This window comes from Canis lupus (assembly GCF_048164855.1).
Source record: "Canis lupus baileyi chromosome 1 unlocalized genomic scaffold, mCanLup2.hap1 SUPER_1_unloc_2, whole genome shotgun sequence".
Taxonomy (NCBI): domain Eukaryota; kingdom Metazoa; phylum Chordata; class Mammalia; order Carnivora; family Canidae; genus Canis; species Canis lupus.
In genome coordinates, this window is record NW_027326403.1 from 268,728 (window position 1) to 329,675 (window position 60,948).

The 60,948-nt window shown below is 57.2% G+C and overlaps 8 protein-coding genes across 15 annotated transcripts; 5 read left to right on the plus strand and 3 right to left on the minus strand.

The window, feature by feature from the left end:
- The first annotated feature begins 1,681 nt into the window (after positions 1 to 1,681).
- Positions 1,682 to 6,009, plus strand: UBE2S (ubiquitin conjugating enzyme E2 S). Its single transcript, XM_072818737.1, has 4 exons — positions 1,682 to 1,906; positions 2,451 to 2,598; positions 3,653 to 3,843; positions 5,539 to 6,009. Exons 1-4 carry the CDS (start codon positions 1,904 to 1,906, stop codon positions 5,866 to 5,868), a joined length of 672 nt encoding a protein of 223 aa, XP_072674838.1. The 5' UTR covers positions 1,682 to 1,903; the 3' UTR covers positions 5,869 to 6,009.
- Positions 6,010 to 20,397: 14,388 nt separating this feature from the next.
- On the minus strand, positions 20,398 to 23,840 carry RPL28 (ribosomal protein L28). 2 transcript variants are annotated; one of them, XM_072818735.1, is made up of 5 exons: positions 23,327 to 23,840; positions 23,035 to 23,123; positions 22,818 to 22,941; positions 20,621 to 20,739; positions 20,398 to 20,532 (listed from the first exon to the last, which is right to left on the minus strand). In XM_072818735.1, exons 2-5 carry the CDS (start codon positions 23,113 to 23,115, stop codon positions 20,443 to 20,445), a joined length of 414 nt encoding a protein of 137 aa, XP_072674836.1. In that variant the 5' UTR covers positions 23,116 to 23,123; positions 23,327 to 23,840; the 3' UTR covers positions 20,398 to 20,442. The 2 variants fall into 2 exon arrangements, with proteins under 2 accessions (XP_072674836.1, XP_072674837.1); XM_072818736.1 differs by having other exon boundaries at positions 23,035 to 23,120; positions 23,327 to 23,409.
- Positions 23,841 to 24,832: 992 nt separating this feature from the next.
- On the plus strand, positions 24,833 to 27,868 carry TMEM238 (transmembrane protein 238). The gene is made up of 2 exons (XM_072818733.1): positions 24,833 to 25,605; positions 27,744 to 27,868. Exon 1 carries the CDS (start codon positions 25,071 to 25,073, stop codon positions 25,596 to 25,598), a length of 528 nt encoding a protein of 175 aa, XP_072674834.1. The 5' UTR covers positions 24,833 to 25,070; the 3' UTR covers positions 25,599 to 25,605; positions 27,744 to 27,868.
- Positions 27,869 to 28,863: 995 nt separating this feature from the next.
- TMEM190 (transmembrane protein 190) lies at positions 28,864 to 30,157 on the minus strand. The gene is made up of 5 exons (XM_072818732.1): positions 30,022 to 30,157; positions 29,893 to 29,928; positions 29,401 to 29,526; positions 29,236 to 29,320; positions 28,864 to 29,148 (listed from the first exon to the last, which is right to left on the minus strand). The coding sequence occupies exons 1-5, from the start codon at positions 30,077 to 30,079 to the stop codon at positions 28,908 to 28,910; spliced, it is 546 nt and encodes a 181-aa protein (XP_072674833.1). The 5' UTR covers positions 30,080 to 30,157; the 3' UTR covers positions 28,864 to 28,907.
- Positions 30,158 to 30,243: 86 nt separating this feature from the next.
- On the plus strand, positions 30,244 to 37,403 carry IL11 (interleukin 11). Of its 5 annotated transcripts, none has more exons than XM_072818730.1 (5): positions 30,319 to 31,300; positions 35,490 to 35,662; positions 35,834 to 35,920; positions 36,047 to 36,208; positions 36,784 to 37,403. In XM_072818730.1, the coding sequence occupies exons 3-5, from the start codon at positions 35,891 to 35,893 to the stop codon at positions 36,952 to 36,954; spliced, it is 363 nt and encodes a 120-aa protein (XP_072674831.1). In that variant the 5' UTR covers positions 30,319 to 31,300; positions 35,490 to 35,662; positions 35,834 to 35,890; the 3' UTR covers positions 36,955 to 37,403. The 5 variants fall into 5 exon arrangements, 3 of the variants coding, with proteins under 3 accessions (XP_072674831.1, XP_072674830.1, XP_072674832.1); XM_072818729.1 differs by lacking the exon at positions 30,319 to 31,300 and adding an exon at positions 34,253 to 34,412; XM_072818731.1 differs by lacking the exon at positions 30,319 to 31,300 and adding an exon at positions 34,524 to 34,748.
- A 1,456-nt stretch (positions 37,404 to 38,859) lies between these two features.
- On the plus strand, positions 38,860 to 45,876 carry GARIN5B (golgi associated RAB2 interactor family member 5B). 2 transcript variants are annotated; one of them, XM_072818727.1, is made up of 11 exons: positions 38,860 to 39,240; positions 39,437 to 39,591; positions 39,674 to 39,932; positions 40,264 to 40,288; positions 40,447 to 40,511; positions 40,603 to 40,703; positions 40,797 to 40,849; positions 40,934 to 41,010; positions 41,198 to 43,524; positions 45,571 to 45,658; positions 45,748 to 45,876. In XM_072818727.1, the coding sequence occupies exons 1-10, from the start codon at positions 39,091 to 39,093 to the stop codon at positions 45,596 to 45,598; spliced, it is 3,240 nt and encodes a 1,079-aa protein (XP_072674828.1). In that variant the 5' UTR covers positions 38,860 to 39,090; the 3' UTR covers positions 45,599 to 45,658; positions 45,748 to 45,876. The 2 variants fall into 2 exon arrangements, with proteins under 2 accessions (XP_072674828.1, XP_072674829.1); XM_072818728.1 differs by having other exon boundaries at positions 38,860 to 39,187.
- Positions 45,877 to 45,920: 44 nt separating this feature from the next.
- COX6B2 (cytochrome c oxidase subunit 6B2) lies at positions 45,921 to 47,523 on the plus strand. The gene is made up of 4 exons (XM_072818738.1): positions 45,921 to 46,222; positions 46,337 to 46,466; positions 47,136 to 47,236; positions 47,345 to 47,523. The coding sequence occupies exons 2-4, from the start codon at positions 46,355 to 46,357 to the stop codon at positions 47,396 to 47,398; spliced, it is 267 nt and encodes an 88-aa protein (XP_072674839.1). The 5' UTR covers positions 45,921 to 46,222; positions 46,337 to 46,354; the 3' UTR covers positions 47,399 to 47,523.
- Positions 47,524 to 52,843: 5,320 nt separating this feature from the next.
- KMT5C (lysine methyltransferase 5C) lies at positions 52,844 to 60,261 on the minus strand. Of its 2 annotated transcripts, none has more exons than XM_072818785.1 (9): positions 60,120 to 60,261; positions 58,324 to 58,564; positions 58,037 to 58,202; positions 57,507 to 57,616; positions 56,564 to 56,727; positions 56,435 to 56,454; positions 54,557 to 54,693; positions 54,172 to 54,356; positions 52,844 to 54,035 (listed from the first exon to the last, which is right to left on the minus strand). In XM_072818785.1, exons 2-9 carry the CDS (start codon positions 58,431 to 58,433, stop codon positions 53,536 to 53,538), a joined length of 1,392 nt encoding a protein of 463 aa, XP_072674886.1. In that variant the 5' UTR covers positions 58,434 to 58,564; positions 60,120 to 60,261; the 3' UTR covers positions 52,844 to 53,535. The 2 variants fall into 2 exon arrangements, with proteins under 2 accessions (XP_072674886.1, XP_072674887.1); XM_072818786.1 differs by lacking the exon at positions 60,120 to 60,261 and adding an exon at positions 59,324 to 59,899.
- Between the last annotated feature and the right edge of the window lie 687 nt (positions 60,262 to 60,948).

The following is a 60,948-nucleotide window of genomic DNA, read 5'->3' on the forward strand; positions in this document are numbered from 1 at the left end:
GCACCCTCCACTCGCCAAGCTCGCTTACCCAGCCTGCCAGCTCCCTGGTGGTGCCTGAAACTCAACGGCTGTGATCCTCTTTCCAGGACCTTGTGCCTACGGTTCCCTCTCACTGAGTGCTCTTCCCATAGACCTTCCCATTGCCCAAAGCACTCCGCCACCCCGTTCTGTGCCCCTGGCCCTGATGTACCCTTCTGCAGTCTATCACCCTCCAACAGGACAGCGTATTCTTGTCTGACTTTCCCAGGAGGATGGAAGCCTGATGACAGCAGGGCTTTCTTCCCTTTACTATGCCGATTCTCAAAGCATCCTGCCTGCACAGCCCCAGTGCTCGAGTCCAGAGTGGAATCCTACTGCTATCCATTGGACAGGGTTGTCACAGCAAGTGTGACCATGACTGGGCTCACCAGGCTCGCTGAGGAAGAACAATGTCGGTCCCACACTGTTATCCTCTTTGCCGTGGCCTTCCGATGACTACCTCCTCAGCCTTGTCCCTGCTGCTGGGTTGTGGTGGGGGGCGGGGGGAGGGGAGAGCTGAGAACCCCTTCCTTCTGTGTCCTTGTGAACTCCTCAGGGGGAGTCCCCTGTACCCAGCATACTGAGACTGACGTTCAGTGCCTGGCCAATCCTCCACAACTGTGGGGGTCCTGTTCCCGGAGACTGGGCCCCACACATGAGAGTACTGGTGGTGCCAGGGGTCTTCCCATTCCCATCAGGGTCAGCACAGGCCTGCAGAGTGGACACCGAGGCCCGTCGGGGACACTGCATCCCCAGGGCAGGCGTGCAGGGCAGAGGCCCAGCGCCCCTCACTGTCAGGGCCGTGCCTCGACCTCCCTCCTGCACGTCACGAAGGGCCCCAGCGGCCGTCTCCCACGTGGGGGTTAACAGAAACCCGACGTCCTGACTGACGCCCGGCACGATTGCCGGGCCACCAGCGGTTCAGCCCTCGCGGCAGCGCAGCCGGCTCTTTCGCGCCACGGAACGCACCACGCGGGTCACCCGGCACTACCCGCACAAAATGGCGCCGCGCAGAAAACTGTAGCTGGCAGAGGAGCCGGCCGGGGTCCGCGCGTACCTTATTTGCATATACAAAACTGACGGATTTCATTGGCTGCGAGCGGCTTAGCCTTCACTGGGAAGAGCCCCATTGGCTATCCTCCACCCCTCCCCGTCCCCTGGCTCCGCCTTCTCCGCCAGGGTCTGCCGCGTACGAGCCTCGTGACGCCATTCCACGATTGCGCGTCCCTATTGGCCAGGGAGCCTTCCATCATCCGTTTAACCCCCCCTAGTCCCGCCCATCCTCGCCCCGCCCCGGCTCCGCGGCCGACCGTTAGCCGCGTGCGCGATTTCCTGGGCGTCAGTGCACGCGCGCGCACGCCGGGCCAGGGAGGTGTCTCATTCAAACGATCCAATCAGCGGGCGCGTTCCCCCTCGCGTCTTCTGCTCCTCCATCATCCCGCCGCATTGCCCCCATTCTCCAGGGACCCCATTACGACCCCCGCGCGTCCCCATTGGCCGGCCCGCCGCGTGCCCCCCTCCCCAACTTCTCCTGAGTCTTCTTGCAGCTTACGGGAAGGGAGCGAGCGCCTCGAACGCCTAGGGCCGTGCGCGGTGACATCACGGGTCAAGGCGCGGCACTCCGGGACCGTGGGGGGGTGTGGCCTACAGGCGGCTATAAAAGGGCGGCGTTGCGCGCGCGGCCGGCTCAGTGCGGCCGGGTACTTGGGGCAGGCGGAGTTCTAGGCGCGCTGCGCGGCGGCCGTCGGAAACAGCCGGGAGCGGAGCGGGGCCGCCGGGGCCTCTCCAGGGCCACAGCGGCAGCAGTTGGGCCCCCCGCCCCAGCCGGCGGCCCGGAGAGAGCAGGAAAGGGGCCGGGGGGACCCGCCCCCGGCCAGCCACAGTCATGGTGAGCGCGGAGGCCAGGCCCGGGTTAGGCGGTCGGGGGGCCCCCGCTGGAGGAGGAGGCGGGGTCTCAGGAGCCTCTCGCGGACCGTGTGTATTGGGGGGTGTCCCGGGCCTGAGATGGGTCACAGGCCTTCCTGGAGGCGGGCAGGAGTGGAGGCTGGGCGTCTCGCAGGTTCCCCGAGGGGAAGGCCGGGCTGAGCCCCGGAGAGGGCTCTCGGGCTTTGTGGCTGGGCCGTGGGGGTTCCGGGAGCAAGGTATTCGTCTCCAGCCCTGACTGGAGGTTTCTTCAAGGTTAGGTAGGGGAGGGGGCCGGGGTAGGCCTCGGGCACAGCCGGGATCTTTTTTGGAGGGGGGGTACCGGACCCACCCGCAAGACCCTTGAAAGACCGCCCCCATTTTTGGCGAGAGGCCAGCCTGGGACGACCCTAGAAGCGTACTGGGTGGGGTGTCTGGGGCTGCCGGGTCAACACCAGGATGGCCCTAGCATCCTATCTGCGGGAGGCCCTGGCTCTGCCGGTTGCTCACTCCTTTTTCTCTATGTCCAGAACTCCAATGTGGAGAACCTGCCCCCCCACATCATTCGCTTGGTGTATAAGGAGGTGACAACGCTGACTGCTGACCCGCCTGATGGCATCAAGGTCTTTCCCAACGAGGAAGACCTCACTGACCTGCAGGTCACCATCGAGGGCCCTGGTGAGTGTGGGACTGGAAGGAGGATGGGTGTGCTTATAGATATCTCCCCATCAGTACAAGAGTAGGTCAGAAAGGCAGACAAATAGCGTATGATTTCGCTTATACGTGGAACCTAAAAACCAGAACTAGAACAAGAATAGGAACCCCCTGTTATAAGTTGGCTCTGCCAGGTGCTGGAGATACAGTGGTGGGCTGCACAGAGACACACAAATAACAGAGCATTGCGTATATTTTTCCTGCAGGGAGTGAGAGCATTTAATGGGCACCTTACTGGGGTTTGTCAGATAGGGGTTCTCTGGGACCTGGAGGGTGGGCCCCCAAGACAGGGGAGGGAAGCAAGCCAGATGCAGTGTCACAGGAGGGAACAGTAATAACCAAGTGATCGCACGTGACTGTGGAACCGTGCAGGGATGTAGTGAGCTGTTGTCACAAAGTAAGCTGAGAGGCGGCATGAGCATGTGGTGGAGGACCTTGTGATGGAGAACCTGGTCAGGAGCGGGATGTGGTGAGGGCGTCATTGCTCCCAGATAGGGGAGGGCCTGAGGCAGGTGCCCTGGATACTTGGTAGGAACAGGAAGAAGAGACCGATGAACGTTTAGGGCTTGCAGGAGTCTGGAAGGAGTTCAGAAAGGAAGCCATTGGCGGATTTAAAGCACAGGTGATGACTGCAGTGTTCAGTTGAGAGGAGGGGAGGACAGGTTCAGGAGGAGACCAGGAGGTCAGCTGCCCAGGCTACCACGGTGCAGGGTATTGTGGGGGGACCAGGGCGTGAGGAACAACATGGGTCCAGAACCATTCACTGAGGTGGGCAGGCGGGAAGACCCGAAGTGACAGAACAGTCCCATCACTTGCCTACAGGCCTCCCAAGGAGATGGAAGGCAAGTGAGTGGGAATCTTGGGAAGGGTACATGACCAGGACACTTGGGAGAGAAGAGGCATCCAGGGGTGGCTATGGGGCCCCTGGGAACCTCGCTTCTGGTGGAGGAGGTATCAAGGCACTGGCCTCACAGAGAGTCCTGAGCCTCCTGACTGAATCCCCTCTCCCTCCCTCCAGAGGGGACCCCTTATGCCGGAGGCCTGTTCCGCATGAAACTCCTGCTGGGGAAGGACTTTCCTGCCTCCCCACCCAAGGGCTACTTCCTGACCAAGATTTTCCACCCCAATGTGGGCGCCAACGGTGAGATCTGCGTCAACGTGCTCAAGAGGGACTGGACAGCTGAGCTGGGCATCCGGCATGTCCTGCTGGTGAGTTCTGAGATGGCCCAGGCCTCCTCCCTCCTGGATGTCCCAGTGATGTCAGAGCCATGGTGCATTGTTTCTTGTAGTAAAACTAACTCTGAAGTAGTTGGGAGTTTCCATATAAAAAATCCAGATTTCCAGCTGGAAAGTTCTGGGAGGATTGGCAGTGCTTTACCCAGGACACTAAGTATGGTTGTATAGGTGGTGCAGTACCTGGGGTACCTTTGCTGTAGAACAAGCAATGGGTTTGTATAATAGGATACTTTCTGATAGTACAAGTCAAGCATTTGGTTAGGGGTGTTGGGCTTTTTCCTAATCTATAACTTATGATATAAAATTCAACATTCTAAGTATACAGTTGTTGGGTATATAGTAATCACAAAACTTGTGCAACCGTCACTGCTATAGTTCTAGAATATTTTCATAAACTTCTGTTTCTCAAACAGCAGTGATTTGTACCACCAGGGACGTTTTGCATTGTTAGGAGAGGTTTGTAATTGTATCTAGCAGGGGCCAACCAGGGGTGCTGCTCCACAGCCCCAACAGAGCAGTATCAGCCAAGCCAAGATGGAGACACCCATGATCCCCAAAGGCCACTCCCCACCCCACTAAAGCTGAAGAGATGTTTTTTAGGGGCACCTGACAGGCTCAGTCGGAAGAGTATGCAACTCTTGATCTTGGGGCCTGGGATCGGGAGTTCAAACCCCATGTTAGGTGGAGAGCTTACTTAAAAAAAAAAAAAAAAAGTAATTTTGTTTTTAATGGAATTGCTGATGAGCCCCAGTGGCAGATGGTGGGGGATGGGGAAACTGAGTTTCCTTCAGGGCACTTGGGGAGAATTGAGCTCCTAGGTAAACATCTTTTTCTCCCTGGAGTGTCAGCCATGGCTGCCAGGGATCCTGGAGTAGAGCTCACAGAGTCACTCTGTGTCCCCAGGTGACCCCAGGGAGCCACAGTGCGGAGCCTGGGTTGGTGCTCACCCGGGAGTGAGCTGCGAGAGGGGCCTCTGGCTGTGGGTTCAGTGGTCAGGATTTGGCTGTGGTCCTAGGTCCCTGATGACCATTGATGATGTTTGCTGGGTCTGGTGCTTTGTCACAGCAGCAAGGGGGAGCAGCTCTCACTGGCCTCAATCGCAGGTGACAAAGGTCTTGTCACCTGGTTGAGGCTAGGTGTGTTTTGGGCTTCACAGGCTCCTTTTCCCAGTGGCTGAAGGTAGAGGTGGAATGGACACCATGGTGACCCTGGTGGAGGGGCCACAGCTGGTGTGGCCATGTCTACCTGCAGGGTGTCCCTGTGCTTGCAGCTTCAGCCTACTCCTCGGTTAAAGGGGGCTCATGAAGGGTATTGGGACTGGCTCCCTTCCTTGGCCTCCCTCTGGGTGCTCCTCAAGGATAGTCCTTCTTTATTGACATCCTGGTGCCTTTCTCGGCTATGATCCAGGCAGCTGGAGTCTAGCTGTGCACTTGGGATCCTGGTAGATCCAGTGGTGACCACCCTGAGTTTGTCTTGGGACTCCAGAGCCCAACATTGTCCTAAATTGTCTTAAATTGTTCCCGAGCAACCTCAGTCAAGTTCCTTCTGTGGCCTGTGCAGGGGAGGACACAAGTGGGGGCTGGGCCAGAGCCTACTTGGGGACTGGTGTTGAGAACAGGGAACAGCCACTCTGGGTGTCTGGCCCTGACCTGGCCCATCTCCCCACAGACCATCAAGTGCCTGCTGATCCACCCCAACCCCGAGTCGGCCCTCAATGAGGAGGCAGGCCGCCTGCTCTTGGAGAACTACGAGGAGTATGCCGCCCGCGCCCGCCTGCTCACAGAGATCCATGGGGGTGCCAGCGGGTCCAGCAGCGGGAGCACCGAGGCGGGCAGGGCCCTGGCCAGTGGGGGTGCCACCCCCTCCACTGACCCCATGGCCCCGGGGGGCCCAGGTGGAGCCGATGGCCCCATGGCCAAGAAGCATGCGGGTGAGCGGGATAAGAAGCTGGCAGCCAAGAAAAAGACGGACAAGAAGCGGGCACTGCGGCGGCTGTAGTGGGTTTTTCTCCCGGTTCTACCCACCCCTGACCCCAACCCCCAACTCTGTCTCTAAGTTATTTAAATTATGGCTGGGGTGGGGGAGGGTGTGGGGGCACTGGGACCTGGATTTGTTTTTCTAAATAAAGTTGGAAAAGCACCTGCTCTGCCTTGCAGACATCCCAGGACCACTGCCTCTGCCACACTGGGGCACCGCCCCACCCCTGCCCTTCAAGCTAGGCACAGGGCTGCAGCGTAGAGCCTATTGGAAGTCTGCAGCCAGCTCTGTCCAGCTGCGGCGCTGAGGGGAGGGGTCCCATGTCCCACCTGAAAGCTGGGGAGCTGGGCCTGCTCTTGATCACACCTGTCCTTGTTCTTTCCTGAAGTCGGTGTGTGGCTTGGCTGTGTCCCTGCCTAGGACAGCCAGGTGACAGGTGTGGACCTAGCTGGTTGCACCTATCACCTGATCAGCTAAGGGTGACAAAGCACGTTCCATGTGTATTTCTGCATAAGTAGCCTCAAGTCCCAGGCCTGAAATGACACCCATCCAGTCACTCTGCTGCTCTGCAGTGTGGGCACAGCAAGCACAAGTCCTAGGTCTTCAAGCTTATGGTGGGTTTCCGTCCCACCCACTTGGAGGAGCTCAGAAGCTGTCCTCTGCTCTTGGAAGCTCCCTGGGTCATTCCCCCACGGCCCTTCTCAGCCTCAGGTGTCCCACTTGAGGGCCAGGTCCTTCTGAGAGGCTCCACTGATTGGGTGTGGCCACCCAGGTAGTCCTGTTTAACCCCCCAGTGACCTGATCATGGACAGATTCTGCCGCCACCCCCCCTCCCACACACACACCAGGGAAGGGGCAGGTTAGCTTCGTGTACACGGAAAGTGTGTCTCGGACTTTTGTTGGGCCAGACGTGAAGACCACAAAACCTGAGTGGTAGGAGGGGTGGAATGGGGTCTGGGCACGTTGTAACCTTGATGAAGGGACAGACTAGAGGCAGCCAGCTGGCTTTTTTTTTTTTTTAAGATTTTATTTATGAGAGACACACATAGAGGCAGAGACATAGGCAGAGGGAGAAGCAGGCTCCACGCAGGAAGCCCGATGTGGGACTCGATCTGGGACTCCAGGACCACAACCTGAGCCGAAGGCAGTACTGAACTGCTGAGCCACCCAGGCTGCCCAGCCAGCTGGCTTTAAATTGACTTGTCCCACTAAGAAAAATTATAGTCTTCTCAAAAAATGCTAATGGAAAGAGGAGGGAAAGCATGTCTACATAAAGACTTGTACATGAACTTTCAGAGTTGCTTCCTTAGTAATTGGTGAAAAATGCAAACAGCCCAAATGCTCAACAGATTAACACAGAGAAATCATGAGTTCATAGAAGGAAATCCTATTCAGCAAAATATTCATGCCAAAAATGGCATGGATGAATCTCAGAAATACTCTTTGCTAAGTGAGCTGTATACAGAAGTATACGAAATACCTGGTTCCACTTAGATGAAATTCCAGAACAGGCAGTGTGACTCAGGGGCCAAAAGCCTGGCATTGGCCATCTGGGATGAGGCACGGGAGCTTTCTGGAGTGATAAAAACACTCTAGATCTTAAGAGTATACCGGTGGTCACATGGGTGCATAAATTTGTAATTTCAGCAAAATTACACTGAAAATGGGTGTATTTCTGTGTAAATTATATCAGTGAACTGAAGTTAAAAAGTCAACTCATTTACCTAGAATGGAAGATTAAGTCAGTGGGACAAGATAATTTGAAGACCTACAACCAAAAAGCACTCATCCAATGTATATAGAGTCCCTACAAATCAATAAGAAACACAAAAGTGGGCAAAAGCACTTAAACGCTTCACAAAAGCAGAAATCCAAATGACTGCCAAACATAAAAAGATACTCCTCTCTAGTTAGGTGAGAAAATTCAGTGTAAGCCAAAGCTGATAGCACTACACTCTCAGGAAACGTCAAAGTCTGACAACACCAAGTGCTGACGAGGTTGTAGAATTAGAGACCCCTTCATATGCCCCTGGCAGGAGCACATAATACCAAAACACACCCAGAAACTTCATAGGTGGAAAGCAAGCACACATTTCTTAATACTAAGCATTCTTGCACATATACCGCAGGCTTTAAACATTTGTCCCAATTTCAAGCAGTATAAAGATTGTATATTCAAGAAACAATGCACAGAACAAAAATGGGAACTAATACTGCTTCTAGCAGCATGGAGAAATCACAAATGTCATGATCAACCAAACCAGCAAGTCACAAGATTCCCCACAGTTCAGATGCCTGTTCGCACAATTCCAAAGTAGGCAAAAAGGAGTTGTTCTGCTAAACATACCTATGTAGGTGGTAGAATTGTAAAAATGTAAAAGCAGGATTGTTTCCATAAAGCTGGAGATTCTGATTACTTAAGGCCAGGGAGGAACACAGGAAGGCTTTTGAGGAGCTGGTAGTCCTGTTTCTTGGTGCTTAAGTGATCTCTACACCCAGCACGAGGTTTACAGTCAACCCCAAGATCAAGAGTTGCATGCTCCATGGACCCAGCCAGCCAGGCACCCATGTATTGCAGAATTTTTAAAACCTAAAGAAACTCATATGTGAACGGGCTGATCTCCAAACTTGATTAAGTGAACAAAAGGTAACATGCAAACAGTGCATATACTACCATTTCTGTTAATTTTTAAAATTTTATTTTAGGGACACCTGGTGGCTCAGTGGTTGAGCATCTGCCTTTGGCTCAGGGTGTGATCCTGGCATCCGGGATAAAGTCCCACATCGGGCTCCTTGCAGGGAGCCTGCTTCTCCCTCTGCCTATGTCTCTGCCTCTCTGTGTCTCTCATGAATAAATAAATAAATCTTTAAAATATGTATTTATTTATTTTATTTGAGAGAAAGAGTGTGAAGAGGGGCAGTGGAGAGGGAGAGAATCCTCAAGTCCCCCAGGGAGGGAGGGGGGAGGCCCGATCCCACAACTCATAAGATCATGACCTAAGCTGAAACCAAAAGCTGGATGCTTAACCAACTGAGCCACCCAGGTGCCCCCCTCTGTTAATTTTTAATTAAAAAAAAAAATAGGTATGTGTTACTTGCATATGAACTTAATGCCTCTAGAAGGTCACATTGGAACCTTGAGGGTATCTTGTGAGTGTTACTCTTTCAAAAAGCAAAAATCTTTTTTTTTTTTTTTTTAGATTTTATTTATTTATTCATGAGAGACACAGAGAGAAAGAGACATACACAGAGGGAGAAGCAGGCTCCCCGCGGAAAGCCCAGTGTGGGACTCGATCCCAGGACTCCGGGATCACAACCTGAGCCGAAGGCAGATGCCCTATCACTGACCCACCCAGGTGTACTTTTTTTTTTTTAAGTATTTATTTATTTATTCATGAGAGACACAGAAAGAGAGAAGCAGAGACACAGGCAGAGGGAAAAGCAGGCTCCATGCAGGGAACCCGACATGGGACTTGATCCCAGGTCTCCAGGATCACACCCTGGGCCGAAGGTGGTGGTAAACCGCTGAACCACCTGGCCTGCCCCCCCTCCTTTTTTTTTTTTTTAAGATTTTATTTATTTATTCAAGAGAGAGAGCACAAACAGGGAGAGAGGGAGAAGCAGACTCCCCATTGAGCAGGGAGCCTGACGTGGGACTCCATCCCAGGACCCTAGGAACATGACATGAGCCAAGTGCAGACACTTAACCAATACTGAGCCACCCAGGCACCCTAAAAAGCAAATTCTTTTTTTATTTTTTTAATAAAAGTTTCTACAAAGAAACAGCTCCCCCACCACTATTCCTGTCTCCTGAACACCCAGTTCTCTTTATCACCAACAACCAGTGTTACCAGGTTCTTGTATATTTTTCCAGAGAAATTCTACATGAATTCAAGCAAATTTAAATATATATTCTGTTAAGCCCATCCCCTTTTATCTTCACACAGCACACGGTGTCCTATACACAGCATGCTTCTCCTTGGTTTTTCTTTTTTTTTTTTTTTTTTTATTTATGATAGGCACACAGTGAGAGAGAGAGAGGCAGAGACACAGGCAGAGGGAGAAGCAGGCTCCATGCACCGGGAGCCCGATGTGGGATTCGATCCCGGGTCTCCAGGATCACGCCCTGGGCCAAAGGCAGGCGCCAAACCGCTGCGCCACCCAGGGATCCCCTCCTTGGTTTTTCTAGGATTCTTTTTGAGAGAAAGAGAGAGCAGGGAGAGAGGCACAGAGAGAGAGAGAGAGAATCCCAAGCAGTAGTCTTGGAAGTCTGAAACAACTCAGCCCCACCCAGGTGCCTTAGCACCTTGCTTTTTCTTGCTTGCTTGCTTTTTTTTTTTTTTTTTTTCTTTTTTAGATTTATTTATTCATGAGAGACAGAGACACAGGCAGAAGAAGCAGGCTCCCTATGGGGAGCTTGATACGGGACTCAATCCCAGGACCCCGGGATCACGACCTGAGCCAAAGGCAGATGCTCAACCACTGAACCACCCACGTGCTCCTGCACCTTGCTATTTTGACTAAACTGGAAATCGTGGAAGTCTGTCCATGGCAGCACTTCCCTGCTCCTAAATGCCTAGGGTTCCATCTTATATATGTGCCATAATTTACATCACACGTCCTGCTCTGATTGACCAACAACGTTGGAACTAATACTCTTTGGACATTGGCCATGTGGCACATAAGGGAATATATCTTCAGAGCAAATCTTATAAGTGACATTACTGTGCCAAAGAGTAAATTCATTTGTAATTTGTACAGATGTTGCCAAATTGTTCCCCATGGGCTTTGTACCAGTTTACCCTGTCAGCAACGCAAGTGTGCCCATTCGCCTGTGCACTCACTAGCACTTTGAATTTTACCCAACATTTGCATTTTTCAGTCTGAGAGTTATGAAGTTTCTTAGAATCTTTAATAGGGGGATCCCTGGGTGGCGCAGCGGTTTGGCGCCTGCCTTTGGCCCAGGGCACGATCCTGGAGACCCGGAATCGAGTCCCACGTCGGGCTCCCGGTGCAGGGAGCCTGCTTCTCCTTCTGCCTGTGTCTCTGCCTCGCTCTCTCTCTCTCTCTCTCTCTGTGTCTTATGAATAAATAAATAAAATCTTTAAAAAAAAAAAAGAATCTTTAATAGGGGCAGCCCTGGTAGCACAGCGGTTAAGCACTGCCTGCAGCCCAGGGTGTAATCCTGGAGACCCGGGATGGAGTCCCATGTCAGGCTCCCTGCATGGAGACTGCTTCTCCCTCTGCCTGTGTCTCTGCCTCTCTGTCTCTCATGATAAATAAATAAAATCTTAAAAAAAAAAAAAGAATTTTTTAATAAGCAGGCACCTGAGTGGTTGAGTTGGTTAAGTGTCTGCCTTCAGCTTGGGTCATGCTCTCAGGGGCTCCCTGCTCAGCAGGAAGTCTGCTCCTTCTGCCCCTCCTCCCGACTTGTGCTCACTCTCTCTCAAACAAATAAATAAATAAGTAAATAAAGTCTTTTTATTTTATTTTTTTTTAAAGATTTTATTTATTTATTCATGATAGTCACAGAGAGAGAGAGAGAGGCAGAGACACAGGCAGAGGGAGAAGCAGGCTCCATGCACCGGGAGCCCGACGTGGGATTCGATCCCGGGTCTCCAGGATCGCGCCCTGGGCCAAAGGCAGGCGCCAAACTGCTGTGCCACCCAGGGATCCCAAATAAAGTCTTTTTTAAAAAAATGTATAACAGGCTTTTTTTTTTTTAGAACAGTTCTGGATTTATGGAAAAATTATGAAGACAATACAGTATTCCCTCTAACTGCCTTTTCCCCATAAATACCGTAGATAGATGCTAAAACAAATATACTGGTTTTGCTGGAAGAGAGCCCAGGGCCAGGGGTGAACACACAGTAGGGACTGAGTCAGCACGCTGCTCAAACCCACATATACACATGGCAGGTAGATATTTGTGAACAGTTTCCAAGAAAAAGATAAACAGGGACACCTGGGTGGCTCAGTGGTTGAGTGTCTGCCTTCAGCTCAGGGCAGGATCCCAGAGTCCTGGGATAGAGTCCCACATCACGCTACCTCGGGGAGCCTCTTCTCCCTCTGCCTATGTCTGTGTCTCTTCTGAATAAATAAATAGAATCTTAAAAAAAAAAAAAAAAAGTCTTTTTCTAAGAAAATAAAACAAAACAAAACAAAAAAACAAAAAATAGGTTGCGGAACTAAGGGCTGGGATCCTGGAGCCCCTCTCCACCCGGGTACTCTCCTTCCATTTGCACATCTCCAAACCTCATGCACGAACCATTCTCATAACAAAAGACTTTACTTTTTTTTTTTTTTTAAGATTTATTTATTTATTCATGAGAGACAGGGAGAGAGCAGAGACATAGGCAGGGAGAGAAGAAGGCTCCATGCAGGGAGCCCAATGTGGGACTTGATCCCACGCCTCCAGGATCAGGCCCTGGGGGAAGGCAGATGCTCAGCTGCTGAGCCACCCAGGTGTCCCATCATAACAAAAGACTTTCAAAGAATAGATGATTTTATTCTAGCAAATGACAAGAGAAACAAAAGGAATGCAACATAATTGCTGGTCAGCCTGGATCAGAAATGCTGCAGAGAATGCCATCTCACACACACACACACACACACACACACACACACACAAAGTCCAAGGCTGTTCACAGAAGCGTGAAACCATGGGTTTATTGGGGTATATGGATTTAGCATAGATGTTCAAAGTGCTCTGGAAGATAAGGTATTAACACTCCTCCCAGGATGCCTGAGTGGCTCAGCTGTTTAAGCATCTCCCTTTGGCTCAGGGCGTGATCCTAGGGTCCTGGGATCGAATCCCACATCGGGCTCCCTGCATGGAGCCTGCTTCTCCTTCTGCCTCTCTATCTCTGTGTCTCTTATAAAAAAATAAATAATTAAAAACAAACAAACATAAAAAAATAAAAATAAAAAATAAAAACAAAGTGCTCTGGAAAACAGGAGCATCATTTTGCTTGCAGGCAAAGAGTTACAGACCTGGAAAGACATTTCTGATGGTTTGAGTCCATCTGGTCAAAATAACATTTTAGGGACACCTGGGTGGCTCAGCAGTTGAGTGTCTGCCTTCAGCTCAGGGTGTGATCCCGGGATCCGGGATCGAGTCCCACATCAGGCTCCTTGTGGGGAGCCTGCTTCTCCCTCTGCCTATGTCTCTGCCTCTCTGTGTGTGTCTCTCATAAATAAATAAATAAAATCTTTTTTTCTTAATATTTTATTTATTTATTCATAGACACAGAGAGAGAGGGGCAGAGACACAGAGGGAGAAGCAGGCTCCATGCAGGGAGCCCGATGTGGGACTCGATCCCGGGTCTCCAGGATCACACCTCAGGCTGCAGGCGGCGCCAAACCGCTGCGCCACTGGGGCTGCCCAATAAACAAAATCTTAAAAGAAAATTTATTTGTTCATTCATTCATGCAATGAAATGGTGGGCCTGATCAAAATGTAAACAGAACTTGAGAAATTCCTCCACCCCTTCTGAAAATCCCCTAGACCAGCCTATAAAAAACCCAGCTGTAACCCACTTCGGGGTCCAAGTCCCTGCTCTCTGTGTCGGGTATACTTGGACCCAAGCTGGAGCTTGTAAATAAACCCTCGTGTGCCTGCATCCCTGTTGGCTCCTTGGTCGTTTCCTGGATTCGCAATCTTGGGCACAACATTTGGGGGCTCCTCCGGGATCCAAGAAACCTCCAGGACCCCACCCGGAGGGTTTCACGCGTGGTTAAGGCCGTGATCTTCAGGGACAAACCGGGCGGCCACTCTGACCAGGTGCCCAACATCCTGGTCTGGCAGGACATGATCAAGAATTCCTCTCCTTGGCTAAAACCATTTTTATCCCCCAAAGTGCACAACTCAACTGAAGGTAAGGAGAGACTCCAGGTCCACTGCCAGACTCTAGGGGCAGGTCTCCAGGCTGCCGCGCGCAAGCCTACCAATCTGGCCCAGGTATGGTTATGTAAGACAGGGTAAGGATGAGAGTCCAGCAGCCTTCTTAGAATACTAGGAGAGAAGAGCTGCAGGACTTATAGTAGCAAAAAGAGTCTAGCAACAAACCAAACTAAGTGATCGGCAGACCTGAAACCTAGCCAAGATCCTGCTGGCCACAACCATGGACGACCCACAGGAAAGACGGAGGCACCTCAAGAAGCTGGCTTCAAGGACAGGTAAGGAGGATGGCCCTGGTCCCCGTCGGGAGCACAAGCTGAACAAAAACCAATGTGCTTATTACAAAGAAGAGGGCCACTGGGTGAAAGGCTGTCTTAACAAAAGACCAAAGGCCCCTGCCAAGATCTTGGAGATGGAGGACCTGGACGACTAGGGGAGTCCGGGTTCGGCACCCCTCCCTGAGCCCAGGGTAACTCTGAGGGGAGGGACAACCTGTTGAATTCCTTGTGGACACTGGGGCACAACATTCGGTTTTATTACAACCCCAAGGGAAATTAGCAAACAAGACTTCATGGGTGCAAGTGGCCACAGGCACCAAATAGTACTCATGGACTACCCAAAGAACTGTGGATCTTGGCATGGGCCGGGTATTCCATTCCTTCATGGTCATCCCTGAGTGTCCCTACCTGTTGTTAGGTCAGGATTTGCTCACCAAGATGGGGGCACAAATTTGTTTCCACCCCAAAGGGGCAAAGTCCTAAACAAGGAGGGGCACCCTATTCAGGTGCTTGTCCTGAGTTTAGAAGATGGATATTGTCTCCACCAAACGCCGCCAGCCCCAATGACTGACATTGACAGTTGGCTGTGGGAATTTCCCCAAGCGTGGGCAGAAACTGGGGGAATTGGGCTGGCCTGGCACTGACCGGCCATATACATAGAACTAAAGCCGGGGGCAGACCCTGTCAAGGTCCGCCAATACCCCATGCCTCTCGTAGCGTGTAGGGGAATCACACCCCACATACGTCGACTACCGGACTCGGGCATACTGAGGCCTTGCCAATCGGCATGGAACACTCCCTTGCTGCCGGTTCAGAAACCGCACTCTAACAATAACAGGCCAGTCCAGGACTTAAGGGAAGTCAACCGGCAAGTAGAGGATATGCACCCTATGGTCCTAAACCCATACACCCTCCTCTATTTAAAAGATGCCTTTTTCAGCCTGCCTTTAGCATCCAAGAGCCAAGACCTCTTCGCCTTTGAATTGACGGACCCTGAGAAAGGCGTCAATGGCCAGCTCACCTGGACTCGACTACCACGAGGATTCAAAAATTCACCGACCATCTTCGATGAGACCTTACACGAAGACTTGGGTGAGTTCCATTCAGAGCACCCTCATTTGATATCCTGTTGGCAGCGGAGGACCAGGACACATGCCTGCGAAGCACCAGGGACTTGCTCCAAACCACAGCGGCTCTAGGATACCAGGCCTCAGCTAAAGCCCAGATCTGCAGAGCAGAGGTGAGCTACCTTGGGTACAAATTAAAGGATGGACAAAGATGGTTGATGGATGCACGGAAGGAAACCGTCTTAAGGATCCCACAGCCGCAAACTGTCCACCGGGATGGACAGAGGCATTTCCCACCAAACATGCAGCACTGACCGTGACCAAGAAACTGCTGGAAGACATCTTACCGAGGTATGGCTTTCCTGTTAAGACTGGATCAGACAGGGCAGCCCGGGTGGTGCAGCGGTTTAGCGCCACCTGCGGCCCAGGGCGTTATCTTGGAGACCCTGGATCGAGTTCCACGTCGGGATTTCTGCGTGGAGCCTGCTTCTCCCTCTGCCTGTGTCTCTGCCTCTCTCTCTGTGTCTCTATGAATAAATAAATAAAATCTTAAAAAAAAAAAAAAAAGACTGGATCAGACAACGGCCCAGGATTCTTCTCTAAGGTAACACGGGGAGTGGCCCTAGTACTTGGGGCAGATTGGAAATTACATTGTGCATATAGGCCCCAGAGCTCAGGACAGGTAGAGAGGATGAACAGCACATTAAAGGAGACCTTAACTGAATTAGCCCTGGAGACTGGCGGGGACTGGGTGACTCTCCCCCCCTTAGCCCTATATAGGGTGAGGAACTCCCCATATAAGATGGGACTGACTCCCTACGAGGCCATGTTCGGTCTTCCTCCGCCTGTTATCCCCATTTAGCAGCAGGTCTCCAAGGTGAACAGCCTCTGGCATGTTGGAACGTGGAGAAGGGTTCCATGTGAACAGCATTTGAACATGGGTCAGTCAGTCCTGAGAGATGGGCGAGCGCCATTTGAAGGGACGGGCGATGGCCTCCATTGCCCTCAGTGGATCGAAAGGAAGTGGGGCTCAGATCCCCGAATCCGGAGTGGCGGAGATGGGCACCACAAGGCGTCCAGTGCAGTAACGCAACCAATCCCAGAGAAGCTGGCGGGAGCCCCGGGGAGAAGGGCAGGGCGCCCTGGCTCACTCGGAGAGAGGGCCCGGACCTTGGAAGTGTCGCGGTTCCGGCGGCATCCGGGGAGCTCTCGCTGGCCCTTGAGAATCCCGGGGAGAGGGTGTAAATCTTGCCCCCCGCCATACCCATATCCAAACCTGAGGTGCTTGCTGAGTTTGGTCACCAACTCCTTTTCTCCCTCCAAATGTTACAACGAACCCATGAGCAGGTGTGGCCTAGGCTGAGGGCCCTCTACGAGACTGGGCCACCCCCGGGTCCCCATCGATACCGGCCGGGTGACTGGGTGTGCATGTGGAGATACAACACCAGACACTTCAACCCCGCTGGAAGGGACCCTACCTCGTGATCCTGACCACTCCCACTGCTCTCAAGGTCGGCGGGATTACTCCCTGGGTCCACTACACCCACCTCCGGCCAGCTGACCCACACGCTGTTCCCAAGGACTTTGTTCCAGAATGGAAAGGCCAACCGGACAAAGACAATCCCCTAAAGCTAAGACTGTGCCGTTCTCACTTACCCCACTAATGTTGCTTCCCCATTAGCCATTTAAAAATGTGCACCCAATTCAGCCTTGCTTTTAAAGTATTTTAAGAGTTTAAAAAAAAAAAAAAAAAAAAAAAAAAGGAAATGGTGGGCCTTTTCCCCAGATTTCTGCATACTGCATTTCAATTGGGTCAGGAAGTTGGGTCTTGTGCTGTGCTCATGTCACAGACAATGGAAAGAGAGCACAAGAAATTTGCGTAGCCAGGGATGGCACATGCAAGCTTATTTAAATATAGAGACCTCGTGCAGGTAGAAATATAATCCAAGCCAGCCCCTGCCGTGAGCAGAGCATGTCTCAGCCCCAAGTCCCTGGTGCTGAGTGACCTTGTGTGTGGCAGCTTCCAAGGGTGTGTGTTCTACACTCAGTTTTGAAACCATTCCCACTGGAGGCACAGCAGCACCGAAAACCACAATCTCTGCTTCATGGAGCCCTTGAAATGATTCCATTTCACATATGGGGTAACTGAGGCACCAAGAGCCTAGGTGACTCACCCAAATGCCCATAGCTAGGAGAGTTGGCCAAGCTGCCTTCACACAAAGGCTGCCTGAGTCCCAAGGCTGCCCTGGTCACTAGCCTGGTCAGGGGAGGTAGGTGGCAGGATGAGCGAGTGGGGTGGTCTGTCTCAGCTTGTCAACCCACTGTTTCTGAGATGTCAGTTGCCAGTCTTGGGTTCCTTTGCATGTGAGTCACTTTTCTCTTGCTGCTTTCCAGATTTTCTGTGTCTTTGGCTTTCAGCATTATTACTATGATGTGTCTGGGTACTTGAGGTTTACTTTGTTTTGAGAGAGAATAGTGTGCAAGTGGAAGGTAGGAGTGGAGAGGGAGAGGATCCCAAGCAGGCTCCACACCCATCACGGAACATGAGTGGGGCTCGATCTCAAGACCCCCAGATCCTAAGCGGAGCCAAAATCAGGAGTCAGATGCTGAACTGACTGAGCCACCTAGACACCCCTGAGGTTTACTTTTTACCTCATTTTTATTTTCCTTGTTTACCTATTTTCCAATTTCCATGTGAACACACATCCCTTGTGAGAAAAAAGTTAGAATAGATGGGCCCCATGCAAATCACACCTCCCCAGTTTGTCTCATTTCTCAGAAGGGAGATGGGAAGCCAAGTCCTGGGGAGGGTACTGTGTCTGAGTGCACACAGCACAGCTCAGCAGCACAGCTCCTGCAGCAGAGACCCAGGGCAGAGAACTGCTCCCCACCTCCTCCCTTCTGGTTCTACCCCAGCAGCATCCACATCCCTGATGTGGCCTTCCCAGCCCAGCCACCCCTGATGAGACCCCTAAGCCCACGTCATAGACCAGGAGACTGAGGTCAGGAGAGGCCACACAAGGAGGGAGGACTCAAATGCTTATCCTGAAGATGCAGGAAACTAGCACAGCTCCCCTGGGCTGAGGGCTCCAAGGTGGTCGGGGAAACATGCCACCTGACCATGAACAGAGAAGTGGGTGAGCAAAAGAGCTCACAGTCGTGGGAGCCTCAGACCTCATGTCTTCAACAACCAGTATTTATTGAGCATCTTCAAATCCTGGGGCCCCAGGCCAAGTCCTGGCTCACCAGCACAGGGCACACTTACTAGATGGCCATTAGTGCTATGGACAAAAATAATCTCAGGGTAAAAAAAAAAAAAAAAATAATAGTAATAATAATAAACCCAGGGTGGAGGAAGGGTTTCAATTTCTAATGGACCAGACAGTAAAGAACTCACTTTTAGGGGACATTGAGCAGGGTGAGGCTGCGTGTCTCACTGCTGGGAAACACCTTCCAGGGGAGGAATTCAAGTACAGATGCCCCAAGGCAGACCTGCCTAGTGGAGGGAGGTGATGTGGAGGCAGCCTTGGCCAGAGGCCTTTCACTGGGTGTGGATGGGAACTGTGGAAGGGCTCTGGTAGGGATGAGGCCCTAGGACTTAGTTCCATCTGGGCTGAGAGCAGACCCAAGTGGGGCAAGGGTAGAGGATACTGCAGGAGTCCAAGCAAGACAGAGGTTTCGACAGGAAAGGGTCACGTTCACACCTGAGGACCAAGGAAAGCTGCAGAGGGAGGCAGGAGCCTCTGGATATCTCCGTGTTGGGGCATGCAAAGGCAGTCTCCTGACCTGAAACGGGGCCTCTGGAAGATGCTCTTGGCCAGAGCTCTGGAGTGGGGACGGGGAGAGGTTTCAGGATGTGGTCTCCAGAACAGCACACAGTAGGTACACAGGAAACAGGTCAGGGTTCCAACAGGAGCCTCAGTGTCTACATCTGCAAAGTGGGAGGGACACCTGCTTTGTGAAGTATCTGGGGTAGCTGGAAAGGGAAATGACAAGTATGAACCTAAGCACTTACAGATCTGAATACAAAGTCCAGGTTCTAGGGCACCGGGCGGGGGGGGGACTGTCCAGCACTTGCCTTTTGCTCTGGCCAGGATCTTGGGGTCCCAGAATCAAGCCCCACATCCAGTTCCTTGCTCTGTAGGGAACCTGCTTTTTCCTCTCTGCTTGTGTTCTAAGAACATCTTTAATAATGCCTAAGTCTGGTTTCCCACAGTACTTATCTCCTAGAGGACAGAACAGCACTGAGCACCTGCCATGTGCAAGCCCTCTTCTCAAGTCTTTGCTTTTGGGATGCGAGGGGCGGGGTGGGGTGGGGGCGCTCAGCTGTTTAGCTCCCTGCATGGAGCCTGCTTGTGTCTCCGCCTCGCTGTCTCATGAATAAAATCTTAAAAAAAAAAAAAAAAAAAAGCCTTTGCTTTCCTTAACCCACTGAATTCTGATGAGGCAGAGGTCCTCACTTGCCCACAGGTACACAGCTAGAGGCTGAGGCGAGGGCAGGATGGGGTGGGGGTAGTCTATGAGTCCTTCCCCAGGAGCCATCACCAGTAGTTCTAGAACAGTGGGAGGGAAGCAAGCAGAACTGGAGAACTCATTGTGGCCCCTCAGGATGAGAGACAAGGGTAGCCTGGGGAGGCCTATCCTGATGGGCTAGTGTGACTGGGGCCAAAAGCAGGGGTGCTCACACTCTGTCTAGCAGGGGGTGCAATGGGTGGCTGCCCAGGTTCCTGGCAAGGGACAGGTAGTTTAATGTCACTTGCAGCCATGGGCAGCCCAGGGACTGTGAGGACCCTGAAGCTGCACCTATGCCCAAGACCCACAGCTTCCACTTCACACAGGGAGAGGTGAATATGCTCCTGCCCTGCTTCCTGCCGTCAGGGGCCCACAGCCCAGGCCTTGAAGTCCTAGATGGTACCCTGACACCAACAGGAAGTAGGCTGACCATTGGCCTGGATCCTCAGCCCTTAGTGTCAGGCTCTAAATGGTCTTTCTTGAGCTGTCAAGCGTTGTTGAAGACCTAGGACTGTGAGGACTGCAGTGGACTTTACCTGGTCACATGCACTAATCTGCTGCATGAACAGACGTGCATGAACTCCTCTGACGTGTTCAACATAAGAACGTGGACCACGCCCAGTCCTGGGGGCAGAAATGGTGGGACAGAGCTCCCCCAACCTAGACCTGACCCCTCCAGCCCCAACAGTGTGAATCATATGGTAACACGGGTGGGGGACCACGCTGGGACAGGCAGCACCCACATGAATGCATAGGGGCAGAGCCCCAGGGCCACAGCGAAGGGAGGCCCAAGCCAGATGGTTAACATCTTTATTGCTCTGGGTACAGGGGCAAGTGCTCAGGAGCTCTTGGTGGGGCGGGCCCGCTTCCTCTTCACCATCACAGGCTTCTGACTGCGCAGGATAGCACTGGCTCTGCGAATGGCAGCCTGGAAGGACAAAGAAAAGGCTCAGCACACATTCCCACACCGCTTCCTGAGAGCAGCTCCAGCCCCACTGGTCAGAAGCCCTGCTTACCATGCGCAGATCCGGACGGTACTTATTCTTGCGGATCATGTGCCTGATGCTACTGAGGGTGGCCCGGGCATTCTTGTTGATGGTAGTTCGCACATAGGAGGTAGCGGGTTTCCGCTGGCCTGGGGCAGGGGATGGGGTGGCAGCAGCAGGGGTCAGTGTGATGGTGCAGTGGTACATGGGGGACCTGAGCGCCCCACAGCCAGCCCTGTCCACCCAGCCTTGTACCAGTTCACTCTTCTGTGTCCCTGACACAAGTTCATAAAGTCACTTCAAAGCAGCCTGGGTGGCTCAGCGGTGGAGCGTCTGCCTTCTGTTCAGATCATGATCCTGGAATTTCAGGATCAAATCCCACATTGGGCTCCCTGTGGGGAAACCTGATTCTCCCTCCACCTATGTCTCTGCCTCTCTCATGAATAAACAAACAAAATCTTAAAAAAAAAATTTAAATTTAAAAAAAAGGGAGGGGGCGGGAATCCCTGGGTGGCTCAGTGGTTTAGCGCCTGCCTTTGGCCCAGGGCATGATCCTGGAGCCCCAGGATGGAGTCCCACATCGGGCTCCCAGCATGCAGCCTGCTTCTCCTTCCCCTGTGTCCCTGCCCTCCCCCTCTCTTTCTATGTCTATCATGAATAAATAAAATCTTTAAGAAATAAAAAATAGGGCAGCCCTGGTGGCGCAGCAGTTTAGCGCCGCCTGCAGCCCAGGGCGTGATCTGGAGACCCTGGATCGAGTCCCACGTCAGGCTCTCTGCATGGAGCCTGCTTCTCCCTCTGCCTGTGTCTCTGCCTCTCTATGAATAAATAAATAAAATCTTAAAAAAAAAAAAAGAAATAAAAAATAAAAAGGGAGGGGGGAGAGGAAAGCAAAACACTCTTGTCCAAGGTCACTGGCACACAGGCCACCTGCCTGCCTGACTCTAGGGCAGGAAGATGCTCACCCCACGCTGGTCAGGTTCGCAAGTACCTGTGAGACTGAAGCTCCAATCAAGCTGAGTCACAAGATGAGGCCAGGGTGAGCAAGAGCCCTGCAGCAAGCACCTGCCTGCCCATCCACAGGTGGAGTCTGGACCCCACTGCCTGTGGTTCAGAGGAAAGCACCCCTTCCTTGTGTGCAGAGCTGAGGGCCTCTGTCAGGATCTAAAGTAGAGCAGTCAACGAGGTCTTGGGGAGTGTCCTATGCCCCAAACAACAGATGTGGAAGGTGTTGCCCAAGAAACCAAGGACCCTTCACCACACCAGTGACTTTAAACAATGCCAGTTCCTGGGGCACCTGGGTGGCTCAGTGGTTCAGAGCGTGATCCTGGGATGGACTCCTGCATTGGGTTCCCTGCACAGAGCCTGCTTCTCCCTCTGCCTATGTCTCTGCCTCTCAGTGTCTCGTGAATACATAAAATCTTTAAAAAACAATGCCAGTTTCTGATAGTCCGGAAGAGACCACCCAACAACCTGACAGGGAAGTGAGGGCTTCAGGGCACAGAGCAGCAGCATGGGGTTCTCAGGAGCACAACAAGAACCCTGGATGCTCACTGGTGGGCTGAGAAAGAGTAACCCCCCTTCAGGGTGGGCAGGAGTCCAATCAAGAACCAGCATGCCACAGCCACTGCTGTCCCTGCCCTGGGCAGTAGGCTCCAAACCCAAACAGAAAACAGCCCTCAACAGAGTTCAGGAAAAACCTTGCTCCCATCTTTTAAAATACCCCAGCAAAGGGATGCCAGGCTGACTCTAGATGAACATTTGCCTTTGGCTCAGGTTGTGATCCCAGGGTCCTGGGATCGAGTGCCATATCGGCGCCCCCCAACAGGGAGCCTGCTTCTCCCTCTATATATCTCTGCCCTTCTCTCGTGAATAATGCTTTTAAAAATAAATAAATAGAAGACGTAAAATCTTAACCAAAAAACCACCCAACAAAGAACAAAGGTGAGGAACTGTGATGCCTCTGGTCTACACAACACCTGCCTCTGAAGCTCTCCAGTCCCCCTGACCCTCTGTCACACGAAAAGCCTGTCCAGTGGGAGTGGGACGCTCGGGACGTCTCCGAATGCACTCGGCGGCTGAGGGGTCAAACTACTGCAGCGCTGCACGGATACCTAGCCTGCTTCAAGCACTTTGCCGCGCTAGGTCGCGCCGTCCAGCCCCTGAGCACCCCTCCCCCTGGGGTGGACCGCCGCCCGATCCCAGCCCCGCCCCGCCGGGGGCTCACCTGATCTCCGCTTCAGGACCACCACCACACCCTTGCCGTCGGCCGCCGGCTCCACGCCCACAGTCTTGCGGTGAATCAGACCGTTGTAGCGGAAGGAGTTGCGAGCTTTCAGGTTGTTGGGCTCCTGGGAAGGGAAGGGGGCGCAGCGAGGCCGTGAGGCGGGAAGGACCCCGGCGATGGCGGCGGTTGCCTCCCCGCGCCCGGGCGCCCCGCTTACCGTGCTGTACGTCTGCTTGTTCCTCTTGATCAGGAAGCTGGAGCAGTTCCGCACGACCATCCACTGCAGGTGAGCGGACATGGCGGCTGCTGCGGGGAGAGAGAGCAGGGGAGGGCGTCAGAGGCGAGCCGCGGGCCGGGGCTGGGCCCCGGACGAGGGGAGAACACGAGATGCCGCGGCGAGCTCCGGCGGTGGGGACGGGGGGGCGCAGCGCCAGAGGCCAGGCAAGGGCCGGCAGAGGCCGCGGGCAAGCGTCGCAACCACGCGGGAAGACGGAGGACCGCGCGCTCACCTCCTTTCCTTACGGCAGCGAGAGACGGAAAGAGGCAAGTAGAAGACCCGGCGACGCCTTTAATTCCAAACGCATTTCCGCTTCCTCTGTGGGGACGCGCTTGCCCTCGCCTGTCCCCGCCTCCTCCCTTCCGCCTCCGAGGCGGCTCGGTAACGTTCGGCCACTTGCGCCGCCTCGTCGCCAACCGTTCGGAGAGTTCCGGACTTCTTCGGCTGGTGACCCGAGGGCGTGTTCTCGGAGCCTGAGCGCCACTGTTCCGAGGGTCCTTCGTGTGTTTTCGGAACTCCAGTGCTGGATTTCCGAGTGGGTCCAGTTCGAGAGGCCCGAAGTCCCTTTCCACAAGGGTTTCTCTCCAGGATTGCTCACCAGCGCTGAGCACAGGATAGGCACTCAATAAACATTCATTTTATGAATAAACGTGAGAATCCGTGAATTACTTAAGGCTAGCTCCAGGGTCTTTGGATACTTCCGGTCTTCTTCGTAAGCTCTCGGCTATTTCCGATGGAGGCACGGAGGCCCGATCGGGCATTTTCGGAACTCTCCGGAAAGGCTCTTTCGCGGGCTTACCGCCTTCTCTTATTGGCGCAAGCCCTTTCGGGTCTGTTCGGAAACACTCGGCTTTTATCGGCCACATTCGGAATTCCGTGGCTAATCCCCGCTGACCTCTCGGGTTGCCCTCCCCGCGATGCTCTCAAACGCTTTAGAATCTAGAGAGATTCCCGCGGGACGGAATCTTTTCGCCGACTGTCACCCCGGGAGGGCGTAGATTACCTCTAAGGGCGAGTCGTTTGCAGGAGAAGAGATTTGCATGGGGAAGTTGTTGGTTCCTTCAGAGGGTCCTACCTGTTGGCCTCTCCCGGCCCTCCCCGTCCAGTGTGCCCGCTGTGGCACCCCTTAAACTTATGGAAGTTTCTTTTCTGTGGTCGCGGCCCTCTTCGGGGGCGGGAGCCCTGCCTGACATACCTCGGGATCTCCGGCCTCGCCAACACGGGGCTCAAGGAACAGTGGCTTTATGTTGCCCGCCCCCCCCGCGCCAACCCCCAGTGCACCTTGATCTGTGGTAGTGTCGGGGTCCCCGTCTGGCTTCGTTCCCAGAGAGCCCCAATGGTGCAGAGGCACTAGGAGAAGTGCAGGGTACTGCCCTGCTGCCCCCTGTAGAGCACCCACATCTGGAGGTGGTGCACAGTGCAGGAAGGACCATCCACTCCATGCCTCTCATGCAGCCGCACGGGCCGCCCCACGGCACAGGCAAAGAGTGGGAGAAGGCTCAGCTCCCAGGAGTCCCATGCTTCCTCTGCCTGCTGATTCTTTGGGTCCCGGGACTTCTTGAGGTCCAAGAGCCTCGTCGGATTCTTGTTTTTGACCCCACCTGTCCCCTCTGTGGGGTCTGGTACATACGGGGCCCCTGAAGGTAGGCACTAGGCAGAGATAGCCTCCTGCTGGACGCCCCACGCTACCTCCATTCGGACACCCTGAATTCTGAACATGTTCCTTAGCCTCCTTCGGGTGCATAAGGCCCCTCCCACCCTGATCAGTGAGGCTGGCAGCCCTCAGCATAGGCCTCTGAGGGCCAGGACGTGCCCAGAAACCAGGGTCAGGGCACCCCCAGGTCGGGCCCGTCTGCCCCCCAGCGTGGTCAGGTGACCAGGCGGGCGCCCGGCACACCTGGCGCCGTCCCTTGACCCCGCCCCGGGCCGCACCCCAGAACTCTCTCCGAGAGAGCCAGCGCGGCGGAGCAAGGGCCATGGCGGCGGCGCCGGCGGTGGGCGCCCCGCAGGGGTCCCCGCCGGGTGCACAGTCCCCACCGGCTGGCGCGCCGGTGCCCGCGTCCGGTCTGGGCCGCTGCCGGATGGCGCTGCTGATGGCCGTGGCGCTGGACGTGGCGGGCATGGCGGCGCTGCTGACCGGCGTGTTCGCGCAGCTGCAGGTGCGCGGCCGCGACTTCGGCGACCTGCTCATCTACTCTGGCGCGCTGCTCGTCTTCCTGAGCCTGCTCGGCTGGATCCTCTGGTACACCGGCAACATCGAGATCTCGCGCCAGGAGCTCGAGCGCGACTATGGCCTGCGGCCCTCGGCGCTGGCCCGCCTGGCGCGCAAGCTCTCCCGCCGCTGGTCTGCGCCGGCCTCCGGCCCGCGCGCCGCACCCGGCTCCCAGGGAACGCGCCGAGCAGCCCGCGCGCCCCCGCCGCCCGCCGCCGGCTCCCGCCGCGTACGCCTGCAGCTAGCTACGCTCGAGGCGGGGCCGGGGGCGGCGGGCGCGGGCCCCGAGTGAGTCGGAGGTGAGGGATGGGGCCGCAGGGAGAGCAGCAGACAGCTGGACGACCGGACGGGGGTGCGGCGGGGGCAGCTGGAGAGACAGGGAGAGACAGGGGAGACAGCTGGAGAGATAAGAGGGAGAGCCGGAGAGACAGCGGGGAAAGCCAGAGCCCGGGACAGGAGGCATGAGCGCAGCCTCTGAGGAGAGACCTTGTCCCCAGATGAAGCCTAGAGCCACGATCCGCTCTCCCCCACACTAGGAGACCCTACTTTGCACTCCAGCCCACTTAATCCTCATAGAGTAACTGGGTCTCCGAGTCACTGCCGGTACCATCCCCATTCCAGTGGAGGACAGGAAGGTCCAGAAAGGTGCCACCTCTTGCCCAAGGGCACACAGCTGGGATGCTTCTAAAAGAGAGAGGGAATGCAAATGCCAGGAGTGTGAAAGCAGAGAAGGTTCTGCTGCTCATCCCTTCCCTTTTCTATCTCCCCTCTGTCTTCTGTCCCCTTTTGTAAACACCTTTGCTCAGACACCTGCTGTTTCTCCCTGTGGCTTTCTGCTTAAACCTCAGCCTCTCACTGCAAGCCCTGCACGTTTCAGCCCATCTCCCTTCTTTGCAGCTATGATGGCATCGCTCAGTCCTCAGACAGCCAGGCTCTCCTGTCAGTTGTCCTCCATGCATGCTCTCCCCTGCAGCAGGAGTGCCCCGGGGCCGTCTGTCCTCCACACAGAAAACATCCCGTGTGTCCGTTAAGATCCAACTCAACTTTGCTGCCTTTCTCTGGGTCTTCCTTTGTCTGAGGTTCCCTGTTATTGCTTGTGATGTGTCTTGTGAGTGTGTGCTGGTACGGTCTCCTGCTCAACAGGGAGCATCCTGATACTAAGGCCTGTGTCTCTGGTGTCTTCATTCTTAGCATTGCCCAGCAAAAAGTAGGCTCAGGAAATCAGAGGCAGGTGATTGGGTCTGTGGGTGGCTGCGTGGATGGATGGGTGGATGGTTTGATGGGTGGTTGGATTGGTGGATAGATGGATATAGTTAGACTGATGAATTGGTAGGATTCACCAGAATTGGTTTGGGCAGATAGGAAGATGAGAGAATGGATGGGTTGGCCAGTGGATGGATAAAGAAGTGGAACAGTGAATGGATGAGTGACTGAATCAGTTTCTGAGAAGGGAGATCTGCAGGGGTTCCTGGGTGGCTCAGTGGTTGAGTGTCTGCCTTTGGCTCAGGGCATGATCCTGGGGTCCTGGGATCGAGTTCTGCATCGGGCTACCTCTGCTTCTCCCTCTGCCTCTGTGTGTCTCTCATGAATAAATAAAATCTTTTTTTAAAAGAGTGGGGGTGGTGAGTTCCACAAAAGAATTAAATCCCGATGTGCTTAGACCTCTGCATGTGACGAACTTAACTCTTCGGTGCATCCAGAACAGTACTAGTTAGAGACCCTTCTTTGTGAGAACTGAGGATGTAGTCACTCCAATCACCTGCTGTGTTCTGTAGTTCAGAGGAGGAGCCAAATCTAAGAAAAGACGTAAGCATGGGTGAGGAGGCATCAGCTCGGACAGAACTTGGCCTATAATAAAGAATCGCTCACCAGCGGCGAGAATCCTTCACCTTGCCCAGTAGTCTAACGTCACTGGCTGGGTCTCCTGCTGGAACCACCTGCCAGAACCATGGTCCTAAGTGACTGGAGTGGCAGCCCCTCTTCCAAGGAAGACAGACCTGTTCAAACACAGGACTCCCTAGTGGGCGAGGTGCTTCCAGCACACAGAGGACAGAGAGCCTCAATTTTAACACAAGGACCTGAAGATTCTGGCTCTGGGACCAGAATAAGTTGAGTAGACAGAGCCACCAGCAGCAGCCATTCTTTATCCCCTCATTTTTTTTCTCTGTCTCTGTGTGTCCCTGTGTCTCCATCTGTCCCTTTACATGTCTATGTCTCCTGACATTCCTGTCTCTCCTCCAGCCTGTAGCCCTGGACTCTGGCGAGCCACACAAGCTGCGGCAGGTGGGGGCGTGGAGGGATGGAGGAGCAATCAAGCAGGTGTACCAGTCAGCGAGGGAGGGGCTCCCCCTGCCCCTTAGGCCACTGGGTGCTAGGCCCCAGGAATGTATGAATCCTGAGCCCCCAACAGTCACTAATACCACCCTTCCTCCTGCAGACGACCACACGGCCCCACGTGTCAGGACGGGACTGCGATGTTCAGCTGTGCCCCACATCACTTGGCCTCCGGGATGCCTAGCTGTCCTCCTCTCTCCTTCCCTGGATAAATGGCTCTGCCTCCTAGCTCTGTGTGTCTATCTGGGAGAGGGGACAGTACTGGGGCCAGGCCACATACTCACAAAGGGGCCACCCATGCCCTAGGAGACCTTGGGGCCCAGCCTCACACTGGTCCCTCACAAGAAAGCGGCCAGGATCTTGAGCCCATACCCACCCACCCCCCCAGTCCAAATCTTCTCAGCCCAGGCCCCTCTGTTGGTGCGGGGGTCCTCCAAGAAGCAGACAGAGGGACAAATTAGGGACAAAAAAAATAAACATGCTTATTGGGAGGAAATATTTAAAAAAAAAAGATTTATTTCAGAGGGGAAGGGTCCGAGGGGGAGGAAGAGGGAGGATCTCAAACAGGCTCCCTGCCTGCCCAGCACACAGCCCCACAGAGGCCTCAATCTCACAACCCTGAGGTCATGCCCTGAGTTGAAATCAAGAGTCCGCACCCACTGAGCCACCCAGGCGCCCCCGGGAGGAAGTGCTGATGGAGGGTAGCTGGCACGGGTGTGACACCTGAGGAAGGCCGGAGGGTTGGGCAGGACAAGTCTTGTGCTATACACGCTTCCAGGAAGATTTCTGCCCAGCCCCTGGAGAGTCTTGAGAATAAACCCGCTGGGGGCAGCCCATGTCCTGCAGGGAGTCCTGCCCTGGTCAGGCATTGGAGGCGAGGCAGGCTGGTCAGGCACAGGCTGGCAGAGGGGAGCGGGATCCCAAGAGTAGGTGGCAGAGACTGCCGGGCAATGGTGCTCCCGCAGGAAGGGAACAAGTCATGGCCCCATAGCTGCAGTATGCACCCTGGTCCAGGCCACCACCCATGTACTCAGCACGCCCTGTTTTCAGACCTCATTCGGCCCTGAACCCCATGATCACAGCTCAGCTCCCTGGCCCCTGCTTGCACACAACACACTCGCGCACGTGCACACACACACACACACACACACACACACACACACACCTTGCCCCAGAGCTCAGGTCCCTCCTGTTCCCATGGTTCTGAGAAAAGACACCACACGTCCATATGCTATATCTGTATTGTGGGGTCCCCCCAGGGGTGCCCCTAATCTTCGTCCTCTCCACCTTCTGTTTCTTCACCCCCTTCTGTCGTCCCTTCCCCTTCAGTGGCTCCTGACACATCCGCGTTCCCCTCCGTAGGAAGGGAGGTTGGCACGCTGCCCGCAGATGTCTTTTTATCACTCAGAGTCCCCCGGTCCTTGGATAACAGAGAGACGGTCCTCGACAGGTCACATTTGCCCTTTAAGAACCCTGGAAGGTGCAGCATGTCCCGGCGCTTGGCCCACCTGGGAGGAGGGTACACACTCAGCCCTAACCAGGCTGACTGCTCCCCTGGGGTACGGGTGCCCACCCCAAGCCCCAACGCCACTTGCCAGAACAAGCAGATGCTGGAGATTAGGAAGAGGAGGCCTCCACATGTCCAGCCCAGCGCCCACATATGCTTCCTCCGCATAGTTTCTGAACAAAAGAGGCAGGTTTGAGACCTGGGAGTCTCAGTGGCCAGTCCTGCCCCAGGGACCCCACCTCCAGGCACTCACCATCTGGCCGCTGGTGGTAGCAGACCCCATCACGGTAGCAGCAGCGTAGACGCAGACAGAGATTGGGATTCTCGATTGCGGCCTGGCCCCCACAGCTCTCCCGGTCCCACACATCTCCCTCACAGCCTTGGGACAAACCACAAGTGGCAGCTATGTCACAGAGTCTGTCCCGAAGGCCTCAGAATGCCAGGGTCCCAAAGTCAGACTCCAGGCCTGCCTGCCTGGTCCTACTAATCTGTGCAGGACCCAGGAGTCCAGGCCCCCAGAGCTTCCTCCCTCAGGCCCCAGAGTCCAGGCTGCCAGCCCCTCCTCCCTCAGACCCAGGAATCCAGTCCCCCAGGCCCCTCCTTCCTCAGATCCGGGATCCAGGCCCCTAGCCTCCTTTTCCCTCAGACCCAGGAGTTCTGGCCTCCAGGCCCTATTCCCCTTAGACCCAAGAGTCTAGTCTGGGCTCCCTGTCCTTGGGAGACCAAGGTTTAATTCATTGCTCACTCCATGGATAGAAGAATCCCTGGATTCCATTCCCATCTGTGAAGAAAAAGGATTGGTGTTAGAGGAGGCTGTATGGAGGCTGAGGAGGCTCCCTGCCCAGCTCTTGGACCCTCACTTCATCCCCCTTACCTACTGAGCCCTGCATCAGCAGGAAAAGGCTCAAAGCTGGGATCCCAGAGGCCACCATGTTGCCTCCCCCAGACCCCTGGGGCCTCTGTGGGGACAGACCCTGAAGGCCATCACCCCAGCAACCAGCGGGGCCCCGCCCACCTGCCCACCCAGCTTTCAAGGTTCTAAATTCTGTTGCTAGGGAGCCACCTGAGCAGTGGGGGAGAAGGAAGGAGGGGGTCACACTGGCCTGGTCATGCCTGGTTGTTAAGAAGTTGCTTCCTTAGCAACCAGGCGGAAAGGTCCATGGGGGTGGGGGAGGGGGCCTGGGCATCAAAGGAGCCTCCTTATCGGCTTGAGCAGAAAGCAGGTGGTGGTCTAAGGCACCTCTTGCTTGCCAACCAGGGGACCCAAAGACAGGGGCCTGGGAGACCTTACTGCCAGAGAATCCCTCTGCTTAGTAACCTGATGCCTGCGGGCAGCTCTCCTGAGACATCGTTGCCAGGGTCTTCCCCCTAGCAACCAGGGCGTGTTGGGGGGGCCTGAGGCTCACTGAGCCCCATTGTTAGGAAGGACCCCCCACTAATGACCCGGTGGCCTGGGAGGACACAGGGGAAGTGGGGGTTGGGCCAGAGGTCAGAGCACTTGCTCAGGAGTCCTCTTGTCCCAAAAGCACTCCAGGCCTCCCAGTGGAGAATGGATGGGGGATGTGTAAGGGCCCATGGATATGGGAGGGTGGCTCATGGGCAGGAAGACCTTCCCTGAGGCCTGTCTCTCCACCCACAAATGGGGAGAGGGGTCCAGGGGTCCACGTGGAGGCCCTCAAGGTCACCATTTGTTTCCCCTCAGAGGGGCTGGGTTGGGACCATGATTCCTAGTCCTCTCAGGTGAACCTTCATTCAACTTTGTAGTACAGTGAAGAGGGGGGCAGTGTGGCTTTGGGGGCTGGATTTCTGAGGAGGGGCTGGGGGCCTGGACTCCTGGGTCTGAGGGAGGAGGGAGCTGAGGGCCTGGACTCCTGGGTCTGAAGGAGGAGGCTGGGGGTCTGGACTCCAGGGTCTGAGTGGGGAAGGACTTGGGGCTGGGACCCCTGGGTCTGAGGGAGGAGGTGGCTGGGGGCCCAGACCCCTGTGTCTGAGGGAGGAGGAGGCCAAAGACCAGGTCTGAGGGCAGCTGTCCAGGAGTCCAGACCCCATTTCTCAAGAAGCCCTGTGAGTCTGACTCCCGCTCTGCGCATCTCTTGTAAACATCCTGGTGGGAGCTGAGTGGCCCTGGGCTGCCTCCGTCAGAGATGACACAGGTTAGAGGGGGCTCAGCAGGGGGCCGGGGGTGGGGGGTCATAGGGGTTGTGAGGCTGAGGCCAGCAGCTGATGACCATTTCCTGTGTCAACATCATCTGGACCCACTTCGCAATTCCCGGGATTCCTCAGGGATCAAGGAGGGGGTGGGGGGCGGGGCTGCCGGGCCCTGGACCTCGGCTTGGGACTGGGGGGGCCCCCCCCCCCGCCCTCACGGCCCTCACCGCTAATGACAGGTTTGGGCTGCTTCTGCGGCCTGCCTGCCCCGTCACCCCCTAGAGGCCAGACAGGACCCCCCAGGGACAGACAGACGGACACACACAGCCTCGGACCTGCTGACCTCACACCAGCCAGTCTTCCCTTGCCCACGGGCAGCACATGAGCCAGGACCCCTGCTCCTGGCTCGTATCCCAGCAGCATCTTACCAATGTTTGTGACCACCCCAGCACTGGGTCTCCCGAGCCTTGTCTCTGAGCCTCTGAGCTTCTTTGTGTGTCTATAGATCACATTGTTTTGCATCCTTGTCTTTTTCTCACTCTGGATGTCTGTGCTCTGGTCCCTTTCCGTTTGTTGGTGTCATCTTGCCACTTTTTGTGACTCCCCAATCCTGCCTGTCAGTGTCTGTCCCCCATCCCTTCTTGCTCTTCTAGCAAAGGAAATAATCTAAGCCGCATCCCTGTCTTGAAGACTCAGGGTCCTGCGTAATCCCTGACCTCCTGCCTCGCACTCACCCAGTCTCCCTCAGCCTCCTGAAGCCAGGGAAGATGGAAGATGGGGAAAGATGACCCCACGGCCCCAGGGTGCGGGCCAAGGCAAGATAATCCAGGGGGACAGGCACCAGCCAGGACACTGGCCCGGCCCCAGACTCCTGACCTTTCCAGTAGAGCATTCCCCAAACAGCAGAATGGCCACACCTTTTTCTCCACCTGGGAACCAGGGTTTAGGGCGTGGACACCTGACATCAAGGTCTGAAGGAGGAGGAGGCTGGGGGTTCAGGGTCTGGGGTGGCCCCCCAGGTTCCCAGTGGAAGGGGCTGCCATTGCATGATCCCTATTGTTGCTCTCAGACTGGCCCCAGGCCCAGTCCCCATCCCCTCAGGCCAGTCCATCCCCCAGGCTGGTGGCCTGAGTCACCTTGGCTGGCCCCGCCGGTCTGGGGGGGGGGGCTACGTCAGTTCTCCCCTCACTGACGCAGCCTCAGGCCCCCCCACGCTGACTCAGCCGGAAACAGGCCCCCTGAGGGGCGGAGACCCAGTGGTCAGAGGCCTGGGTCCCTGCGGGAGTAGAGCAGGAGCTGGGGAGGGCCCCTGGGGGGCCCTGGAAGGGGTGGCCATGACAGACCGAGAGAGCGTGCTCTTACCTGAGGCAATGAGGTCATGTCCCACCATGGGGGGGCTGTGACCTCACCTCCCCAGGGACTTGAGCAGTCACCCTCCCCCAGTGGTGGGGAATGGGAGGTGGAGGACTTTAGCCCTCATTCATCCCTGGAGCCCCCCTGCCAGCTCAGCAGTTTTGAAGGCCAGGAGAGGGCCTGCAGGGGGACCCTTAGAAATCTGTGTCACTTTTTCTTCTTACTCCCATCCCGTCTTTCACTAGGAGGGGAGATCCTTCTGGGGATGAGGCTCTGGACCTGGTCCCTCACTGGCTCTGCTCAGTGGACTTGGTGCTCATCCCGATGCCTCTGTCTGCAATGCTGTCCTCCCACCCCACCCCACCCCCGCTGTCAGCATGTCTCCCTCTCCTGCTCTGGTGTCCCGTGCAGTGTACTGCTACCTCTGCCCTGTTCCTGTCTCCACTCCCTGGCCGAGCCGCTCTCTTCTTGTGTCTGTCACCCTCATTATCATGCCTGCTCATTCACCATCTCCAGCTCTCACACTGGATATTACATCCTTCTCTGGGTCTCCCTGCATGTGTTAATAAAAATCAAGGAAGAGAATTGCAATGGCTCATATTTGTTTATATTGACAGCTGACCCTGTGCCTTACACGAGGGAACTCATCCTTACCCAGGTGTTGGGGTGTGTGTGTGGATGGGTGGAACGGCTGCTGGGTTATCCCCATTTCACAGATAAGGAAACTGAGGCACAGAGAGGGTGCAACAGCACCTGTGCAAGGTCCCACCTCATCTGGGCTTCTCACGCTCTCTCAGTCCCCTGTCTCTGCTGTTCCCCCCCCACTGCAGATTCTGCCCATCACTGCCGCCATGGCTCAGCACCTCCATCTCTGTGTGCCTACATATCCTGGGGCCTCTGCAGCTTTGTCACCTGCTGCCTGCCTCCCCTCTAAGCCTGCAACAATCTGTCCCTTTTTCTCCTGGTGTCTCTCTGCTCCTGCAATGTGTCTGCTTGGTGTGCCCATTTCTCCGTGTGTCATCTCTATCTCTGCAGTTCAGACTCTTGTCTCTGTCCCAGGGTCCCCCTCATCTCTCCAAGCGTCTCTGTCTTCTTGCTCGGGTCTCACACTCTCCTCCGCTCGCTTTCTCTGTCCCTTGGAGTCTCTCTGCCTCGCTCATCCATGTCCCCAGGCCTGTGTCCTGTGGCCCTGTCCCCAGCTCTCCCCCAGCCTCCCCTCCTCTCAGTCTGTCCGGTCCAGCCAACCCCCTGACCGCAGACCCCCTGCCCACAGCCCACAGCCGGGCCCCAGCTCTCCAGCCGCGGGTGTCTGCCCCTGTGGCGGCCTGGGCCCAGGAGGTGGAGGGAGGGGACGCCAATGACCTCACCAGCCCCTCTCCGACCACCCCCCCCCTTTCTCTTTTCAACTTTTCCAACTTTTCCTTCTGTGCCCTCCTCTGAGCAAGGCAGCGTGAGCCCTGCGAGGCAGCCGGCTCTGTCTGAATGGAAAAGGCAGGCAGGGAGGGTGAGTCAGGATGTGTCAGGCCGCCCTCCCCTGCCGCCTGCCCCCCGCCCGCCCGCCCTGGCCCCCTATATAACCCCCCAGGCGTACACACTCCCTCACTGCCACGGCCCTCGCTGCTCACACGCACATGCCTCCCCTCCCCAGGCCGAGGCCCAGCTGACCCCCAGGGCTCCCCAACGGCAGCGGACAGGGAAGGGTTAAAGGCCCCCAGCTCCCTGCCCCCTGCCCTGGGGAACACTTGCCCTGTGGGGACATGAACAGTAAGTTGGTTCAAGTTCATGGGGTGGGGGGGACAGGAAGGGAGGAGGGAGGGACCGTGGCGAGGAGGGTGGGGAGCAGACTGGCACAGCGGACAGAGAGGGAGCCACGGGGAGGCAGAGACAGAGAGGAAGGAGATTCCGAGAAAGCAGGAGGCCCGGAGAAGAGACGGGAGGACGAATCTCAGACGCCGAGAGGCGCGCAGGGCAGAGCGAGGGAGATGGGGACCCCCAGACAGACAGAGGCCGGGAGGTGACCGACCCCCCAAGGGCCCGGGACCCCCATTCCTCCCGACAGAGAGGTTCCGGGAGGGAAACGGAGGCAGAGAGCCCCAGGAGGTGAGCGCCAAGTCCAGAGCACCGACCTCAGTCAGGGGGAGGAGAGGAAGAGAGACCGCGGTGCAAGACAGGAACGGGACAGCCAGACCGTGCGGACCGACCGGCAGACAGCGGCGGGGGAGGGCCCGGGGGGCGGGCTGGGGGTGTGATGCGGGAGCGGGGCGGCCCGGGGGGCGCTGATTGGCTGGCGGGCGCGGGGGTGGGCGGGGCGGCGGGGGATGGGCTGGGGAGAAGCGCGCGGGCCGGAGCCCCCAAGTCCTGCGCCGCCGCCGGGTCCCGCTCGGCGCCCGAGCCGCTGCCTCTCCCCGCCCAGGTGTGCTCCGTGGGCGTCCCCGGCACCTCGGCCGGGCCTCCTGCGGCCCGCTAGGGGGCAGGGGTGCCTCCCAGGAAGGGGTCTGGGCCCCTGCCCGTCCGGGTCTCCTAACCCAGCTCTAGCTCCAGCTCGGGCTCCCGAGGCCCGGGGAGGGGGCAGGTTCTGGCCTGTGCCTCCCCCCCTCATGCCCCGCCCCGGGGCCCAGATTCCGGCGTCCGGGGGCGGACGGGAGACGCCCGGCCCGTCTACCCGCCCCGGGCCGCGTCTGCTCCGACGGGCGGGGCAGCCAGAGCCGGAGAGGGAGAAAGAAGCCCGCCCCGGGCCTGCGACCTGCCGCGGGCGCTCCACCTTGGGACTCTAGACCCCCAGTCCCTCCCGCCTCAGACCCACCAGTCCGGTCTGAGCTCTCGGCCTCCTCCCGCCCCCAGGTGTTTGCTGCCTGGTCCTGGTCGCTCTGAGCCTGTGGCCAGATAGAGCTGCTGCCCCGGGGCCACCTCCTGGCCCCCCACGGGCCTCCCCAGACCCTCGGGCTGAGCTGGACAGCGCCGTCCTCCTGACCCGCTCCCTCCTGGCGGACACCCGGCAGCTGGCTGCACAGCTGGTAGGAGAGGCTGGAGGGGCCGGGCTGGGACGGGGACCAAGAGCGGGGAGGGCTTCTGGGCTACCACGGTGGCAGAGTCGGAGGGGAGGGAGGAGTTTGGGGCCTGTCTGGAGGATGGAGAGACCCTTGGAGTTGGGCAGGGTCCCCCTCAAGGCTTCTTTGCCCCCGCAGAGAGACAAATTTCCAGCCGACGGAGACCACAACCTGGACTCTCTTCCCACCTTGGCCATGAGTGCAGGGGCGCTGGGAGCCCTACAGGTAAGGGAAGGGAGCTTGGATAGGGGCAAAGGTGAGATCTGGGCAGTGGGGGGGTGGGGTGTGCATGGGAGATTGGGGCCAGGCAGTGGCAGGTATTCCCTGATGCCCGCATACCCTGTGTCCTAGCTCCCAGGTGTGCTGACACGACTGCGGGCGGACCTGTTTTCCTACCTGCGGCATGTACAATGGCTGCGCCGGGCGGGGGGCCCTTCCTTGCGGACCTTGGAGCCAGAGCTGGGTGCCCTGCAGGCCCGGCTGGACCGCTTGCTGCGCCGGCTGCAGCTCCTGGTAGGACACCTCAGCTCCCAGACCTGACACCTAGACTTGAAACCCGAGACCTGCTCTGAGACCCTTGCCCCTGTCCCTCAAATCCTGTTGGCCCCGAGACCCCCAGACCCTGACCTAAGGCAGCCTGGAGACCCTGGCTCTGCTATCTCCAGACCTCAAGAACCTAGACCCTGAGGTCTCAAATGAGAAGACCCCACACCTTGAGCTCTGAGTCCCTAAGACCTCAGATGCTGGTCATTAGCCCTCAGGACCTCCAAACCCTGACTGCTAAAATCCTAGACCCAAGGACTCTGAGATCAGAAAACTTCAGATAGTTCTGGACCTCAAAGTCCAGCTCCCAGTTCTGAGACCCTAGCCCTCACCCATGAATTCCTGAGCTTGGATAGGAGAGACCTCACGTCTCCAACATGCTGAGAACTGTCCATTCAGAAACCATACCTCACAAGCTAGAGACACTACGGGAGGATGTAGCCTGGACTCCCCAAGACCCCATTCAGTAGAGGCTCCAAACACCACTTCCCAGGACCCCCAATGCACCCCAGACCTATTGCTAACTTTCTGTTCTCTCCCAACAGATGTCCCGCCTGGCCTTACCCCAAGCACCCCCAGACCCACCAGCTCCCCCGCTAGCCCCCCCGGCTTCAGCCTGGGGAGGCATCCGGGCAGCCCATGCCATTCTTGGGGGGCTGCACCTGACCCTTGACTGGGCTGTGCGGGGCTTGCTGCTGCTGAAGACTCGGCTGTGACCTGCCACCCAGAACCATCAATGTCCTTCAATGCCACATCTTATTTATTTATTTATTTTGGGACTGGGGGCATGGCAGCCAGAAGACACCCTCTCTTTTTCTCCCCCTAAATAGAGACAGTCACTCCAGGAGACCAGGGCAGAGTAGGGGGGGTATCTGTGCCTTATTTATACTTATTTATTTAAGGGGGTGGGTGGGAGGCAGGTGGACTTGAGGACCAAAGGGGCAGGGAACTGGAGTCCTGGATTCTTGAATCTCTTAAGAAGTCTGGCCACAGTGTTTCCTTGTCCCTCAACCTTCTGGGCCTGGGCAAGAACCTATATTATTTATTAAACAATTACTTTTTATGTTGGGGTGGGGAGGGAAGGGAAAGGAAGTCTGGGTTTTTGTACAAAAATGTGAGAAACCTTTGTAAGATGGAGAAGGGGGAATTAAATTTGTCAAACACATCCACTTAGAGGCGATTTCTCTGAGGGCTGGGACGGGGTACTTGACACTGGGGTTTCTGGAGCAATGGAAGGTTCCAGAAAGCCATCCTATGACCTACAATACTTGTATGTGACAAAGTATGTGTGCAAATTTGACATTGTTCATCATGGCAATGTTCACAACAGCAAATCAGTAACAGCCTAGATGTCCAACAATGAGGGATGGTTTAATAAATTACACCTGTCCAAGTGATGGAATTCCATTAGCCAGGCAGAGGGGATGCCACAGAGGCGCCATTAAGGCAGAGAGAAAGGAAGTTAGTAAACACTGCACGATTCCCATTTTGTGTTTGGATGGATAGATGGATGGATGGATAGATATATAGATGTTTTTAGAAGTCCTAGAATATGGGGCACCTGGCTGGCTCAGTAGCGCATGTGACTCTTGATCTCAGGAGTTCCAGCCACACATTGAGCATGAAGTTTACTTATAAAAAAAATAAAAAAAAAATGGGGCAGCCTGGGTGGTTCAGCAGTTTAGCACCGCCTTCAGCTCAGGTTGTGATCCTGGAGTCCCGGGATCAAGTCCCACGTCGGGCTCTCTGCAGGGAGCCTGCTTCTCTCTCTCTCTGTCTCTCATGAATAAATAAATAAAATCTTTTTTAAAAAATTACAAATCTTTAAAAAAAATAATAGTAAGTCCTAGAAGAAAATGCACCAAAATGTTGACAGTGGTCCCTTTAGGGTGGAAGGCTGGGTGGAGTTATGGGTGACTTTTATTATTTGCACTTGTCTGTATAATCCAGAATTTCTATCATGACCACCTAGTTTACATGACACTTAAAATATATATATATATACTTTTTAGAATGACAGAATATCAGTCAACCCCTTCCCCTCAAATAAGCCCTCAGAAGAAGGGTCATTGCCCACTGAGTGCCTGCTCTGGGCTGTGCCTCAAGTGTGAGGTTTTACTCACTTGATCCCCTGAATGTTCCATTATGCCCCACTTTACAGATGAGGCTGGAGGGGGGGTGGCCCTTGTTAAGGTCACATGGCTAGGGAGAGACACCTGTGATTCTGCCAGAGGTCTGGCTCATTCCAAAGTGCATGTACATCCCTTTATAACCCATGTTTCAGCAGTTGTTGCCACAGACACAAATCAGTGACATCTGGGGAAACTGAGGCCCAGTGGAAGATATGGGTCTTACTCAAGTCTTACTAGAGAAAGGTCAGTGGTGAGTTGGAGCTGTACTCAGAGCCTCCCTTCTTAAGAGTCAGAAACTCTGGTTAATTATCCAAGACAGCCCCTCCTTCCCCTCCAAGGGTTTCCACTAGTTTGGGTCCGGAGTGGGGACTTCTGATTCACACACTCCAGCCCTCAAGACTCTAGGCCACAACCTGGAGCAGAAGGGAGTGCATGCCCCCCAGAGAGTTCCCAGAAAGAGTCCTACACGTGTCTGATGAGGTCACAAAGCCTGTCCACCAGAAGGCTCCTCCCCCAGGCCAGGGCTGACCGCCCCCCCCTCCCTGAAGGGCCTGGCCAAGCCCTAGGGAAGCTCCACCCTCTGCAGCCCCTGAGCTCCCCGCACCTGTGAAGCCCAAAGGGCCAGGCCCAGTGGGCTGGGGGACACAGGGCAGGCCATGCACCCAGGCACCTGGGCCCCTGACTCTGTGTCCGTGGTGACTCGTCTTTTCTCCAGATGCCATGAACCGCTTTCGGAACATGAGGCGCATGGAGCCATTCCAGGGCCCCTCAAAATGGGTCCCCACTCTGGGCGAGCTGCAGAAGACCCTCCAGAAGGGCGAGTACCTGCCCCTCCGCCCGCTGCCCATGTTCGAGAGTAACTTTGTCCAGGTCCCCAGCTTCCTGCACCCTGGGGAGGAGCGGGGCAGGGGGGGATTGAGACCCCCCCAGAGCTGGGGGGATTGTAACCCAGACAAGCACAGGGCAGCGGTGGGTGGGGGGGCTTAGCTGGCAGGGGGCTTGGGCTGGGGATACCAGAGGAGCACAGGAGAAAGGAGTGGTCCCAGCCCCTCTCCCTGCCCCCCAGGTGACCAATCGAGGGGCCCCCGTGTACGTGCACCACAGAACCAACCGCCTGACCATGGGTGTGGCCGCCTCCCTGCCAGGCCTGGTACTGCCTGACATCCTGCTGATCGCTCAGCCCCCAGAGGGCAAGGAGTGCTCCAACCTCGTCCTCACCAGGTGCCAGCATCCCCCCACGAATCTGCCCCTGCCCTGTCCCATCTCCTGCTCTACTATCTCCATCTTCTGCCCCCTGCCCCAGGATGCTCCCGCTGGACCTGGCTCACCTCTACGTGCATGATCTGTCTGCCTGGCGTCTGAAACTGCGCCTGGTCACGGGCCGCTACTACTACCTGGAGCTGGACGCCCCTGATAAAGAGGTTGGCTTCCTGTTTGACCGCTGGATCCGTCTCATCAACCTGCTCCAGGAGCCTGCCACAACCTGGGCCCCCAGGACTCTGAATACACCCACCACGGACCTGGCCCATGTTGTACCTCCTGCCTCCACCTGGCGCCTCCAGGTGGGCACTGCCCTCCAGCCCCTGGGGGCAGCTATGGTTTTAGAATTCAGAGCCAAGACCAACAGCCTGAAATGCAGAATCCCAAGAATTAAGGGTGGTGGCCTTGGGACTCCTGGATGACAGAGGAGGGGCTGGGAGCTGGACTCCTGGGTCTGAGGGAGGAGGGGCCTGGGGGACTAAATTCCAGGGTTTGCAGGAGCAGAGGACAGGACCCTTGAGTCCTGGCAGGAGGTTGGGCTGAGATCCTGGAGTCCTGGCCTGGGTAGGCAACAGAGATGTGGAAACCAGGAGGAGGCCAGCCCTCCTGACTGCCCTCCCTCCCTGTCCACAGGCCCAGCCACAGTCCAAACGTTCAGGTGAGCAGGCTCAGTGTCCATCAGGCTCTCCCTGCTTCTCAGCTTCTCCTGCACTAGGCATGGTCACACCTCCCCCCCTCCACTGGCCAAGCCCCTTGCACAACTCCCTGCATCCTTCCTGTCAAGGACCCTGACTCAAAGCCCCCTCTCCTCTGCAGTCATGATTGTCGAGCCCACCTTTCCTTACAAGTTGCTGGCATCTCAGAGACAGAAGAAGGCCAAGGTGAGCAGGCCAGGCTGGCCTGGCTGCTGAGGGGTGGGGGCTGGAGGTGCTGAGCCTCTGGACTGCCCTATATCTCTCCTCTCACTGCCAGACTCTCAAGCGCAAATTCAAGTCTCAGGCTGTGGGCGATTCTGTGCCTCTCATATGGTCACAGATGGAGCATGCTAAAGCTAAAAAGAAATCTGCAGAAAAGTAAGCTTAGGGTCTCGCTCCCGAAGGGAGGCAGGGGAAGGGTGAGGACCCTGGTGCAGATGCCATCAGAGTCACATCACATTGCTCCCACAGGTCCCAACCACACCTCCACCCAGACAGATCTCAGACCCAAATCCAGATTTCCGGTAAGTATGCCACCCCCTCTATGTATGGACCCCCAAGGTTCTAGCCCTTCCCCTGAAAGCTCAGACTGTTTTCTTTCCACCCAGAGAAGCCCAGCATCACCATCCGTACCATCTTCAGCATCATTTCCAATACCATCAACCACACACAGTCCTCTTCTAAGGCAGCTATTTACTGGGGACCCAACTCTTAGTCTGAGGGAGGAGGGGCTAGAGGCCTGGACTCCTGGGTCTGAGGGAGGAGGGGCTGGAGCCTGGACTCCTGGGTCTGAAGGAGGAGGGGCTGGGGCCTGGGTCTCAGAGCCTCCCCTGGTCCTGATGGTTCTTCGTCTTTCTTCGACCTATCTCCAGCCTTGCTCTTCTGACTCTGACCTGGGCACAGTCCTGGGAGGTCTAGTTGAGACCCCTGTACGCTGTATCTCGGAGGAGAGCGCTGGTCCTTCCTTGGCGGGCTCCTATGAAAACTTGGACCCGTACCTGTGGCAGCAGGATATCGAACACCTGATAGATCCTGATTCCAGCACGCTGTCATCTTCCTCCTTTTCCCCAGCCCCAGGCCCTCCGGCCTTCTACCTCCGTGCCCCCTACTCCTCCTTCCGCAAGCACAAGGAAAGGCCCCGGGTCCCGGGATCTGGGCAGAGGCAGCGGCTGCCACCCTCCCAGAAGACCCAGTCTATCCGTGCTACCTCTTGGAAGGTTCCATTCATCCTTGACCAATCCAAGAAGGTCTCGGCAGCGCATGCTCCAACCCAGAAGACCTCAACTGGTGCTGGCCCATCCCGGAGGGTCCCAGTGGCACCTGCTGCTTCTCAAAAGGCACCTGTCACACGGGGCCCGTCTCGGAAGGTGCCCCCTGCATTGGCTACTTCCCAGAAGGCCCCCACAATACACGGCTCAGCCCGGAAGGCCCCACCTGCACCAGCCATTTCCCGGAAGGCCCCAGTTGTATCTGTCCCATCTCGGAAGGCCCCACCTGGGTTGGCTATTCCACAGAAGGCTACAGCCATACCTGTCCTATCTCAGAAGGCCCAACCCATACCTGCTTTGCCCCCAAAGACTGCGCCCCACACTGTCCGAAACAGGAAATCTTTGTTCCTCCCTACGCCATCTCAGAGGGCTCTGATCTCTCCCACTCAGGACCAGGGGACCCTGGATGAGGTTGATTTGGGCATGTTGCCCAGATTAGGTTCTATGAGGAATGTGCCTAAGAGAAGCAAGCGAGAAGGGATGCCAGAGCCCATGATGTTTGTAAGCACCCATGAGATGGACCTGGTAGAGACGAGGACCAAGAAAACCTCCCTGGAGCTGCCTTTCACTACCACAGAGAGGGAGTCATCGGAGGTGGTGATCAGCAAAGCCCATGAGATCAACGTGGACGGCCTGAAAGGCAGGAGCTGGTTGGAAGACAAAGTGCAGAGGAAGAAGGAGGAGAGGGCTCTGGACATTCCTGGCTTCAAGTCCAAGGAGATGAGGCAGCAGCACAAGTGGCTCAAGACTGAGGAGCTGACCATTGAGGGACCCCCGGAAGAGCAGAGCAGGCCCTTCTCAGTGGAGGGGCTCACCCTTGCCAAGCTGATTATCATGGCCAACTCCAAAGAGCCGCCCCAGAGACCACCTGTAGTCCGTCTGCCCTCCTGGCTCTCGGTCGCCCAGGTGTCTGCCATGCCAACAGAGAGTACGGTGCCCACCAAGCCCCATAAAGAGCCCCCAGCAGAGAAGACACCTGTGGTGGCTAAGGAGAAGCCCCCAGTGCACACCTGGGTGCCCCCACCAGAGAAGACACCTGTGGTGGCTAAGGAGAAGCCCCCAGTGCACACCTGGGTGCCCCCCCCAGAGAAGACACCTGTGGTGGCTAAGGAGAAGCCCCCAGTGCACACCTGGGTGCCCCCACCAGAGAAGACACTTGTGGCAGCTAGGGAGCAGTCCCCAGTGCGTAGCTGGGTGCCCTCGCCAGAGAAGACACCTGTGGCGGCTAAAGAGCAGTCCCTGTTGGACAGCTGGGTCTCCTCATCGGAGGGCACATCTGTGGAGGCTAAGGAGCAGTCCCCAGTGCGCAGCTGGGTGCCCTCATCGGAAGGGACACCTGTGGCCGCTAAGGAGCAGTCCCCGGCACAAAGCTGGGTGCCCTCATCGGAGGGGACACCTGGGGTGGCTAAGGAGCAGTCCCCAGCACGCAGCTGGATATCCTCGTTGGAGGGGGCACCTGGGGCAGCTAGGGAGCAGTCCCAGGTGAGCCCCTGGGTGAAGGGGAAAATGCATGAGTGGGCAGAGAAGAGCAAGCATTCCTGGGTAGAGCAGGAAGCAAAGGTGGAGAGGTCATCCCAGGACTCAACGGGACCTTCCGAAGTGTACTATCTCCATGAGCTGGAATCCAGCAGCCGTAACACAGACACAGCCTCCCCACCTCCCATCCCTCTGCCTGCATCAGAGTGGGAGAGTACACCCCAGTCGCCCATGTCACTGAGCCCCATCTCAAAGATGGAGCCTGGGATATCCTCAGAGTCCAGCGTACCTCAAGAGCCCCAGGAGCTCAAAGAGATGTCAGACCATAGCCCTCTGACCATCACCGACTTGTCCTCAGAGGTCTTGCCCTCACCCTTGGAAGCTGAGAGTGTGACAGACGTAGCAACCAGTGGGGAGAAGACAGATGAATTGGATGCCTTTAGTCCTTCAGCCAGGTACTTGGGGCGAAGCTGACATGTTCTGTCAAAGCCATTATCTGCGAGGTAGAGAGGATCATGCCCTCTTTTTTCACTTTTGCTCATGGACTTGAGATATAGTGAGTGTGGACTTGTGCCAGGCCTTGCTCTAAGCACTGAGGGTACCGCACTGAGCAATTTGGGGAGTACACACTCCTACCGTCTTGTGCGTAGAGCCCAGGGTAGCTGTTCCACATCCTACAGCACACAGGATGGTGTCCCCCCACTCCCATCCCCAGCAAAGAATGATCCACGCAAAATAACAGGTGGGCTGAAGTTGGGAATCCTGATGATAGAAACGAAGTCAGTTACGTGGTGTGATACAAGGTGATAGCCTCATGGGAAAACAGCAGAGTAGAGGGGCTGGGAGGGAAGGCAGGTGGCCTCCAGTATTGGGCTGGTTGGTCCAGGAGGGCCTCAGTGAGCTGATGTCACTTGTGTGAAAGACCTGAAGGAAAAGAAGGAGGATGCCATTCACACATCAGGCACAAATATATCTGTGTGCAGTATCTTGGACCAGGAGTGAGTTCCAGGGGACCTCAGAGTAGGGAATGCAGTAAAAAAAAAAAAGTTATGGAAGTGGTGGTGATCATGTGGGACCTTGCAGGCCATTTTAAGAACTTTGGCTTTGATGCTGAGTGAGCTGGGGTGGGGGTGAGGGCTTTGAGCACAATGACTGGAACTGATGTTAGAGGGGCTCTCTGTGGCCCAAGCATAGAGAAAGTAAGGAGGCAAGGATGGAAGGCGGGAGAACAGGCAGGAGGCAGCTGCAGTGATCCAGGCATGAGATGGTATCAGTTGGGACAAGAGGGGGAGGTGTTGAAAGCGTTGAGAAGAAGCAGGATTCTGGAGATGATCTGATGGCTGAGCCAACAGATTGGCTCATGGGTTGGGCGTGTCCATGTGGCATCAAGGGCAACTGTAGGGCTTGGGGTCTGGGACACTGGGGAGATGTCGTGGCCATCAGCAGCAGCCAGAGAGGCTGTGAATGGAGCAGGTGGCAGGTAGAGGATCAGGAATTCCATTCTGGACATCTTAATTCTGAGATGTCTGGTGAGGATGCAGGGTAGGTAGCCAGATGTATCAAGAATGATGGGAAATCATTGGCCCATGGATAATTATTGCAAGCTATAAGACTGGAGGAGGTCTGCAACTAGCGAGCGTAGACCAAGAGAGTCCAAGGTGTTTGGAAAAGGGGAAACCATAGTCATGGTGGGCACACTGGTAAGAGATGGGCATCCCCAATGCCACAGGAAGGGAGCCCCTGCGTCTAATACCACAGCTAGGTGCAGGGAGAGGGGAGTGAGAAAAGGTGTTTGGATTTATCAGCAAAGATTGGATTATTTGTTGCATGGTAGTAACAAAGACCTGAATGGGGCAGGCCTAAGGAAACACAGGAAGCATGGAGTCACCTGCTGCAACCCTTGAAAACATGATGCTGAGCCAAAGGAGCCAGATGCAACAGGCCCCATAGGGATGCTTCCCTTTGTATGAAACTTGCAAGGCAGGCAAATCCAAGCAGGGATTGGGAGGGGTGGGGAGGGAACGCATACTGGGAACGGGGTCTCCTTTTGGGGTGATAAGACTTCTGGAATTCAGTGGTTGTGGTTGTACAACGTGGTGAATGTAATTAATGCCACTGAATTGTACACTTTAATATGGTTGCAAGGGTCAATTTTATGTGATGTGTATTCTCCACACTGTATGCCTACCTACCTAGACCAGCTTTTGCAAGCAGTTTGCTGGAAGGGGAGAAGGGATATGGATTGGTGGTTGGTGTAGGACGTGTGTGCCAGAGCATTTCTTGAGAGGAGAGAGGTATTAGTGCCTTTGGATGTTGGTGTGAAGGATCCACAGTCCAGCTTGATAGCAACTAGGCAGGAGGGGGAGGAGCCAGGGAGGTCCGCCAGGGCCAGGGAGACGCCGGTGGGGACCCTGTTCCAGCTTCCGCTCCATTTGCATGGGTTTACTGAGTATGCATGATGCTGACCCCTAAGCTCCCTTTGGCTTTCTCTCTCTCTCCAGCATGCACAGTTGGGAAAGCCCTCAATAGCAGGATTCCGAGGACTCCATCTCAGTTACCAAAGTGTCCAAAGGAGCCCAGCCTGGCCAGGTAGGCTGAAACCCCACAGCCCTGCCTCAGTCCTGGCACCGGGGTCCAGGAGCTCAGACCCCACCCTGGCTCTTTCCTCTTCCCCACAGGCCCCTAGAGTGCTTGCACCTCTACCGTAAGAAGCAGGGTGCCGAAAAGGCCAGGCGGGGGGATGCTCCCTCTCCGGTAGAGACCAGAGCTATCTATACGTTTATATATTGGGGGGTGGGGGGCGGGGCAGGGGAGAGCCGGCGGGGTGGCCCAGTTTCGCAGAGATTAAAAGCCTGAGTCTGAGACTCGGCAAAAGTAGCGCCTGGGTGCCTGTGTGTGCGCGCCCCCCTACCCCCAAGAGCTGCATGGGGCTGGAGGCAGGAGGAGGCAGGGGGTTCCACGCAGACCCGGCCCGCGTCGGAGAACGTCCCCTGCAGCGCCGCGGCTCCCATTGGTTGCGGTCCAGGGGTCCCAGCCTATCCTGCCAGGGGTCGTGTTTCTCCTGGACTGGGACCCCCGAGACTCAGAAGCGAAGGGCACCCTTGGACGGAGTCACAAGCACCGCCGACCCAGTGACACGTTGGCATCAGTCTGGTGAGGGCAGGGCGGGTGGGATCAGGGGCTGGGCTTCCGGGTGGGGGCCGGGAGCTGGGTGCGGGTCGGAGAGAGGGCGCCCCTGAGCCCCACGGATCTCCCCGGCCCCCGCAGGAGCTGCCGCCTCCGTGGATGTTGGATGTTGATTCCCAGAAAACCCCCAAGGGGAAATGGTCAACACCGCCCTTTGACCCGCGCTTCCCCAACCAGAACCAGACCCGAAACTGCTACCAGAACTTCCTGGGTGAGACCTTGCGGGCCGGGCTAGGGAGAGGGGGTGAGGCAGGAAAGGGCGCGCCCCACCTGAAGACGGGGAGAGGGTCGGGGACCCGCCTTGGCGGCTGAGACCGTTGGGGGGGGGGGCAACTAGGGCCCGAAGGGGCGGGGCTTGGCTGGGAGTGGGCGGGACGGAGCCCTAGAGGGGGTGGGCCGTCGTGGGGGCGTGGCCTGGCAGGGAGTGGGCGGGGCCTGCTCTGGAGGGATTTGGCCGGCCCCGGGGGGCGGGGCCTGGCCTGGAGGGGGTGGGCCGGCAATGGCGGGGTGGGGCCTGTCTGTGGGGGGGCGGGGCCTGCCCTGGAGGGCAGAGACTGAGACCTGGAGGTGGCGGCCTGATCTGGAGGGAGTGGGCGGGCCATGCTGGGCCGGTCTGGATGTGGAGGGGCGGGGCCTGGAGGGGATGGGACCAAGTCCTGGAGGAGGGGCGAGGGAAGGCTAGGAGGGGTTTTCCCGTGAAGGGAGCGAGACCTGATCTGGTGTGGTCGGGATGAGCCGGAGAGAGCGCGCGAGCGAGGGAGGGAGGGAGCGAGCTCCTGGCCAGGGGCGGTGCCTGAGTCGCGGAGGGACGGGCGGCGGAGGCGGGGCCAGGCCGGGGCCGCAGAGCCACCGAGCCGGCCCGCCCGGCCCCACCGTGCAGACTACCACCGCTGTGTCAAGAGAATGAGCCGCCGCGGGAAGAGCGCGCAGCCCTGCGAGTATTACTTCCGCGTGTTCCACTCGCTGTGCCCCAGGAGCTGGGTGAGCAGGCCGAGGGGGCGCCGGCGGCCGGCCGGCGGGGCGAGGGTGGAGGGCCCCGTGCAGCTGAGCCGGCGCCCTCCGCCTCCCCGTCCGCCGGCCCCTCCCCAGGTGCAGCGCTGGACCGAGCAGATCCAGGAAGGGACCTTCGCAGGCAAAATCTGATGGCCTGAGTGCGGCTTCTCGGAAGGGTCAGCGTCCTGACCCCCATCCTCGCGTCTCCCGGAGACACAGCCCCGGCTATCCACTCCCCGGTCTGTAAGCCACAAATAAAGCTCTGTTGCTGCTGATGTTTCTTCTTGGCATCTGGCGGGGGTGCTGGAGAAGCCCTTCCTGTATCCAGGGCCCTGCAGCTACCACTACTGGTTCTGAAGGGAGAGGGGACACAGGGAGGCTTCTTCTCCATCGGGGCTGGGATGCAGGGAGGTCTGAGATCCCCAGGGCGGGAGCAAACCCAGCCCCTCCTAACGCCCCCCTCCCCCCGCTCCAATCCTGCAGCAGGCAGCGACCCCCAGCCCAGGTTCCTGTTTGACTATGGACGACGCTTGCCCGCTGGAGTGCCCCTGGCTCTCTGTCCCCACACCGAGTCCGCCCTCTGTCTCCGCCCTCAGGGTCCTCTTCCCCTCTTGCCTGGACACCTCCCCAGCCTCCTTTGGAACTTTCATTCCCAAGTTCTGGGGGGTTCTGTGTGCTCCCCAGTGCTGACCCCAACCCTCCCTCTCCAGCTCTCACCCCAGCTGGACCCTCTCCCAGCTTTTCACTCCATCACTCCCCTGCCCAACTCCAAGTCCCTCCAAGTACAGCTCATCCTAATCCTGTGAGCCCCTCCCCCCAGTCTTCTACATGCCTGGCCCTGTCCTTTCAGCACTGTCCCCAGCCAGAGTAGTCTCTTCCGTGGTTCTCCACACACGTGTCACGTCACTTTTTCCAGAATGCTCCTCTAGGATGTTCCAAGCTCCTGTTTGGATAACTCTTTGCTCCTGCCCCATCAGGCACTGGGCCTGCCTTCAGCCAAGGTCAGAGGTGGCAACGCTGAGATTCATTGATTCCAAATGCCTCTTGAAATGTCACCTGTCCAATCGCTCCACCCCCTGGCCAGCCGCCGCCCCCAGCCAAGGCTGAAGAGTGACCCTTATCACAAGCACAGAGCCCTAGGATTCTAGCCTGGCCTGAGTCCTGGGCAGGGAGAGGATTGTTTTCCAGTTTCTCCCTGAAGCCTCTTGGGACAGCCTGGACCCAGACTCTGCCAGAAGTAGTCTCAAGAGGCCTGTTCAGTCCTGGGGTTCAAAGGTGACTATTTTTTTTTTTTTTTTCAAAGGTGACTATTACTAATCACAACAACTTTTAGGGTGACCCTGAACAAGTCTCTTGACCTGCATGCACCTCAGTTTCCCCAGCTGTAAACCAAGATGGTGCAGAGTCCCATTACCAGGAGGATGTGGGATGATTGGAGGGGCTGAGTGGACTGCCTCCATTCCCTCCTCCCACTCTCCTTGATGACCACTCCCACAGATACCCTCCATGCTGCCCTCATCACCCCACCCAGGGCACACCCCAAATGTCCCATTACTGAGATGGGTCCACCCAGAAACCTTACCCCAGACTCTGTCTCTCCAACCACAACGGAGAGACAGGAGGGCAAACGAGGATGCGGGGTATGTGGAGAGCTACAGGAAGGGCTGTCCTGCTCTAGTGGTGGTGCCACACAGGCAAGGCAGCTCTGAGTCACCAAATGGGGTGACACTCGGTGAGATCACCCAGGTAGTCTCTGGGCATGGGGCCTGCCACCTGTGCAGCCCCAGCCAGCCTCTGAACCTCACCAGGGCACCAGTGCCTGGAGTGCACTTTACCCGGTTGCCCAGAAGCCACTCCCAGCCTTCCTCCTTCCTTCTTTGGCCCAGGATCCTCTCCACCATCATCCCTCCACCACTTCTGGAACATTTTATTTTTTAAAGATTTTATTTATTTGAAAGAGAGAGTATGTGTGTGTGCAAGCTGGTGGCAGGGGAGGGGGGGGCGGTGCAGAAGGAGAGACAATCTCAAAGAGACTCCCCACCGAGTGCAGAGCCCCAATGGGGCTCGACCTCACCATCCTGAGATCATGACCTGAGCTGAAAATCCAGAGTCAGAAAATCCAACATCCGATGCTTTTTTTTTAAGATTTATTTATTTATTTATTTATTTATTATTAATGATAGACATAGAGAGAGAGAGGCAGAGACACAGGAGGAGGGAAAAGCAGGCTCCACGCTGGGAGCCTGATGTGGAACTCAATCCTGGAGTCCCGGGATCACGCTCTGGGCCAAAGGCAGGCGCCAAACCGCTGAGCCACCCAGGGATCCCCCAACATCCGGTGCTCAACAGAGCTACAGGCACCCCTTTTCTGGAACATTCTTCCCACTCTGCCACCATTGTCCTGTGTATGCCCACGCCCAACAACACTGCAAACTCTCAGGCCCTGAACTCTGAACATCTGTCCCACTGCTCCTCTACCAGCCCCTCTGAAGCAGCCTCCCAGATCCAAGCAAACTAAGGCCACTCGACTGGTTCCCTGCCCCTGCCCCCAACCTGCGGCCCTGCTCTCCTTATTGCCCCCTTCCGGTCAACCTCAGTCCTTCTCTAATCGTTCTCTGATCTCTGCAGACCCTCAGCCAGCAGCTTCCTCCCTATCTACAAACAGGCTCCAGGGCTTCCCTGTAAGAAGGGAAGATGGTGGGAGGTGAAGGAAAGGAGCTGCAGGAAACGGAACAATTGTAGCTCACAATGGGGTCTGCACTCCGCTGCTCCTCCCCCCAGCGATCTTCTCCCCTCTGGTGGCTGGTTCAGCAGCAGAGCCAAGAGTGCCCTCCAGGCTGGGCACCCCAATCCTGGGCCCACCGAGCTGCTCAGTGGCCCTTCCCCCAGTAACCCGAGACCCCAGGCCCCTGCTCTCCCTCTCCTCTCCTCCCACCTCCACCCCACAGAAGCCCTGCAGCCCAGCTCACGGTCCCTTGGTTCCCAGTGGGCCCAGCTCCAGCCTCCTCTCTCTGGTGTCTGCCTCCTTCTCAGAGCCCGATGAACTCCTGAGAAACAGCCCCAGACAAATCCCCTAAGCCTTCAGCACCACAGTCTTTTCATCCCAAATGCAGTGATAACAATGCATGCACTTCATAGGGCTGTCGGGGAGGATGATGCTGAGTCACAGGATTGTGGAGCTGGGTGTTCTCAGGGTGTGTGTGTGGCGGGGGGCTCTGTCCACAGAGGCAATTCGAGGAACTCAGCATCAGTGTTGGCAGTTCAGTGATGGTGCCTAACGTCACATTGGACGGTGGGAGTGACAGATTGCCAGCGGCCCTCTGGGATCAGCAGCTCCAGGATCAGCAGCTCCAGGATGGCCAGCCCATCAGCAGCAGGGGCCCGGAAGCGGCTGGTCAACACCGCAGGCATGCAAAAGCATCGAAGAGCGCCCTCGAGGAGACATGTGGGCCCAGGATTGGGGTGCCCAGCCTGGAGGGCACTCTTGGCTCTGCTGCTGAACCAGCCACCAGAGGGGAGGAGAGCACTGGGGGGAGGAGCAGCAGAGTGCAGACCCCGTCCTGTGAGCTACAATTTTTCTGTTTCCTGCAACTCCTTCTTTCCTTCACCTCCCTCCATCTTCCCTTTGCCCTTGCTTGGCTCAGCCCAGGCTGCCTGTCTGATGGGGCTCCTCCTGACCCGGCCCTCCACACATAACCCCGGCTACCCACCCCACCCACCGGGCCCTGAGCCACCAGGGGGAGCTCTGGAGGCCCAGCACAGCTCGAGATACTTCTCTGGATACATCTTAAACTCCTTACACTTCCCTGTGGTGTTAGTGGACTATCTACTTGGGGGTCCTGGAGGAAACTGGCAGCAACGGGGACTCTGTGCATGTACCTACTGTCCACAGGTCATCTGGGAGTGCTATCGTGAAGGCTGGCACCAGGACACAGCCCAGCCATGGGTATTGCCCACAGTTCGTCCTGGAGGTCTTCCCTGTTGCTCAGCCCAGTGATTCTCAGGGTGGCTCTGGCCCCAGGGGGACATTTGGCACTGTCTGGAACCACTTTTGTTACCACTGGTGCTCCTCATCCTACAACACAGAATGGGCTGGCTCAGGACGGCGGCAGCGTCAAGGGTGAGACCCTGCCCATCAGTTTCTGTTTTTTTGGGTTCCAGACACTTTTGAGAGTTGGATGAAGGCTCCAAACTCCCTCCCCTGAGAAGGCAGTGCACATGCATATGTAGTTACCATGTTTATTTTTTTGTTTTTTTTTTTAAAGATTTGTTTATTTATTTATTCATAGAGACATAGAGAGACAGAGACGCAGGCAGAGGGAGAAGTGGGCTCCGTGCAGGAAGCCTGACGTGGGACTCGATCCTGGGTCTCCAGGATTACACCCTAGACTGCAGGCGGCGCTAAACCGCTGCACCACCGGGGCTGCCCTATGTTTATTTATTTATTTATTTATTTATATTTATTTATTTATTTATTTATTTATTTATTTATTTATGATAGACATAGAGAGAGAGAGGCAGAGACACAGGAGGAGGGAGAAGCAGGCTCCATGCCGGGAGCCCGATGTGGGACTCGATCCCGGGACTCCAGGATTGCGCCCTGGGCCAAAGGCAGGCGCTAAACCGCTGAGCCACCCAGGGATCCCCCGTGTAGTTACTATGTTTAAAATATAATTTCTGGAGGTTCTTGTAATCCCCAGTGGCCTTAGGGGAAGAAGATTCCCGGCTCTGCCGTGCTGTTTGTCTAGAAGCCTCAGTGAAGGTGCCTGCACTGCAGTCTGTGCAGATGCCCAGTTCTTTAAGGATAGCCCTCCCTCTGTGCTCCTCTATGTTCTCTTCTCCCCCATCTTTAACAGGAAGGAGAAAACTATCAGGGGCAATAAGAGTCCCAGGGAAGCCCGGTCTCAGGCTCTTTGTCTCCTCTAGTTCTGAAAGGAAACCCCTCTCAGTAAATGAAAGGAATTTAAAGTAAAAAGGTTACAGCCCCAGGCAGTTCCTCTGCCCCACCCAGGGGCCTCTCCCTGCCGCCCCACCCTCTCCTTAGCCCCCAGCCCCACTTGACCCTCAGGCTGTGTGAGGCCACACTCACTGGTCCTGGTTAGCTGTCTGCCTTGCTGGCATTTGTTCTGTGCCACTGGGCAGAGGGAGGTGAGGATGAAGAGGGATGGCAGGGTCCCCACTGACCTGGATCCTGAGCAGCTTGAGAAGGTTCACCGCCCTGGCCCCATAGAGCTGGGCTGACCAACAGAAAAGAACATGGAGGAAGATGCAGGGGCAACAGGACCTGCAGGCGACTCCCTCTGTTTGCTGGACCTGTTACCTCATCTGAACAATGAGAGAGCCCGATGAAGAGAGAGCCCGATGAGAGAGCCCGGCTCGTGAGGACAGCGCCTGAGGCACTCTTCCTAAATCTGGCTCGGGTGCAGTTGTGACTCTGGCCTCTAGGAAAACCTGCAGACCTTTCTTCTAAAGCTCGTAGGCCCCCAAAGCCTGGGCCACCTCCCCCTGACCTGATTTCCCCAGCAGGGCCGAGGGTTTCCCCCTGCTGATAAACATCCCCTCAAAACATCAATCAAAATGAAAAGCTACAAAGGGTGCTGCTTATAACAAGGTTTTAATAAAATAAAAAGTTCAAGTGCTTCCAATCCCCCAACATATCCCATTCTGGTGTGAGGGAGGGGAGGGACCCCCACACCCCAGTAGCACCAGGGATAGCACCATGAGAAAGATGAGGTCGCATCCGGCCTCCCTGAGACCCACAGGGTGGTGAGGGCATGTCTCAGACAACCCCCCCGCTTGCCCCCCACCTCGGACAGTCGCAGAACTGAAAGCAAGTCCATTCCCCTCCGGAGTACAGTCTCTAGGGAGTGCCACCCCTAGGTGAATCTCACTCCTCCTGAGGCCTGGGCTTCTGGGGAGATGCCATAGGGTGGCCCCCACCCCTTATGGCTTTGCTCCCTGGGCAGGAGGTGGGTAGGGAAGGGAACGGCTCCCATAGTCCTGAGGCTGGAGTTGGGGAAGGGCAGCCAGGACCAGAACACGCTGCTGGGGGTGGGGGTGGCTCAGGGGTCAGCAGTCACAAAAGGTCAGGGGTCAGATCCCTGGGTGTCTCCAAACCCACTCAGCCCAGGTCAGAACTGTGCTGGGGCCAAGGGCCAGCTCCCTCCCAGAGGTCCAACAGCTCCTTCTAGAGGTCAGTGAGTCCTGGAGAACCTGGGGCTTGGGGAGGATGGAGGACGAGGAGGGACCCTTTGCTCTCCTGGCCTGCGGCCTCCCTGTCCAGCTCCTCATGGCCCGTCACCGTTGACGTCCAGGTCAATGGAGCCATGGCTGACCACCAGCCTCAGACGCTTGGGTGGGCTGAAGGGGGCAAAGGCCAGGGCCTGCTTCGGGAAGGGGGTGGGGCCTGGGGTCCCAACAGGGGCGGGAACGGGGGTGGCAGGCAGGGCTGCAGCCACGCGGCTCAGATCCACGCGCACCACGTAAGGCAGCCCATAACGCCGGGCCCAGTGCCAGTCCTGCTGAGGGGCCCAGTGGGCTCGGGGGGCTGGGCCCAGGGCCACCAGGGCTTCTGCTCGCAGGCAGCAGCGAGGGCCACAGCCTCCCCACTGGTGCAAGGAGACGCGGGCTGCACGGAGGACAGGGAGCGCAGGGGCCCGCCGGGGCTGGGGGCGTCGGCGCCGCCGGGGGCGCGCCCGGAGCTGGGGTTGAGACAGCCACTGGAGCCAGAGGGGCGAGGCGTCGGGGCGAGTGCCGCAGGGCAGGGGGCGCAGGGGCTGGCAGGCAGCTGTGGAGGCCCGGGGGAGGGGGAGAGACACGAGGGGCTGGTGAGCAGGGCCTCGGGGAGGGTGCCCAGGGGCCGGAGGGCAGGAAGGGGCAGGGCAGGCGGCCAGCAGACAAGGGGTGGGCCTTGGGGGGCTCACCACAGAATGGGTCCCGGTGCAGCGGGGACAGGTGGGCACAGGCCCTGGGGCCCAGGGGGCCCTGCCGGCGACTACGGTCTGGGCCCTGCTGCAGCCTCCGTTTGGTCTCCCGGAGCTCGTACTTGTCCAGGGGCCGAGGGGGCAAGGGTTCCCTAGGCCGCAGGCGGAAGGCTCCTTCGCCTTTCCTTGTGGGGGTGGGGGGAGATGGGAGCAGGTCCTGAGGAAGGACTTCTGGGTTCACAGGCACAGCTTTCCCGATGTGCCATGGCTTTCCCACAACCTCCTGACGTGCCTCCCATGACCTCCCCAGTGCCTCCCACAACCGCCCCCACATGCTTCCCTACAGCCTCCCCAGGCCATCCCATGGCCTCTCTGGATGCCTCACCTCTCACACGTGTAGCATTCACAGTGCTCATTCTTCTCACCAAAGAAGCCCTCACCATAAAAGCAGGTCACCTCATCCCCTGGCTCAATGTCCCGAAGCACCTTCACACAGGCTGCATTCCCATCTGCCGGCACAAACTGGGAGCCAGGATGCTCAGGGGCCTGTCCTAGACTCCACCCCACCTGGCCAGTCCACTCCAAGTGCACTCCTGGGGATGGGGCCTGGGATAGGGACTGGCAGGGGCCAGGAGCCCAGAGCCCTGGTGGGGGGAGGGTTCCCCTCCAGGGCCTGCCTGCCACACACACTCCCTGACCTCCCACCCTTCTGCTGGCCTCTACCCTCCCCACATGATGATGGTCTAACTAGACCCTGGTGGTGTTGGCAATGCGCATGGCCCACTCCCTCCTGCACTCTTCCTCCACCCCTCTGACACACTGAACCCACTCCCTACTCCCCGCACCTTGTACCCCAGTGGCCAGCTCCCTTCCAGAGGGTCCGGCCACTCTGCAGCCCAGGTCTGGGATTGCTGGCCCACCGGCCACTCCTGCCTTCTGCCTCTCAACCCCCCACCAGTCTGGGAGGAGTGGGACCCCCATCAGTCCCTGCACTCTAGCCTGACACACATCTGGGGTGGCTCTCACCACCTGCCTGCCTTATCCCAGACCAGATGGCCAGAGCATCCGTGCACAGGGTCTTGTGTCTTTGTCCTATCCCCTACTCCAGCTGGAGCCAACCTCTCACTCAGTTACATACCAGGTCACACACCAGGTCACAGGGCAGCTTCTGGTCCTTCCCCTTCCTGCCAAACCTCTACCTCATAAGCTGCCAGGGCTGTCTCAGAGCCAAGCCCCATTATTCACCCAGTGGGAGCGTCCACAGGGCAGACTTGAGCTACTTGTGGCATGTGGACGCCAGAGTCACCAGGCCGGTCCTGCCTCCTTGGCCCTCCACTGAGACGTATCCATCTGGGATGCCCTGACACGTCGGTTTTCCTTCAACACCTAGGAAAATCCTAGTCCTCCTTCCAGGCCTAGCTCTGGCGGGACTTCTCTGCAGTCTCCCTGTTTTGCATGGCCTTACTCCTGGGCCCTCAGGCAGCTGCCATCTGCTGCACTCCAGAGCCTGGTTTTCTGTGCTCCCCAGCATTTTTCTCACCCCCAAATCCACACAACGGGACGGGTCTGCAGTCACAGAACACAGGAACCAGGGTGTGCACTTCACTTCCCTTGCAGGAGGTGAGTTCTCACGGGCTCCCACGCAAGAGAAGTGAGTGAGGCAAAGACTCGGATCCAGTTCTAACTCTGGAGCCCCAGCTCTGGACCCCCTGTCACACCTTGGGGCCCAACATTCAGCAGGATGTGTACTCAAGACCTTCTCGAGACTGCTCTGTGTTCACACACCCCATGCTCCACCACGTAGAACACACAGTGGCCCCTCCCCACCCCTCTATCCCAAAGCTGCATCCTCAGTTCACTCCTCTGCCTGGAAGCCCTGCCTCCCAGACTCTCATCTTCTAGGGCTGTCTCTGGCTTTACCCGAGGTGGCTCGCATGAATTGACAGCTTCCTGTCCCTCAGCCACCCCAACACCCCACCTCGCCTTCTGCTGTGGCCAGTGGGCATCTCCACATGAGGCCAGGGGCTCGCTCCCTCCTCTGAGTGGCATAGCCCTGAGTCTAGCCAAGGCCCCCTCCTCCCTGACTCTCTGATCGCTGCAGCCACAAACATGATTCTGAAGCTACAAAACCAGGGCTGGAGGACAGTTCTGTCAGATGGGGAGACTCTGGGCAGTTTTGGGCTAGTCACTGACACAAATGCCCTTCCCTGGGGCTCCCTCATCACCCCATGCCCACTCCTGGGTGGAGGTCCCCAAGTCTTACCTTGCAATTGGGTTTGCAGTCTGGAGCATGGAGGGGTGGGTGAAGGAGAGGGAGAGAAGAGATTCAGGTGAGTGGAGGGGTGGCTGGCCACCCTCCCTGCCACCCGCCCCACCCCGCCCCTGCCCCCACCATGGTTTATGAAGGCTGCCGGGCCCAGCCACAGCTGTGCGATGCGCTTGCGGGTGGAGTACATGATGCTAAAGTCGTTTTCACCAGCTCTCAGCAGCCCCTCGTCGGCCTCCCGCAGCTCTGCGATGCAGCCCACCAGCAGTTCCAGCTTCTCATTCTTCTTCCTGCCAAGAGGCCAGGCAGTGGGTGGGTCTGTGCACAGCACCTCTAGCCACTATCTCCATGGACAGGGGCTCTAGGGGACCAGGCCTCCTGCATGCCACTGCTGGCCACCGTGGTCCGATTTCTCAAACCCACCCACCACTGCATCTACACCTGCCAGGGGCACTTCCTAGATCCAGCATCCTTGGAGAGAGGATGGTGCCCAGACAGGACACTACAACCCAGGCACCACTCACACTGTCCTCTTGCTCTGGCTCCTCTTCCAGGTACAAAACCCCTTGGGCCTTGCACAAGTTGCCCTTCTGCCTGGACTCTTCACAAGCTGCTATCCCACATGCTTCACCAGACCCTCTGGTGGGCCTCTGCCTAGGCCTGCTTCCCAAGAACATTCAAAATTCCCTAGTGGCTCCTGAAGCACCTAGGAACTGTGGTCAGTACCTGTGTGTTTACTTGGCTACACCTGCCTTCTGTCTACACTGTGAGTGGCTGGCAGGGTCGACCTTGCTCACTGCCCTGCCCCTTACCCAGTAGCATGGTCTATGCTGCAGAGGCCCCACTGGCACCAAGGCTGCCACAGTCCTGGGGACAGTCAGTACTTTCCTAGCAGCCCCTGGAACCCCAGGGTCGCATGGAGTTCTCATCCCCCATCAGGGCTGCTGAAGGCCAAGAGGGTCTCTGGGACTAGACCTGGCCTCAGCACCAGAGGCTTCTGCCCTGGTCTGCTGGGGTATCCTCTCCCAGCAGCCTCCAGGGCTCTTGTCTGTGAGCTCTGCCCTCTTACCAAGCTCTGGTAGACACAATCTTGGCTCCATTTGTCTCCATGGAATAGCGTGTACAGGGCAGGATGGTAAAGCCGCTTTCAGGCAGGAAGGCTCGGAGGTAGCGATAGATCTGGGGGAGGTGAGGGGGTGGGCGGGGTGAGGAGCTGGGGCAGGGTCGTCCTCGGCCCTCTCTCTCCTGGGTCCTAGTCCTGCTCTGTCACTGACTTGCTGTGTGGTCTTGGGGGGTTCACTTCCCCTCTGGGGGGTCTCAGTTTCCTCATCTGTCAAATGAAGAGGTTGTACTCCATCTCAGAGGGCCCCCAATTCTCCTCTCCTAGGATTCTCTGAGCCTTGTCTCAGATGGTCCCAATGGCTAGGAAGTTAGGGCGTCTTGTGGGGGTGGGGGATTTGCAGAGGGTGGGGGTTGGGGGCGAGGTGGGGTGGAGATGGGCAGAGCCTGGGGCTCCAGAGGTTCTGTCTGGCAGGGTGGCAGAGGTGAGAGGGAAGACCTGTGGGCTGAGGGTGGAGATGAAGGGAAGGGCGCCCTCACGTGGGTCTTGAGGGCAGCCTCCTGCCGCGGGCCCCGGCTCTGGAAGTAGTGGGCCATCCAGCCTCCCAGCGTCAGGGCCCGGTATGCAGCCTCCAGGTCCCGCTGCCTCAGGAAGGCCTCCAGCGCTGAGCGCAGGTGGTGCTGTCGCCGCAGTGGGGGCACAGGGCTGGGGGAGAGGGCATGCCTGGGTCCCAGGGCCTTGGCTGGGCCTTCCCAGGCCCCGCCCCCACCCCCTCTTGGGGCTGCAGGGGCCCTGGAGGAAGGGAAGGGGTCCCCAGCCGCCTCACCTGACGTTCATCTTGTGGGTACGGAAGCCGAGGTAGGGGTCCAGGACTAGGCTGGTGGCAAGGTCGTCATTCTCACACAGCTCTCTGGCTGTCACTCTGTCTGGTCCCATGGTGCCCCACGGACCATGCTGCCTCTGGCCCGGAGTGGAGGGCACAAGGTAGGGGCAGGGGCAGTGCCCCAGGAGTGCCACTTAGGAGCTGCGCGGAGTTTGGCAAGGCTTTTAAAGGTCTCCAGTCTCATCTATAAATCAGGGAGTAAAAGCAATGCTGACTTCACAGGGCTCTCGGTGAAGCCAGAATGCAACAAGTACTTCTGCTAGTGGGGAAGCCCCTAAAGAAATGCCAGTCATCGTCATTAGTATCTTCATGCTCTGGAGCACAGACACAAATCCTTCAAGCACCCATGACCACCTGCTGTGCACACCCACACACATGCAGATTCCCTCATCCCTCTCTCTCTCCCTCACACACACACACACACACACACACACACACACGTGCGCGCGCACGCAAACGCACTCGTCCCTACTGGCTCAGGGAAGGCTGATTAATTGGCAGTCAGGGATAACCCTAAAGGCTTAGCCCTACAGGGGTGGGAGTCAGGGGGAGCCCATTTCCACCTCCAGCCCTCACTAAGGAAAAATCCAAGGCTTCCCACCCGCTAGGACAGCCTGTTCCTCCACCCACCCCCACTCTTCTTGGCCTCAGCCTCCACCTCCCTCCAACCACCCCTCCATTCCTCCCCAGCAGCCCTTGGGAATCATCTGGAGACTATGGGAGAAGCCTCAGGCAGCCTGGAGGGGGGGTAGGGGAGGGAGCGCGGAGGAGGGATCCCAGCACCTGCTCCCTCTCCAAGGATTCTGGGGGAGGGAGGGGGGGGCTCGGAGGACAAAGCCCAGAAGGGGGTAGAGGAAAGGACTGATATGGAGAGGCAGTGCAGGTCTATCAAAAGGGGAGAAAGAAGGGAATTAGCAAAAGGAAACAAAACAAGACCCCTGACCCTGACTACAGAAGGCCTGCTGGGCATCCACGCCACGGTGCTTCAGGGAGAGTCCACGGGGGACCGCGAGGAAGGGGAGCTGAAGAGGGACCAGCAGCTTGAGCTGTGGGGAAGGGGTTCCAGAAAAGACAGGAAGGCTGGGGATACATAAAGAGGGGGCGATGCGAGAGGGCGCCGGGACGGAGCGGAAGCTGCAGACAAGCTTGTGGGTAGAGACAAAATACACTGCACAGCGGGGATCTGGGGCACAGAGTAGGGCCGGGGGCGCCTGCTGGACAGAGCGCGGTTCGGAGGCCTGGGGGTCACGGACGACCCCACGAACGCCAGAGTGGAGAGCTGGGGTCGAGGGCAGGTCCCGTGGAGGAGAACGGGGGCCTAGGGGTGCAGAGCGGGGCGTGGAGAAGCAGCGGAAAGGCAGGTCCTGCACACCCCGGGAGGAAGAGCTTGTGCTCCAGGAAGGGACCTGGGCAGGCTCTGGGGGTCCAGGAGCCGGGGCTGAGGTCCGCGGGCGGCACTCAAGAAGCAGACAGGGGCCTGGCAGGCAGCGAGTGTGCAGGGGAAGAGCCTGAGGGCCAAGGAGGGGAGCGGGGGGGTGCCGGGGCGACCCGAGGGTGCGGGGAGAGGCTGGGCGCCCGGAGCAGCCTGAGGCCGAAGGGCGGGAGACGTGGGCGCCTGGACATGAGGAGGGGCCGGGCGGGGCGGGGGGCGGTCGGGGCTGGGGGCGACCGGGAGCCAAGGCAGCGCGGGCTGGGGGCCAAGAGGGGGCTCAGAGGTCGGGCCCCGCGCCGCCCCTCACCCGCTTTTCCTCCTCCTCCTCCTCCTCCTCCTCAGGCACCAGAGCCGCAGCCGCCACCACCTCCTCCCACTGCCTGCTCCAGCTCTCGTCAGACACGGTCGCCGCGCCTCCCGTCTGCGCCGCCGGCCCCGCCTCACCGCAGCCAGCGGGAGCGCCCATTGGTCGAGGCCGCCGCCATTCTCAGCGGCTGCGGCGCTTCCGCCACTCTCATTGGTCGAGACCCACTCGGCCCCTCCCCGCCTGCCCTCCCGTCCGTGCCCCTACGAAACCCCGCTCAGCTCGCGCGGCTGCCAAGAGCCGCCGACTTTGGCTAATGGCTCCCGCCGCTGTCCTTCCGCCGCTGCCATGGAGACACGGCCCGCCCACAGCCAGGAGTCGACGCCCTCATTGGCCGAGAGCGTCGTGGCTCCAGGCGAAACTCGGGTTTGGGTCAGGTTATTCAGGTCCTAGTGGAAAGGGGCGGGCTCGCCGGCTCCATAGCCCGCGTGTGACTGGCTGGCCTTGGAACGGCTCGGCCTCCCATAGGCTAGGGCCTTCCCCCGTCACCGTGGAGTCGCTTCTGGCCCATTCTTTTTCTCCGGCGAAACCTTCGCGAACCTCAGGGAGAACGCTGGGGCGGGTGGGCGTGCGCGGTCGCCCGGGTAGATCCCGCCCGGCCTGCGGTTGCCGAGGCGACAAAACTTTGACAGCCCTGTCCGGCTACAAAGGGCACCTCGCTCTCCCTGGTGGCTGGAGCACCTTCTGGGCTGCGAGAACCCCGAGAACCCCGCGGTAGCTGTGTGGTTGAACGGGTCGGACAGGAGGAGCCTGGGAAGCGGGGCCTTGGAGA

Excerpts from the sequence above, each read along its gene's own strand:
- UBE2S (XM_072818737.1), top strand. Across the intron at positions 2,599-3,652 it reads GGTCACCATCGAGGGCCCTG|AGGGGACCCCTTATGCCGGA; the intron begins GTGAGTGTGGGA and ends CCCTCCCTCCAG. Across the intron at positions 3,844-5,538 it reads GCATCCGGCATGTCCTGCTG|ACCATCAAGTGCCTGCTGAT; the intron begins GTGAGTTCTGAG and ends ATCTCCCCACAG.
- RPL28 (XM_072818735.1), bottom strand. The coding sequence starts at position 23,115 with ATGTCCGCTCACCTGCAGTGGATGGTCGTGCGGAACTGCTCCAGCTTC. Across the intron at positions 22,942-23,034 it reads ACAAGCAGACGTACAGCACG|GAGCCCAACAACCTGAAAGC; the intron begins GTAAGCGGGGCG and ends TTCCCTTCCCAG. Across the intron at positions 20,740-22,817 it reads GGTCCTGAAGCGGAGATCAG|GCCAGCGGAAACCCGCTACC; the intron begins GTGAGCCCCCGG and ends CCCCTGCCCCAG.
- TMEM238 (XM_072818733.1), top strand. The coding sequence starts at position 25,071 with ATGGCGGCGGCGCCGGCGGTGGGCGCCCCGCAGGGGTCCCCGCCGGGT.
- TMEM190 (XM_072818732.1), bottom strand. The coding sequence starts at position 30,079 with ATGGTGGCCTCTGGGATCCCAGCTTTGAGCCTTTTCCTGCTGATGCAG. Across the intron at positions 29,321-29,400 it reads CTACCACCAGCGGCCAGATG|AAACTATGCGGAGGAAGCAT; the intron begins GTGAGTGCCTGG and ends TCTTTTGTTCAG. Across the intron at positions 29,149-29,235 it reads TCCAGCATCTGCTTGTTCTG|GTGGGCCAAGCGCCGGGACA; the intron begins GCAAGTGGCGTT and ends CCCTCCTCCCAG.
- IL11 (XM_072818729.1), top strand. Across the intron at positions 35,663-35,833 it reads GGCAGCTGGCTGCACAGCTG|AGAGACAAATTTCCAGCCGA; the intron begins GTAGGAGAGGCT and ends TTGCCCCCGCAG. Across the intron at positions 36,209-36,783 it reads TGCGCCGGCTGCAGCTCCTG|ATGTCCCGCCTGGCCTTACC; the intron begins GTAGGACACCTC and ends CTCTCCCAACAG.
- GARIN5B (XM_072818727.1), top strand. The coding sequence starts at position 39,091 with ATGAACCGCTTTCGGAACATGAGGCGCATGGAGCCATTCCAGGGCCCC. Across the intron at positions 39,592-39,673 it reads TCCAACCTCGTCCTCACCAG|GATGCTCCCGCTGGACCTGG; the intron begins GTGCCAGCATCC and ends CCCCTGCCCCAG. Across the intron at positions 41,011-41,197 it reads ACACACAGTCCTCTTCTAAG|CCTTGCTCTTCTGACTCTGA; the intron begins GCAGCTATTTAC and ends ACCTATCTCCAG.
- COX6B2 (XM_072818738.1), top strand. The coding sequence starts at position 46,355 with ATGTTGGATGTTGATTCCCAGAAAACCCCCAAGGGGAAATGGTCAACA. Across the intron at positions 46,467-47,135 it reads CTGCTACCAGAACTTCCTGG|ACTACCACCGCTGTGTCAAG; the intron begins GTGAGACCTTGC and ends CCCACCGTGCAG. Across the intron at positions 47,237-47,344 it reads CGCTGTGCCCCAGGAGCTGG|GTGCAGCGCTGGACCGAGCA; the intron begins GTGAGCAGGCCG and ends GCCCCTCCCCAG.
- KMT5C (XM_072818785.1), bottom strand. The coding sequence starts at position 58,433 with ATGGGACCAGACAGAGTGACAGCCAGAGAGCTGTGTGAGAATGACGAC. Across the intron at positions 56,455-56,563 it reads GGCAGCCTTCATAAACCATG|ACTGCAAACCCAATTGCAAG; the intron begins GTGGGGGCAGGG and ends TCCATGCTCCAG. Across the intron at positions 54,036-54,171 it reads GCACCGGGACCCATTCTGTG|CTGCCTGCCAGCCCCTGCGC; the intron begins GTGAGCCCCCCA and ends GGGCCTCCACAG.